We start from the raw sequence: 60,948 nt of genomic DNA, 5'->3' as shown, positions 1-60,948 counted from the left end.
ATTCTTCTTTTCAAGATAATAGGATCTGGGAGATGGAAAAACATTAAAAAAGAAACACCAGAGGGCGCTGTAGTAGTATTTTGAAACAATGACAGTGACAATGACAATGTTTGAAGAATTAGTGAAGAATTAGTGAATATATCTTACAACTGCATTTTTTCCCCATATCAGAGGACTACACTATGATTGAATTGCCTTACAAATTCAAGTATTGTGCACCCTATTAACTGGCATTCTTAAATATTTGTAAAGATGAAAAGGCAGTTATTTTATTGAGATACAGATTTGAGAGTATAGATGTTTTTTCTTTTTAAAATCTTCATTTACATAAATTCTGATATATTATTACTCGTGATTATAGTTGATAATGAAGCTAAGAGAAGAGAAATTAACACATGTTCAAAGGAGATTGTTTAGCAGCTTATTTTAAAAAGTAGTTTGTAGCTTATTGGAACACAGAAATTATGTAATAGCATTTTATATATAGATATATAAAATATATGTAGTCTTTTATCCAGTTAAAATCTTTTTATTGTGGAAAATTTTCAACATAGTACAATGAAACTCCATATATTCATCACCCAACCTAAATAATTATGAATTATGAACTACATGTGCCAATGTAGTTTTATTTATTATCTCTCATTCCCCACTTTCACCTTCCCAGAACTAGTTTTAAATAATTTTTAAACATCATATTCTATTCACAAACACTTCAGTTATCATAGTTATTCAACATAGGAAATAATATATTTTATGGTACAAATTTTATAATTTTAAAGCTATTTTATGTTATAATATTAACTACAAATATTTGTTTAAATTCATAGTTTTCCTTGTTTCCTCATATCAGGTAATCAATGAACCAGGTTCAGATTCAGTCAGATAGTGTTCCAAATCGCTCCTGGCATCGTCATAAGATCAGGACTGTTCGGATGCTGTTAATAGTAAAAACATTAACAAATATAATTTTCATGATAAATTTAACTAAAGCCCATGAATAATTTTGATTTTTTCATTTAAGGATCTGGTCTTCCTTTATAGACACCACTTTGTTAAACCTAATTTCTTTTATCTTGTCATCCTCTTCCATTCATGGCATTCATAATACTTTATACATCGTGCTAGTAAACCGGGGGGAAATTAGGACCCCTCACTCAACCTTGAGCAAGTCCTTCTTGCTCAATGGTGCTGTCAAGGAGAGTAGAGCACACCAAGTGAGGAGTGAGGTTTCAGTCTTGGAAAAGTCACTGCTCTTGGTTCTCCTATAGCCAAGGGCAAAGTTGGGCATCAAAGGAGAGGGTGGTTGATGTGTTGGGACGCTACTTTCTGAGAACCCAAATGTTCTTATTCCTGGGTAACTACAACACGGAGAAGCAAAAACCAGTTAAGCCTCAAAGACAGAGAATTTCTTATCTCAGACCTTACTGCTGGAGCTGGCATGAGCGGGGTGCCATACATAAATATCTTCTTCACCTAGGAACCAGAAGCTACACCTACCTGTGGAAGGAGAACCTTTGTGTCCTTTCCTCATCATGGGCAGGATCACTGTGTCCCATCTCCTTGCCCCCACTGCCTTGCTCGTACGCAGTTGGTATGGGAGGAGGACCTGCCCTCTCTTGTGTTTCCTGTATTGATACAGTGAGTACATCTGGGAAGGCCCCTACTCTGCCTTCCCTGTTGCCACCTTTCCATCTGTGTGGGCAGTCAGGTGGTTTTTCAGTGGACCAGAGAAGGAGTAGGAGGCCCCCCTCAGGTGTCTACCTATAGGCTGATGACCAGGGAAGCCTGCTGGGAGACTATCAGAGACTTGTCTACCTACTGTGCTTCCCTGAAAATAAAACCTACCCATAAAATAAGCCCTAGCAGGATTTCTAGGCATTTGTGCAATAGAAGCCCTACCCCGAAAATAAGACCTAGTGATGGGCATGGCTATGCAGCGTATCTGCACAAGCCATGCATTTCATCGCAGACGACCAGCCCTTCTCATCTGCCCCCTAGTGACAGCTACTATCCCAGAGGTGACCGGAAAGGTGCAGGCAGCTCCACCAACAAGGTCGGCTCCCGGCCAGCCTGTGTGTGCTGCAAGCTGAGGCTTTGAGGGGAAAATAACACATCCCTTGAAAATAAGCCCTAGGGTGTCTTCTTGAGGAAAAATAAATATAAGACCCTGTCTTATTTTTGGGGAAACACGGTACTACTACTACTAATGCAACATGCTCTATCTGGCTGCTACTTAGCATTCCTTGTGGGTATATTCATGACTGAGAACTCTAAGGGAAAGGGGTTATGGTAGAAGATACTAGTACAACGGTCTAAGACCCCTAATTCCAGTGCAACTTATAAATTGAGGAATATTCCTTACGGGGATGTTGAGGTTGCGCAAAATATTGCAGGCCTTGTACAGTACATTTACATAGTGTAGCTTAAGAAATAATGCTAATCTTTTATTTTACTTTTATTGATCTTCTTTTTGATATCTGGCAGCTAATATGTTTGTAAATCGTGGAGTTCATGTCAGTGGGAAGATTTTCTCAGGGTTCTATTCTATAAAGTAGCCTACGTCCTCACACCAGGAACCTATTTTCCTCTGCAACATTTATTCTCTGCTTTAAACTCCTATTGTTTTCATTTTACTTTAGGTTTTTTTTCCATCTCTTTTGTTATGTCTTATCTTTGAGTTTGTACTTTGTCCTGAATTTTTTCTGTGTAACATAGTTCCTGTTGTTTTTGGCCTTTGATTCTATTGCTCCAGGCTGTGCTTAAACATTTTACCTAAAATCATTGAACTTGGTGTTACCAATTCCCAAACCCATAGGGATCCCCCAGTTGGGGCATTTCTATAAATTAGTTCCTAGGATCCACGGCAAGGGAATATAATATAGCTAAAACAGTGGATCAGAAGGTATCTCATTGGAGCCCCTTGACAAAGCAAGAGAACGAGAGAGTTGGGGCATCCTTTACTCAGTACTTGCCACTCACTGCTCACATCTCTATAGTGTTCACCCATCTCTTTTCATGAGGGGGCTGGAGTGGGTTGTTTGTTCTGCAGTTTGACTCCGTGTCAAACTGCAGAACATGATGACTCCAGACTCAGGAGCACATTGTTCCAGAAGGATCTAAAATCATGCTATATAGAAACCTCCCTTTCTAGGGAGCAGCCCTACCTAAGTTAACTGTTTGTGAAAGGGAAACTACGTGTCCATTTATACCACTGCTTTATGTTGTAACAGTGTATAGCAGTGTACATTATTGAAAAGGAAGCTTTTCTTTTTTGTAAATGGTGACTCTTTAATCTTTTAAGCATATCTAGTATCTCTGATGTGGGAAGCGTCAGAAAAAACAAGCTGGTTAGTTCTTAACATCAAATAAAAATAGAATCATGAAGGATTTATACACTGTTCCACTATCTGTTTGCTAATTTACCTTTTTCCTTGGTTCATTAGGTCGTATGCCTCATTGATTTTGTCTAAAGGCAGGGTGTGGGTTACCAATGCATCGAGATCAAATTTCTTATTCTTGTAGTCAGTTGCCAGCTTTGGAATAGAATCTACACTTTTCCAACCTGTAATTTGGCCAAAATGCGAAATAAAAAAAGACATAGTGGTTGACATGAAGAAGTAGTTTCGTCAGTGTTTGGTGAAGGAATGAAATTGTTATGTTAGATTTGGGTTTCTCCAAATAGGTTGAACTCCCTCAATCTTTAATTTTCTGTACTTATATTTATTTTAAAAAATCTTGTTTATAAGAAAAATTCAAGATTATTTTCCCTTCTAGATAATGAATTATCTCAATTAGGTCAAAGTTTACCTTTTGTGTTCTTCTATGTTGGTTTATTAACTGCAAATTGAATAATAATTTGCTAATTGCAGTATGTTTCTATATAACCTCCATTTACTTTCAAATAATTAATAGCATAGTTTTGTTTAGTCTTTATGTTCTAGGCACTCAATATTTAAACAAATTATTTTACTTCCTGTTCAATAATCTTCACTCTAAGAATTTCAGTACTACTATGAAGAAAATTATAAACTATGAAGAAAAAATCAACTGACCACCAAAGAATGTTGAATTTATAGTGCGGCCCATTATGAGGTCCACTGGAGAAATAGTCAAGTCATTGTCATCAGCGGCTACTCCAATGAGAGTGCATGTTCCCCAGCCTATTGTTGTACAGTCCAGGGCTGCTCTCTGCAAGACCAAAACATGAAAGACTATTTGAGTTAGTAGAAAAGTAGAATATGCACTCCAATGTGGGTTAGTACAATGCTTTAGGAAACATGTATCCAACTCTGCATGTAAGATAATGGAATTCAAGCTAATGGCATCATAGTGCCATTGTAGATGGAGCCTTGAGGCTCCAGGGTTCCATTACAGATAGAATGTTCAATACGATTTTGAGCTCCGTTAAAAAAGATGTTGAAAAGAAACAGAACGTATTATTTTACCCTCTATAATACCATAGTTAGGTTGAATTTAGAATGTATCGTAGTGTATATTATGAGAAGCACATATATGGAATTAGGAAAGATCTATAAAAGACATTATAAACTTTAATCAGCAAGTTTTAGATGACTTACCATGGACATATACTAAAATATTTGCAATTCTAGTAGCCTAGGTTGCAGGGTCAATTAAAAAAGCAGGGTCTGGGCCGGGCATCGTGGCTCACGCCTGTAATCCTAGCACTTGGGAGGCCGAGGCTACTGATATTAAAGATTGATATTCATGTACATAGCTTGAGCCTGGGATAAATCAGTTTGCCTTGATCAAAAGGATTGTACCTACTGAAGAATTATGTGTTTTTCGCTTCTAGAAAGGAGAAGGAAATTAGCTAGGATACCTTGTGATTTTGGGGGGAGCCCCAAAAGCTTTGATCATTGTATCCCACGATTTTTTCACATGAGATCATTGTATTTTACAACATGGCAAAGAGGATAAAAAGCAAGTGCTGGGGTTTAGTCGCCGCCACCTTGACACCAGAGTGCTGGTGGTCCGCTGGCCTCCCCACTTTCTTAACTATTGTTTCTCTGTCTTGTCTTTGTTTTTCTCATCTCTTGCAACACAGTCTGCCAGGGGAGCCTATCTTTGTTGGGGACGTTGTGAACCCCCGATACTCCAGGCTAATAATATGAGCTTTTTAAAGGGATCTTCAAAGAAAAATGAACATTTGCAAATGATCTTCCAATGATGCTGGTATGGCTGCTTATCTTATCATAAGAGAAGAGTGAACTCGCAGAGATGATCCTGGCCTGGGAGGGCCCTGTCAGTGGGCGCTGAAGGAAACGTAGTGTAGCTGAGGGAGTGGGAAAGGATCTGTAGCTGACAGCTCTGCTTCCTTGTTACTACTTTTGAAAATATGAAGAAGGAGTGATTACAGCTACTGTAAGAAACATAATGTATTCTCCTCTGATATTTAATGGACAAATAATAAATTGAAAAGAAGATCCACGGAAAAAGTGTACATACCATGACTTCAGATCCACCTACACAAGCAATGGAAAAGTCCACACCTCCTCCGGTCAGTTCAGCGATGACCTGCTGGATGGGTTTATTTTGGTCTCTAGGATTGAGGCATTCAGTGGCTCCCAGGGCTTTGGCCTTTGGAAACTTCTCACTGTTGATGTCAATAGCTATGATTCTGGAAGCTCCTGCCATTTTACAACCAATTATGGCAGAAAGACCCGCACATCCTAGGCCAAAGACAGCACAAGTAGAACCAGGGGTGACCTGCAGGCAGGAAAATCATAAAGTAACTTTGAAAGCAGCTCTTTACACTTTTATTTTTCCTTCAAGGGGGAGGGTGAGGTGAGTGAGTGTAGGTAGGAACACAAGACTGCCTGTTATAGGACTGTATGATGTAGTCAGGGGAGGAAATCTGCCAGTGTGCAAGTGGACTTGTTACCATCTAGATTTGGAGAATCATTTAAGGGGCATTAAGATTATCTGCTCATCAGCAATAAACCCAAGTGAAAATAATTCTCTTATTTTTCCCTTCATTGTTATCAGAACAAAATTTGAAAAACCACTCATTCTAAAGGATTTATGATTTTCCCTTTTAAATTGTATGACAAATTATTTAACATTTGTATTTCTAATAGACCTTATTTAGTTGTATTAATGTTAAGGCGACTTACTTGATCATTCTAAATCATCAAATTGTTGAAATGGAATCAAGTCCAAATTTCCTTGCATATCACTAAAGGATTTTTATTGTCTGACCTTTGTTTACTTTCCAACTTCATCTCCATGATGTTCCCGGTGTAACAGCCACAACAAATTGTTGCACTTTCCTCTCCTCATGGCTTAGCTCATGCTTTTCCCTAACCTGATGATTTCACCTTATGTTCTTTAATTAAAATATAGACCTATACTCATAGGCCTGACTTCAAGGACATTCTATAAAACTTTTCTTGATTATTCAGTCAGAAATCAGTACTTTCCTTTTGCTTTTCCTATGTCATACAATTTATAACCTGCCTTGATTGATTGTGTGTGTTTCTTTAAAGGGCTGTAAGTTTTGTGAAGGCAGAGACTTTTTATCTTCCACATTGTTATCAAGGAGCTTCTCTATGTTGAGTCTCTAAGAAATATTTGTCACATTGAATTAAATGGAAAGGATATACAAGATGGTGAGAAAAAATGCTATAACTGGAATATGTTATTCTACAGAGTAGTATGGTGGTAGAAAAAGACTACACAGAGAGATACTTAATATTTTCTAATGAGGATGAGAAACTGTTAGGAGTAAAGCATAAACAAAAGGAAAAGAGAAAATCTGCCCAAGAGAATTGTTACTACATTCTAAATTGGAAACAAAATTATTAAGGAACAGAGAGGATGCACATTTTTTACTTCAATTTATGCATAATATTACTCATGCATACCCCACTTTTGCTATATAGGGGAAATAAAATATATATGTTGCAAATATTAAGAATATTGTTTTTATTAATTAAAAATAATTTTTTTAAAAAAAGAAAGCTGTTGGAGAATCTCTACTTTTAATGTCCCTTAAAGGACTGGAGTAGTAGAAGAGGACAGACTGCATGGAGTCCAGGAGAGGAGGCCCGAAGAGCGACTTTCCCTGGGTCTTCAATGCGTCTAGTCTTGCAGAGAAGAAGCTGTGATGGCCAGGTTGACATTGGCTGTTCACCCAGCTACCAGGACCCTTTGTCTGACAGCTTTCAGATTATAGTGTGGTTTCCCATACAGTTTTAATTGTTTTACTAATGAATGATTGAATGCATGAATACATTTTTAGGAGGAAATAATATGCTGGTAGCAAAAAGTAATGTTTCTTTTTGCATGGCAGATAAAATTCTCAATGAAGAGTCCCACCTTGATATCTTGGCTACTTGATCAGCCTTTTGTTTTGGTGAGGCTGACTTTGTTTCCTTGATACTGAACAACTCTAGGTAACCTGATAAAAGAAAAGGACTTTCTGAATTACAAAACTGAGGACCAGTCCTCACCATGATATTTTAAGGGCTTCCTATGCACCTGGCTTTATCCATTCATTCGTATATGCTAGCTATTGGGCCAGATGTCCTATATATGTAATATGATTTAATATTCCCATAAATATTCATAATGGATATTATTCTAGAGTGGTCAAGTTAGTTTAAAGGTAATTAACTTTAGTTCTTTTATATCACACTACCTCCTAGTAACTTCTGTTTTACATACCTGTCTTAACCACTTACCTTGGCATTGTTGATTGCAGCCCCATAGCCAGATGGAAACCCGCATCCAAGCAGACAAACTCTCTCTAAATTTGCATCATCATAGATTTTGGCAAGATTAATGTCTGACACCACAGTATACTGAGAGAACCCGCTGACTCCCAGGAAGTGGTAAACTGGTTTTCCTTTGCAGGTAAATCTGCTGGTTTTGTCTGCCATGAGTTCTTGATCAGTAACAACATTTTTGCCTGTTCTAGAATATTTAAAAAGAGGGAGATATAAAGGAGGAGAAAGTAAATGAAACGCTGATCACTTTCCTACAAAATATGTTGAATATTATATATTTGTCATAACAATTTTATAAGATGGAAAAATTGAGAAAATGATTTAAGACTTTTTACATATATAGTCCGTTGGAAGTATTTTAACAATAATAACAACAAACAAAAGTTTTTACGAAATGCTTTCATGTACCAGAAACACTTTTAAGGGGTTTATATGTATTAACTTTTAAAAAATTTTTATTATGGAAAATCTAAACATGTATAAAAGTAGAAGAAATAGTATAACGAACCCTCATGCACCCATCTCCAAGCTCAGTAACTATTAACTCATGGCCAATCTAGTTTTGTCTAGTACTCCTCCAGAAACTACCCTGTCTCTTGCATTGGAATATTTTGAAGCAAATCCCAGTCATCACAAATTCATCTGTAAATATTTCACTAGCTATCTCTAAAAGATTCTTTTAGTTCCACGTATTGTTTCGGCTGAGATGTCTCTTTATATATATATATATATATATATATATATATATATATATATATATATATATATATATATGTTTTTGTTGTTGTTGTTTGTTTTTTTTATGTCAGCATATTATGGGGCTACAAATTAGGTTATGTCTGTTTAGGTTATGTCTGTTGCCTTTTCCCCCTTTCCCCCCTGCCCTGAGTCTGAGCTCCAAGCATGTCCATCCCCCAGACGGTGCGCATCACACTCATTATGTATGTATACAGCCATCCCCTCCTCCCCTCCTGTCTGCCCGACACCCGATAAATGTTATTCCTATATGTCCACTTAGGTGTTGATCAGTTAATACCGATTTGCTGGTGAGTGCATGTGGGGCTTATTTTTCCATTCTTGAGATACATCACTTAGTAGAATGGGTTCCAGCTCTATACAGGAAAATACAAGAGGTGCTAGTTCACCATTGTTTCTTATAGCTGAGTAGTACTCCATGGTATACATATACCACATTTTATTAATCCACTCATGTATTGATGGGTACTTGGGTTGTTTCCACATCTTTGCAATTCTAAATTGTGCTGCTATAAACATTTGAGTGCAGATGTCTTTATTATAGAGTGTCTTTTGTCCTTTCGGGTATATGCCTAGTAATGGGATTGCTGGATCAAATGTAGATCCACTTGTATCACTCTAAGGTATCTCCATATTGCTCTCCACAGAGGTGCACTAGTTTACAGTCCTACCAGCAATGTAGGAGTGTTCCTATCTCTCCTCATCCACACCAACATTTATTGTTTTGGGACTTTCTGATAAAGGCCATTCTCACTGGAGATAAGTGATATCTCATGGTTTTGATTTGCATTTCCCTGATTGAGCATTTTTTCATATGTTGTTGGCCATTATTCTGTCTTCTTCTTCTTCTTTTTTTTTTTTTTTTTTTTTTTTTTTTTGAGACAGAGTCTCACTGTTGCCTGGGCTAGAGTGCTGGGCATCAGCCTGGTTTACTGCAACCTCAAACTCCTGGGCTCAAGCAATCCTTCTGCTTCAGCCTCCTGAGTAGCTGGGACTACAGCCATGTGCCACCATGCCCAGCTCATATATATATATATATATATTTTTAGTTGTCCAGCTAATTTCTTTCTAATTTTTTAGTAGAGATGGGGTCTCGCTCTTGCTCGAGCTTGTCTCTAACTCCTGAGCTCAAACAATCCACCCTCCTTGGCCTCCCAGAGTGCTAGGATTCCAGGTGTGAGCCACCACGCCTGGCCTATTCTGTCTTCTTTTGAAAAGTCTCTGTTCATGTTCTTTGCCCACTTTTTGATATGTTTGTCTGATTTTTTTCTTGCTGATTTTCCTGAGTTCTAAATAGATTCTAGTTATCAGCCCTTTATAGATGTGTAGCTTGCGAAAATTTTCTCCCATTCTGGAGGTTGTCTGTTTGCTCTCATGACAGTTTCTTTGGCTGTGCTTTTTAATTTGATCAGGTCCCATTTGTTTATTTTTGTTGTTGCTGTGATTGCCTTTGGGGTCTTCTTCATAAATTCTTTGTCTAGGCCAATGTCTAGAAGAGGATTCCCAACATTTTCCTCTAGAGTTCTAATAGTTTCACACCTTAGGTTTAAGTCTGTTAGCCAGCAATTTTAGTGAGAGGTGAAAGGTGTGGATCCTGTTTTAGTCTTCTACATGTGGCTATCCAGTTTTCCCAGCACCATTTATTGAATAGGGATTCTTTTCCCCAGTGTATGTTTTTGTCTGCTTTGTCAAAGATTAGATGGCTATATGAGGATGATTTTATATCTGGGTTCTCAGTTCTGTTCCACTGGTCAATGTCCCTGTTCTTGTGCCAGTACCAAGGTATTTTAAATACTATAGCCTTATAGTATAGTTTGAAGTCTGGTAAATTGATACCTCCCATTTTGTTTTTATTGCCTATGATTGCTTTTGCTATACAGGGTCTTCTTTGGTTCCATATGAAGTGTAAAATTATTTTTTCTATATCTGTGAAAAACGATGATGGTATTTTAATAGGGATTGCATTGACTCTGTAGATCACTTTGGGTAGTACAGACAGTTTAACAATGTTGATTCTGCTTACCCACGAGCATGGTATGGACTTCCACCTGTTTACATCCTCTGCTATTTCCTTTTTCAGTGTTTCATAGTTCTCCTTGTAGAGGTCTTTTACCTCCTTAGTTAAATATATTCCTAGGTACTTTATTTTTTTTTGTTGCTATTTTGAAGGGAATTGAGTCTTTGATTTGGTTCTCAGTTTGACTGTTATTGGCATATATGAATGCCTCTGATTTGTGTGTATTGATTTTGTATCCTGAGACTTTACTGAATTCATTTATCAATTCAAGGAGTCTCCTGGTTGAATCCTTGGGGTTTTCTAGATATAATATCATATCATCAGCAAAGAATGAGAGTTTGATATCTTCTGCCCCTATTTGGATGCCCTTAATTTTGCTCTCTTGTCTGATTGCTATAGCAAGGACTTCCAGCACTATGTTGAATAAAGTAGAGATAGTGGGCAACCTTGCCTGGTTCCAGTTCTAAGTCAGAGTGCTTACAATTTTTCCCCATTCAAGTCTGATATTGGCTGTGGTTTGTCATATATGGCTTGTATCATTTTTAGGTAAGCCCAGTCTATGATGGCTGATATGTCTCTTAAATGTCTTTTAATTCATGCAGTCCTTCCTCTCCTCCCTTGTTTCTTTGCAATTTATTTGTTGAAGAAACTGAGTCATTTGTCTTGTAGAGTTTCCCTCATTTCCTCATTCTGGATTTTGCTGATTACATTCCTATAATCTAGTTTAACATATTTCTTCCTCTGTCCCTGTATTTTCTCTTAAATTAGTATTTTTGGATTTAAACACTTGATCTGATTTAGGTTTTATTTTTTTTGTGGAAGGACATAATATTTGATTATCTCTCTTCATAATAGAGAATTTATGTCCATGGTTTAAATCCATTATTTCATTAAAGGTTAGCAATAAAGTCCATTCTTTAAATATCTACAACAATTCTGTAAAGAAGGCATTATTATTGTCCCCATTTTAGAGATGAAAAACAGGGGCACAGTAATAGTTAAGAGTAGTAGAGTTTTAGTTTCTTAAGTAACTACTTTCAATTAGCGTTAAGGACAGAGGATCTTTCCATATAGTCCCAGTTAAGTAAAAACAATGTGATGAAGATTTTAGATTCTAGAGCCATCCTGCTTAGGTTAGAAACCTGGCTCCAAGACTCATATCTGTGTGGCCTTGGAGTAAATTGCTTTGATGTGTCCCAGTGCATCCCTCTCTCATTCTTGTAGAAGTAGCTACTATTCTGAATTTAGTGTTTATTATTCCAGAGATGTATTCATGCTTTTACTACATACACATGTAACCATAAACAATGTATAGTATTTTTTTCATATATGACACCTTATAAATATATCCTTCAGCAACTTGCTTCTTTCTCTTAAAAGTATGTGTGTGAGATTATTCTATGTTAATACATATAGTTCAAGTTTAGCCATTTTCCTGTGTTATTACATAGCACTATTTTAATCCATTGTCTTATTGGTGGAGATTCATGCTGTTTTTAATTGCTTTCTATAATAAACAGTGTTGCAATGAACATTCTAGCATGTGTGCATTTACAACAATGTGTTGTACACAACTAGGCGTAGAATTGGTGGGTAGAATATTTGTACCTCTTCAACTCCATTTAGATATTGCAATGTGCTGCCCAAAATATTTGTATGAATTGATCCTCTTACTAACAGTGTATAGAGCTTACCTGAGTTTTTCACAAATATTTGTGAGGGGACTCAGACAAAACTTGCATTTTCTACATTGAGGTGCACAAAATGGAATTACTTTGTCACCTAGAAAGAAAGGGCATATATTCAATGGTGCCTAAGAAGTTTCTTATGATTTCTGCCTGATGAATCAGTAGAAAACACCATTTGTTTATATTATGTATTTTATATTCAGCAGAAAGAATAGATGACTAAAGTGTTTCACTACTTTACAAGAATGCAGATTTGTCTAAGTATTGCATATGTTGTCTTTTTAAAAAAATTACTCTGCTGGTCAGTCAAGAAACAAATCTATATTGATATCATCAGATGTGGAGTCCTGTCTGAGTCTCTGCTGTCATTAAACTCTCTGCATTATGACTGTTGTTTACGACATTTCCAAACACCCTGTACAAAACAGAACATCCTTCTGTAATAAGAGAGGTGAATAATAATAGGCAAGTTTATAAGGAGCAAACTTTATATCACTGCCATGTTTCACTGTTTACATTTACTCTCAAATTCTACATCTTCCCACTTTTTACTCAGTTCTTATTTAATGATAGCTTATGTCCTTTGATGACCACGGTCTAATGATAATTCACATTGGATCAACATTTGGTATGTGCCAGGCACCATTCTAACCGCTTAGTGTATTATCTCAATTCTCAGAACAGCCCTCTGAAATGGGCACTAGTATTATCTGCACTTTAGAAAACAGAAATCTGAGCTGAATCACAGGAAAGTGACATAACTGGCCAATGCCACATAGCCAGCAAGTGGCAGAATTGAGAGTAAAGAGGGATTACATTGGTCAGACTCCTTTATGGACGCCAAATTTGGGATGCAATTTGTTTGTATAATCTTTCTGGGGTGAAAAGATACTATTAATAATATACCTCTAAGTTTGAAGCATTATTACTAAAAGAGAATAGAGTGATATGGTTCATCCTATCTGACAAGTAAGGATCACACAGCCCATATTCCAGTATTTCGTGAAACTGGTATCCAATGTGGAGTAAATAATTTCAGCTATTGGTGTGTTTAAGTATTATTATATCATAAAGTTCAAAAAGACACCTAAGCTAACATTGACATATGTATAATATTTCTCACTTAAGCTACCTAGAAGTCCTTATTCCTTGTACAATATTAAAAGAGTTTTCTCTTTTATGTAGAAGTTGTTAAGAAATGTCATTCATTTAACATGGAAGTTTAGGATATGTAGAAGTTGTTAAGAAATGTCATTCATTTGACATGGAAGTTCAGTTTAGGATAACCTTGTAACTATCTTCATAAGTCATTTTTCTCAGTGTTATCTGTAAATAAAGTGACTATATTTCCCAGATTTTATTAGAGACTTTCTATTTCAAATACTTGGTACTATAGTTAGACCATGATAGGTTGTGTGTCTCAGTTTAACTTTGGAAAATATGGTCCCCTGTGTAAATCTGTGTGAATTACAGCATGCAAAGCCAGGATTCTACCAAGAATTATCCCCCAAATATCCTACATTTTCATTTCATCAGAATAAAATAAAATACCTGGTTTGAAGTTGATCACTCCTGGCCCAACACTTTCCACAATTCCTGCACTCTCATGGCCAAGGATCACTGGGAGAGGAGCGCCCTTAAATGCGGGGTCAATGGAAAGGGCATCAGTATGGCACAGGGCAGTGGCGACAATCTACAGAAAGCAATAGCAGATTTGAGTTGTGTTTCTGCAGCTATATTATTGGGTTGAATGTTACCTATCATTTTAGGCCTAATGTCATTTTGAAACTAAGACCTCAATAAAAGAATTACATTTTGAAAAATATTCATATTAGGTTAGATTATTTTACTTTATAATTCACAGTGCACCCTTTCGTTTCTATCTTTCAATGTTGTCAGAAAATCATAAAAAAAGAGGTATAGGATTGGCAATTATTGTTTTCAGGAAAGAAAAAAAAATCAAAAGTAACAGGAAAAAGTTAAAGTCTATTAGGCAGAGGAAGTGGATGGAGCACAGATTTCTAGGGCTTGTTCAAATTTTGTTGAAATGAAATTGAGGTAATATACCTCTTATAGTTAAAAGAGGGACATCAAATAAAGAATTGTGTAAATTAATAACCAATGTGTCCCTATATTCTTCTTCTGCAAGATTCTGCTCATGAGGATGTGCTGCTCATTCTCATGTATAAATCCTTAGTGTGGTGGTCCCGAGGAAAAACATAAGCCTGGCCAACTCTGGGAGAGATGCGGAAATTGTCCAAAGTTGCGTCTTTGATATTGCTGTGTCCAATATGGTCTCTTCTCCCTGATGAGCCCCTCCTGTCCCTTCCTCTGGGAGCCAGGACACTTATGCTGCTCAGGGCAGCATGGCATGTCCCTCTCCCTCGTTTCAGACTCAATTCTCTATCTTCCCTTTAATCACTCTTTCCAATAAGCAGCAATTGGAAACGAAAAGAAAACCTAACTAATTCCAATCCAAAGTGAATTCCTTTGATCCTTAGGGTAGATGATTAATATTGAGATATTTCAGTTAAATTTTAAGCACATTATTAAAAATTACCAGAACAATTAATAATTTGTTCTTTTTTGGAATGGTGCCTGTTTTTATCTGAGCCTAAAATGCAGCTCTTCTACACTGGAAACTCCAAGGTCCTTCAGACATACCCCTTGGGACGGACCCGACAGAAACCAAGTCTGCACGCAGGGCCCTGTCCCTGCTGCAGGAGGAAAGTGCCCACTGACCTGAATGCGAACCTCGTGAGCCTTGGGGGGAGCCACCTCCACCTCTTCAATGCACAGGGGCTTGCCTGCTTCCCAGGCGACGGCTGCCTTGCACCTTATAACCTGCAGGAGAAAAAGAAAGAAAGCAAGCAAAGGAAAAGAAGGAAGGAAGGAAGGAAAGAAAAGAAAAAAGAACAGAAATGAGAAAAGGAAGGAAGGAAGCAAAAAGAAAGAAGAAAAAGAACGAAAGAAAGAAAGAAAGAGAGAGAGAAAGAAAGAAGGGAAGGAAGGAAGGAAGGAAGGAAGGAAGGAAGGAAGGAAGGAAGGAAGGAAGGAAGGAAGGAAGGAAGGAAGGAAGGAAGGAAGGAAAAGAATTGATGGGGAGGGCGGGGAAAAGAGAGGATATCATGTAAAAAAATTAGAATATATTGATACCATAATTTCATGACAAAGAATTAAGGCATTTGTGGCTTGATTTAATATATAATTATATTATTTTAAAGACCAAGGATCTTAATTGAAAATGAGAAGTTAAATTCTACATTACAGTCATTACACTTTTGACTTTTTCTTTTTGAGATAGAGTCTCGCTCTGTTTCACAGTGGCATCATCATAGTGGACTGCAACCTCAAATTCCTGGGCTCAAGCGGTTCTGTTGCCTCAATCTTGCCTGAGCAGCTGGAACTGTAGGCACACGCCACTATGCCCAGCTAACTTTTCTATTTTTTTGTAGAGAGGGCATCTCCCTCTTGCTCAGGCTGGTCTTGAACTCCTGGCCTCAAGTGATCTTTCTGCCTCAGCCTTCCAGAGTGTTAAGACTATGGGCATGAGCCACTGTGCCTGGCCAACACTTTTATTTTTGAAAAGAACAAGTGCATTAAGGTTTACCTTAATATAATGCCTTGATTTTTAAGGATATATGTAAAGGGTTTGAGCAGGGTAGAGGGCCAATATGTATCTATTGACTGAACCGTTTGTAATCAGCTCTGAATTATGTGAGTCGGGTAATTGCTAGAGAATAGATGTGTTTTATATCTTTGCTACTCAAAGTGTGGTGCTTAGACTAGCAGTTATTCACATCATCTGAGAACCCTTCGGGCTGAAAGCCTTGTCCCAGATCCACTGCACCAAAACCTGCATTTGAACACGATCCCCAGGTGACTCATTAAAAATGTGAGGAGTGAGATTATATAATTACTAAATCTATCAGTAGAATATAAATTAAATAAAAATTTAGTTTATTTGCAAGAAGTTGGGCAAAAATGCATGGAATAAAATTAAGCACTTAAGAATCTATAATCCCTAGTTTAATATTTTTTTCTAGCCTAAAACTATATTTTTTGTTTTCAAATATATATAACATCGAAAAAAATTAGAAAGAAGCAAATTAATAATTTTCCATTCTAATGCTACTATTTTTACTTTTGGTCAGATTTTCTCCAAGTCTTTGACCACATGAATACATATTTTATGTTAGTTGTTATATAATTTTGAATTGTTTTTAAATATCATTTACCTTATTACAAATAAAATATATATTAGTTACAGGAAGTTTCAAAATGCCAAAGCCTCCCACGTTTTGTAAGAAAAAAAACAAATAAAATTCATCTGTGATTTTATCACCATTTTGTGGTTTTGATGCAAATCCTTTGAGTATTACCATATGAGATCCTACTGTATGTAATCTTTTTTCTACTTTATTAATATACTACGAAAAATTTCCATACTCTCCAACATTATTTCTAACAAATGCACATTCTATTTTGTGGTTATATCGCAGTTACTTAAATCACTATTTTGCCATTTAAATAATATGTAATTGAACACTCTTGTAGGAAGCATTTGAGAAAATCCACAGGTTTTTCCTTAGGGTGAATTCTTGGCATGGGGTCCACACATATGGTGTTGATCAACCTTAACTGGCTGCTTTCTGAGAGTAATCCCTAAAGGAAGCTGCTCCTATCAACCATACAAAGACACAAAAAAATGTGAACTGAACAAAGATAGAGCTGATTCACTCACTTTGCCTTTGGTGCCCATGTTCCTTTGGGAAGCGTGCACAGAAGGCTCCACTTCCACCCAGGCTGCTCCTGGTCCTGTCCTGAGCTGTCTTTGAATAAATACCGGTCCCGCTGGGTCATTCTCCAATCACTTTTTCTCCTGTCTTGTTGCTCTGCCTACCGCTTACCCTGTCATTGGTGCTATCAGATTTCAGCTGCGAAGCCCTTTGCTCCCAGTGAGCTCCAAGATATTTTTATTCTTTTTTTCTTTTATTGCAAAATATGAAATAATAAAGGACATTAAACATATAAGGATGGATTAACAAATAATTATAAAGTAAAGGGCACTTCCATTGCTCCACATCCCCCTTTTTAACCTGACCCATCTTTCTTCTTCACAACCATGATAATCATGTCCTTGCATATTTCATGGGTTTACTACCTAATTATGCTTCTTTATCCAATAGTTTAGGTTTCGCTATTAAAAGCTTTCTCTACATGGAATCCCCATAGTGTATGTATTCTTTCATGTCTATTTTCCTCCTCTCCCCTCATCTTTGTGAGATTCATTCACATCACCTGTAGATGTAGCTTGTTTATTTTCATTACCTAGAATATTCCACTGTATGAATTGGCCATCAGTTATTCATCCATTTTCATTTCTGCTTTTCTTTTTGCTTACAATGCATGAGTGGTTGCATAACAATTCTTTTCATGTACCTGGTTCCACGGGTGCTTGAGTTCCCTTAGGGAAAATTCAGAACTGGTATTCAGCTAGTATATACTATTAAGGTGATGCCAACTGTCAAAATAATGAAATCATTTTGTTCAGCTTGGAGAACAGTCACTGCTCCAAACCTCCAAGTTCCCCTTCAACTCTGTCACAGCCCTCGGGAGCCCTGTTCAGTCGCTGCCGAGAAGCTGCTCTAAATGTCCCTCCTGATAGGTGAACCCATCAACCTGTCGCCTGTGGTTCTGTGTCTCTGCTATTCCTCCGGAACAGAGCAGTCCCTGGAACCCCAGTAGACAGATATCTAGTGCCCATCTGACCTCCTGGGGCTGCTATCCCCTGGCGTCACATTTGCGTGGCCATTCGTGAGCATGTCCCTGGACTGTTTGTTAAATATTTTGACTGGGAGGGTCCAACAGCTTTCCAAAGTGGCTGTTCCTGCCAGCATGACAGTCTTCATTGTTCCACAGCCTCACCCAGGCTCAGAATTACCAGGCTTTAAAAATTTCGATAATCTAGTGGCTTGTAAGGATATCTAATTGTATTTTTAATTTGTATTTCTGTGATTATTAATAAGCACCAATGCTGTACTGGAGTCAGCTCATACTGATTTTTGGTGTGCTTTTTCTGTCAACTACTGAGAGATGTTTAAAAAGCATTATGACAATTACTCTGATTTAATCATTACTCATGTATACTTGTATGAAAATATCACATGAACCTCAAAATTATGCACAATTATTAGGTATCTATTAAAAATAAGAAATAGATAGTAAATCATTATTAATTTCTGATAGTACTTCTCTTACATTTTGCTTTACATATTTTGAAGCTTGATATTAGGTTCATGCGAGTGTTCTGTGTTCCATGTGTTTTAAGAATCTTCACAACATATTTTTACTATCTTTTTCTATTAGTTTGTTTTCATCATCTATGCCATTTCTTTAATGGTCCCCTTGTATTGCACTGCCCCTTCCTGGCTTTAACTGATATTTTGTTGTCAAATATTTAAGTGACTCTTATTAAACTTTTTGAAAGCAAAATTTATACTCTGATTCCACATTGTTACTATCCACATTTCTTATTTCATTTGGTTTTCATCTTTCATTTTATTGATACTTTTTTCTGAAAAGTTGGTAGTGGCCTCATTATTTTTTTGTTTTTTTTTTTTCACTAGAAACCCGATGTTTAGTGGCCTCATTATTTAATAAAAAACACAAAACAAACTTTACCTTTTAGAAAATTCCTCTGTAGCATTTAATTTTTCCAGTCTTTATCTTCTCTTTTGGTTTCCGTTGTATTTTTATACCTTTTTTCCCCTTAATCTGAACTTTAGACAGGAATTTCTAAATTGCTCCTAGACATTTCTATTTGAATAGTGTTCATGTCCACAAAACAACCTCATTATCTTCTTTCACAACTCTGAAAGGGCTCCCTTCTCTGACTTCTCTATTTGGACACTGGCATTATCCATTCTTTTTCTTACAGTTCTGAAACCTCCCTTGACCTTGCTTTCTACATTGTTGCTTTTCATTTCCTTCTTTCCATTTTTATTACTGTGCCATAGATAAGCCTCCTATTATTTCTTGCATGCATTATCCCAATAGTCTTCCAGCTGAGTTTTCTATTTCCAGAGCTCCCTCTGTTAGTCCCTGTTTCAAAATGCTGGTAGGTTAGTATTCCTAACAGTTTTTATCATATCATTTCCTTTTTTATATTTTGGAGACAAATTCTCACCTTTTTGCCCATGCTAGAGAGCAGCGGCATCACCATAGCTCACTGCAACCTCCAGCTCCTGGACTCAAGTGATCCTCCTGCCTCAGCCTCTGGAGTAGCTGGGACTACAGGCACGTGCACCACACCCGGCTAATTTTAATTTTTCTTTTATTTTTTTTTTGAGAGACAGGGTCTTGCTCTTGTTCAGGCTAGTCTCAAACTCCTGAACCTTTCTGTATGCTTGCTATCTGTCTATTTTCTGCTTTTCCTTCTGTGCTGTGTTTTGTGAACTTCTTTGCAGATGGGGACAGTCCTCTTTTCTGTAAACCTCAAAGAGCCTATTGAGTAGTATTTTGAGAGGAAGCAAGAGAAGAGGTTTCAGAATAGTAAATCCTTCAGTTTTTGAATGTGAGGCTTCTTTTAATGTTAAAAATCGTGGATTCTTCCTATGAGAATGGTTTTACCTTCTGTGACTTGATTTTCAAGCTTACAGGTGTTTCTAAAATTCTCGATGCTACATATATGCCTTTAGAAATACAATTTTCCTCCTGTTACATTAGTATAAATATTATTTTATAATAATTCATCAATCTCAATCTGAACACTCAAACTGCACATTTCACTTCGAAGATGTCCCAAACTGAACTCATTGGCTTTCTGTATCAACAATCTCTTTCCTATTATTTTTAAAATACTCGTTTCCTTTATTTTCTACATCGAATTATACATCACCTTAGTAAAGAATTACAACTTGTTGCCTCAGAAGCAGCTTGCTTATGTGCATTTGCAAACATCTATTTGGGCAGGTAATTACTTGTGTAACAGGATGAAATAGTGGTAGTTTAAAATTTGGCTATAGTTTGTGACAACTGGCCAAGGAACAATGAAAGGTTCACACTGGCACAGGAAAAATGTCTTAATGGTCGTGGACAGTAACATTGAGTTAGGCTTCTAGTGAGTGTTTAGATGGAAGGGGTATGGACAAATAAGAATTATATTCTGTAAGTAATAAAGGAGGAGAAATTTTTGATGTTTTGCCTGTGTGTGGGTATACTGGCAATATTGTGACTTGGAGGAAAGTGTAGAGAGGGACAAGAGGAGACTTGAAATAGAGGGGTGAGGAGAGACACAGCCAACGCGAAATTCCACGAGTGGGCATGGCCAGGCCAGAGCAGAGCCACAGGGCCTGACACTGAATTTAGTGCTGCTGTCTTTGCTGCACTTCACTTCACGTCATGCCGTAATCTCCCCATCTTCCCTAAGTCACCAGCCGAGTCCACTGTCCACCAGGGCCTTGTGTTAGTGGTGCTTTGGGAACTACAGGAAGAAGGAAAGAACAGCAAGTGGTGAAGTGTCACAGATGACAGTAGTCCAGGAAGACAGTTGGCCAGTGAGATGACAAAAACATTCTAGCAGGATGGGAATTCAGACTGCATGAACAAAAGCCCCCACAAATGCCCAGAAAGCATGGAGGTGATATGATCCTAGCAATTGTCATGGAAACCTCAGCCATTTCTGGGGCAAGGAGGTAGGGAATGAAAGTTGGGGACACATACATGGCAAATATATGGACTGCATTGGTAAAATCAGGTTTGTTTTTTTCCAATCACCAAAGGCTTTTGTTCTTATTTCAAATTAAATCTTGTCATGCTTTGAAGCAATATGAATGGAGACAGTGCTCTGTGGGGTCTGTCTGTCATTTCCTGGAGTTATTTGTTAATATAATTTCATTTCTCATCAAAATGTTTGCAGAGGGGTAAGAAAATGTGAAGAAATGGAAAATATTTCTAAGGAGCCAAAGGGAAACCTCTTCACGAAGATATTTTATACAGGCTCTGCAGTGCCTGTCATCATTCCTGAAACCCCGAGTCTTTATCTGACTCCCCTCGCAGCCTCCCCAAGCATTCACCTGGCAACATATGAGCACCCTGGAGAAATGACCCCCTGGATCTACTTCCTTAAAAATCATTTCCCTAATCGGCATCTCTTGGTGTGGAGTTCTGTAGACATACCCAAAGCTCCAGCTGGAATAGCAATAGAATTTTAGGACCAGGGCAATGTTAATTTATAATGTTATGTTATATTAAATTATATATTATTTATATATATTATAAATATACATAATATATTGTATATATTTTATATTATATATTATTATATTATCTAATGTTAAATTATATCTATCTTTCTACCTCCCACAGAACAATTTGTGGAGTCATAGCTTTTGGGTCCCATATCTAGGGAGGGCCTAAGTCCTCTGGGTTGGATTTTTGGTTTTCTTGGGTGGTGTTTTTGCTAGTTTGGATTATAGTAGCACCTTTTTACTGTTTCTTATTTTTACTGTTTCTTCTTCTTTTTTCACTCTTAGACTGATTTTATTCCATGTGTACACCATATATCCCAAGGGTAAACATTAAGTCTTGGAGAATATGTGGTCTAAACCCATACTGAGGAGAGGAAGAGAGGACACTTTAATTGTCACATAATTAGCATGAGGCCACCATGCAGCTCCACAAATTGACAGGTCATTCTGGTTAGGCTGAGTCAGGTTCTCCCTTGGGCCAGCCAGAGCACTGATTGTGGGGCCATTTGACTCTTCAATGGCGGTTCTCTGATTTCCAGAAAAGAGACATAGATGTGTTATTCTAGGAAGTACTCGATGAAATTTCTAGCCAAAGGATCTTTGCTCCTGTAGTCTTCATCTTGGAGAAGGGAAATGCTTATTCTCTTTGATATAGTGATTTTTGTAAGAGAGTTTTGTCCTGTTATAATTCTTATTTCCTATTTAAATTATGAGCTAAGAGAAACCACTATTTGGTTTTATTCAATGGGAAGAAACTAACCCTTATTAAGTATCTGCTGACTTTCAGGCACTTTGTGTGCATTATGATTTTAATCCTCACCATAAGCCTGTGAGCTAGATATTATGTTCACTATTAAGAAATAAGACAACACAGTTTCCATGTTTGCTAACATTCAGTTGTTAGGGGAGTAGGACTTTGAGTTGAAGCTTGTTTGATTACAAAGTTCATGGTTTGCTGTCAAGTTGCTGATTTTGAATTTTTAGTCTGATCAAATTTGGGTTTTGTAGTTTCCCCTCTTTTGTCTTTACTTATAAATTTTGGGAAATTTTCCATTTACTTTTATTGTAATATTGTAAAGTTAATAATTATAACTCTATGGAATTACTGCTCTACATTCTAGTTAGAATGCAGGAAAATATATTTTTTCATCTTTAGATGAATGTCTATGAGACAACAATTGTTGCTAATATGTTAATATAATTGTTCTAATATTGGGATACCTGGCAATTATAGTCACAACTTTTCCTTATTACTCAGATTTCGGCTTAAACATCACTTCCTCAGGGTTGGCTTCCCCAAACCTCTCAGACTGGATCAGGGCACGTTGTGTTACAAACTCTTCATACTTTCCCTTCATAGTACTTTTACGTTTCACTGTCAAATTTGGTGTGCTCACTTGTGTCTCTGTTTCACCCTGTGGTTTCTCTAGGGTGAATATAGTGTGCAGGATTGAAATGGACCTACAAGGATTCTGTAGCATTGGCTTGCAGCGTAAGCTCTCGTGGTGGCACAGGTTATAGCAGGAAAACCTTCACAGAAGGGACCTGTGCTGCCCTGGGGTTTCCTCAGGAGAAAATCAAGTCAGAGAGTTGAAAAACCCTCAGAGAGAGATGGTGACTTGTCAACACCACATGTTTCATTGAACACCACTGAAATGCAAAATGAGTTATTATAGCTCAAACACGCCCGCACCCTGCCGATGTTATAAGCAAAGCACAGTTGCCAAGCCAAAGAATAAAACCCTAAAAATAGAGAATATACCCACAAAGAAAATAATTCCATATTTTCTAAAAGGGTCAGTATAAATAGAAACTTATTTAAGTCTATTATATACATACATTGCTATTTTAGTATTTGTAGCTCCCCTCGGTAGCTCCACCTGCCTTCTAATCCAGGATAAGTCCATCATTTTATTTTGGCTTCGAGCAGCCAATAATCTTTTTTTTCTACTATTATAAGTTTTGATTATCTATTATTTACATGTTTTTGTGTTTAATGTCAATCCCTCTATAATTTATTTTTCTTGTAAAGATATTTATTCCTAGTATTTCCTAGTGCAGTCCTAGAAGTGGTTGTGTATATACAACTGTGGGTCAGTGAATGAAGTTTTATCTTGCCAATATTTGGTTGATAAAAAGATGCAGCGTGTGTTTATATAATCCTGTTCCCCCCCAACTCAATGTTTGGCTTCAGTCATGCTCCCTGGTTCTCTTCTCTCTTCTGCCTGTGAGCCCTTTTCCTCTGTTCCTTATGTGTTTGCTTTCCTGGCCTTTAGCTCTTTCCATGTTACTGATGAGGTCATTTTTGCTTATGCAACTCGGTCGGAACTTAGAATGGACAGCCTACTTTGTTGCCTGTTTCATATGTAGAGACTGTTTTCCAGGTTCGATTTGTGTCAAGAAATGCAGCAAGTCAAAACTAAAGAGTGAAGCTTTCTTCTTTCTCTTCTTCTTTCTCTATATAGGAAAACAGGGTTTAAATCTTTATCCAGGGCAACTTAATAATAGTTATTCTTAGGAATTAAATTTGCTTTAAATATTATTAGTTTGGAACTTCAGTGTTTAAATCAATTGATGTTCATTCATATCAATTTTCATTTCATTGTTGTAAACCCACTGCCAAATATTTCTATAGCTAGATCGACAACCACTCAAATATGCCAAGAAATATTCAATTTAAATGTATGTTTCTGGCAATTTATCTTCCTAATATAACTTTCAGGTTTTCTTCCTGTCATATGCTTTGGAAATCATAAAAATAATCTAAGGCCTTATTTTTAAGATGCAAATACTGAGGCTCAGAATCATGAGCACCTGTCCCATGATCACCTGGCTAATAATTCATAGATCTCAGGTAGAACCCAGCATTACCTGGCTGCAGAGTTCTAGTCTTTCCTCTGTATATGGTGTCCTTAAATGCCCATTGAGAATAAATAGTAGTAATGACAGTGTTAATAGCTAATATTTATTTAGCTCTTACTATGTGCCAGGTAATATATGCTTTATTCTATTCGTGATTCTCCAAACAACTCTGAGTTATTGCTAAGTTTTGAAGGAGTACAAGCCTAGTGTAGGCAAGCAGATATGAAAGGGTTAAGCTAGAGAATAGTACTCTCTGATGTGACTTATAGGTGGGATTTAATACCTATTTAATCGCTTGTTCTCTTCATCATTATTTATGCTTTTTCCTTTTGAGATTTTTTTTTTCTTCACCCTAAATCTATATGATGAATAATGTATTTATTTATTTTTGCTTAAACAAAACAGATGTTTATTTCTTGTTCATAGGAGGGCCTACAAATTACTAACTTGTAAACCTGTATTCTACTTATTGTTATCCTTCCATGTTTTTTCTTTTTTAATTTCAAAGTATTGCAGAGGTACCAGTATTTTTGGTTACAAGAGTCACTTTTATATTGCTGGAGTCATGGTTGTAAGTATGCCTGTCACCCAGATAGTGTTCTTTATACCCATTAGGAACGTTTACTCCCATCCCCTGCTCTCTCCTACCCCTGCTTGATGACCGTTGAGTTTTACTTTCCTCTATGCACATGTGTGCTCATTAGCTAGGTCCAATGTAATAGCAAGTACAAGAGGTGTTTGTTTTTCCATTCTTTAGATATTTCACATTTTCAAGTTCCATCCAAATTGTTGCAAAATGTATTAAGCCATTCTTCTTCATGGCTGAGTAGTATTTCATGGTATACATATACGACATTTTGAGAGTCCACTCATGGATTGATGGGCACTTGGGTTGATTCCACATCTTTGCAATTGTGAATTGTGCTGCAATAAACATTTGATTGCAGGTGTGTTTCTGATAAAATGACTTCTTTTCCTTTGGGTAAATACTCAGCAGCAGCATTGCTGGATCAAATGTGTGCATATGTGTGTGGTTTCTTTGGTTTGTTTTTGTTTTTTCAAATCACCGCACCAGCTATGGAAATTAGAAGGCTGACAGAGGCAGACACTCACTGCAGGAGTAATTCCTGAGAGAAAGACAGAGAGAGGGAGAGAGAGGGAAGCTGAGAACTGGATCTTAACTTAGCATAAACATTAATGATCATAATGACTATTCTGAGTTATTAAGATTAGATTTGAGATTCTCTATTTAGAAAAATAGGGAAATATAGAAAATATTTGAATTGACAAATTCCATTCAAAGGGTGAATAGAAACTATTTGGACACTTGTGAAGATTAACTGTTATCATCAACAACATATATTTATTGCATGTCTGTGATAGACAGAGGGATGGATTCAAATATTGTTCTGCCTTCAAGGAGTTTACAAACATGTCCTTGAAAAACTAACAACAGAAGCAGCATGTGTTGAGATTTCCATGAAAACACTAAGCACCAAAGGAGATCAGGGAATGAAAAATAGGTTTGTGGCTGCAAAGATCTGAAAGGGAGATGGGTCTCAAAGGGAACCTGGGAAGGATTCAATGAAGCAAAAGAGAGGAAGGACAGGAGAGGAGAGAGAAGAGAAGGGACACAGGGAGTGGCATGAGGAAGGGCAACAACCTGTGGGGGGCGAGATTAGTTCCCACAGTGCTAACAAAGATTCTACTGGCTTCCATTTCTAATGAAAGGGAATCTTAAATCAACAGGAATATAATTTTCTACTTTGAGATACTACTATCCTCCTTAGCCACAGCTTCAGAGATGTTTATCTCCTCTCACAGGTCAATGCATGCTAAATAATTTTTAGAGAAAACTGTTAGGCTTCAGAAGTTACTGCAAGGTAAGAGCTAGCCTTTCTTACTCCACTCTAAATTATGATCTATCTTATCCTTTAAAACTGTCCATTGTAACATGTATAACAATTTGAAAACTTCCATTTTGCTACTTTTAATATAAATCTTATTTGTTAAATCTTGTAACTGTAAATGTTTTTGCTTGCTATATTACTTTATTCTAAGCACATTGATTTTTGTCACTTTTAGTTGACTATAGCAAATAGCATTATAGTGTCTAATGATTACGGATCATTAAACACTAAAGCACTAAGCGTTCTATGTTGTAATCATTATCCAAGATGAAAGGGCAGGGATTTTATAGACATCGAGATTTGAGAGTATAGATGTCTTTTCATTTTAAAACCTTCATTTACATAAATTCTGATATCGTATTAGTTGTGATTATAGTTAATAATGATAATGAAACTAAGAGAAGAGAAATTAACAAATGTTCAAAGGAGATTGTTTAGCAGCCTATTTTAAAAAGAGTAGTTTGTTGCTTATTGGGACACAGAAATTATATAATAGCATTTTATATATAGATATATAAAATATATGTAGTCTTTTTTCCAGTTAAAATCTTTTTATTGTGGAAAATTTTCAACATGGTACAATGAAACTCCATATATTCATCAACCAACCTAAATAATTATGAACATGTCCCAATGTAGTTTTATTTATTATCTCTCATTCCCCACTTTCACCTTCCCAGAACTAGTTTTAAACAATTTCTAAACATGATATTCTATTCATAAACACTTCAGTTATCATAGTTATTTAACATAGGAAATAATATATTTTATGGGTACAAATTTTGTAATTTTAAAGCTATTTTATGTTACAATATTAACTACAAATGTTTGTTTAAATTCATAGTTTTATGTTTCATCATATCAATTAACCGGGTTCAGATTCAGTCAGATAGTGTTCCAAGTCGCTCCTGGCGTCGTTATAAGATCAGGACTGTTCGGATGCTGTTAATAGTAAAAAACATTAGCAAATATAATTTTCATGATAAATTTAACTAAAGCCCATGAATAATTTTTATTTTTCCATTTAAGGATCTAGTCTTCCTTTATAGACACCACTTTGTTAAGCCTAATTTCTTTTATCTTGTCATCCTCTTCCACTCATGGCATTCATAATACTTTATACGTAGTGCTAGTAAACTGATCTTGGTGTTACCAATTCCCCAACCCGTAGGGATCTCCCAGTTGGGGCATTTCTATAAATTAGTTCCTAGGATCCACGGCAAGGGAATATAATATAGCTAAAACAGTGGACCAGAAGGTATCTCATTGGAGCCCCGTGACAAAGCAAGAGAATGAGAGAGTTGGGGTATCCTTCACCCAGAACCTGCCACTCACTGCTCACATCTTTATAGTGTTCACCCATCTCTTTTCACAACGGGGCTGTTGTGGGCTGTTTGTTCTGCAGTTTGACTCCGTGTCAAACTGCAGAACATGATGACTCCAGACTCAGGAGCACATTGTTCCAGAAGGATCTAAAATCATGCTATATAGAAACCTCCCTTTCTAGGGAGTAGCCCTACCTAAGTTAACTGTTTGTGAAAGGGAAACTACGTGTATAGCAGTGTACATTATTGAAATGGAAGCTTTTCTTTTTTGTAAATGGTGACTCTTTAATCTTTTAAGCATATCTAGTATATCTGATGTGGGAAGTATCAGAAGAAACAAGCTGGTTAGTTCTTAACATCAAATAAAAATAGAATCATGAAGGATTTATACACTGTTCCACTATCTGTTTGCTAATTTACCTTTTTCCTTGGTTCATTAGGTCGTATGCCTCATTGATTTTGTCTAAAGGCAGGGTGTGGGTCACCAATATATCCAGATCAAATTTCTTATTCTTGTAGTCAGTTGCCAGCTTTGGAATAGAATCTACACTTTTCCAACCTGTAATTTGGCCAAAATGCCAAATAAAAAAAGACATAGTGGTTGACATGAAGAAGTAGTTTCGTCAGTGTTTGGTAAAGGAATGAAATTGTTAGGTTAGATTTGGGTTTCTCCAAATAGGTTGAACTCCATCTTTAATTTTCTATACTTATATTTATTTTTAAAAATCTTGTTTATAAGAAAAATTTAAGATTATTTTCTCTTCTAGATAATGAATTATCTCAATTAGGTCAAAATTTACCTTTTGTTCTTCTATGTTGGTTTATTAACTGCAAATTTAATAATAATTTGCAAATTGCAGTATGTTTATATATAACCTCCATTTACTTTCAAATAATTAATAGCATAGTTTTGTTTAGTCTTTATGTTCTAGGCACTCAATATTTAAACAAATTATTTTACTTCCTGTTCAATAATCTTCACTCTAAGAATTTTAGTACTACTACGAAGAAAATCATAAACTATGAAGAAAAAAAACAACTGACCACCAAAGAATGTTGAATTTATAGTGCGGCCCATTATGAGGTCCACTGGAGAAATAGTCAAGTCATTGTCATCAGCGGCTACTCCAATGACAGTGCATGTTCCCCAGCCTATTGTTGTGCAGTCCAGGGCTGCTCTCTACAAGACCAAACACAAAAGACTATTTGAATTAGTAGAAAAGTAGAATATGCTCTCCATTGTGGGTTAGTTAAAAGCTTTAGGAAACATGTATCCAACTCTGCATGTAAGATAATGGGATTCAAGCTAATGACACCATAGTACCATTGTTGATTGAGCCTTGAGGCTCCAGGGTTCCATTACAGATAGAATGTTCAATACAATTTTGAGCTCCATTAAAAAGGATGTTGAAAAGAAACAGAACGTATTTTTTTTTTTTTTTTTTTTTTTTGAGACAGAGTCACTTTTGTTGCCCAGGCTAGAGTGAGTGCCATGGCGTCAGCCTAGCTCACAGCAACCTCAAACTCCTGGGCTCAAGGGATCCTCCTGCCTCAGCCTCCCAAGTAGCTGGGACTACAGGCATGTGCCACCATGCCCGGCTAATTTTTTGTATATATATTTTTAGTTGGTCAATTAATTTCTTTCTATTTTTAGTAGAGACGGGGTCTCGCTCAGGATGGTTTCGAACTCCCAACCTCGAGCAATCCGCCCGCCTCGGCCTCCCAGAGTGCTAGGATTACAGGCGTGAGCCACCGCGCCCGGCCCAGAACGTATTATTTTACCCTCCATAATACCATAGTTAGGTTGAATTTAGAATGTATCGTATTGTGTATTATGAGAAGCAGATACATGGAGTTAGGAAAGATCTATAAAAGACATTTTAGCAAGTTTTTGATGACCTATCATGGACATATACTAAAATATTTGTAATTCTAGGAGCTTAGGTTGCAGCACCAGAAAAAGTAGGGTCTGAAGCTTTGAACACAGGGACCAGTGGGGGATTGGAAGCCCTGGGTGCATGCATTTTCAACAATACTAATGCTTATTGGGTATTACCTGCCAGACACTGTTTGAAACAGTTTGCGTATTTTACAACGAAACCATTCTGGGAACAATGACTGAGGAGCAGCATCCTGTGGCATAGCTCTTCCTGGGTCTCGGTTCTGTTCGGGGGACACCCCAGTCAGGTAAGAACCAAAGAGAAGAACCAGCACAAAGTCTACTGCTGGGAGCTTGAAGCACAGAGTTTTACACTTTATACCTTCCCTAGAATAGGATTTAGGAGCCAGACTGAGTGAAGGTGTAAATGAAAAGGAATAACATCACAGAGGCTTCATAGCTCTCACTGATGAAATAAGAACCCACAGGCAGATTCAGCTGATGAATTCTTTGCTCATTTCATTAAAAATAAAAATAAAACAACCCCCCATCCACTAAAAAAAAATAAACAAAAACCAAAAAACAACTCTGCTTCCTTTCTTTGAGCAAATACACACGAGGTGATTGATGATTTACTGATTCTCTGGAGACTAAGGCTGGGCACTCTAGCCAGCTACATTTTCCACACATTGCCTGTGTGTTGCGGTTGGCTCTTTACCCCGCTTATTGGAGTAGAAGAGACAGGGCTGGCTTTGTGGGCCTGCAACCAGTGCAGTGACAACAGGGCCTCAAACTCAGGGGGTCCCGGCCACTACGTAGCTAGCCTGTCCTGAGTTGAGAAGAAATCTGAATGAAACAAAATTGTAGTGTTCAGGAAAAAACTTTTTAATTTTGTGGTGTGTGTGTGTGTGTTTTAAAATATAGCAAATTTCAACTATATAATTTGGACCTAATGTAACAACCTGTTTATTGAGATCTGATGGACAGAACTGGGTTGTTTGTAGGTCACTAACCTTTCCCTGCTCTACTTTAAGATGGGAGTGAATGCCTTACAGTTAGGAAACACCAGTCTCTCTGTTTTATTCCTTCCTCTAAATCTGCCTTTTCTCATTTTCTTTTTTAGGGGGGTTCACCTCTCATAAGGCGCAGTACTTTTAAAATGTGCATTTCTAAATTTTCTCTTAATTTTTGACTGAGTTTCATATAGAAAATATTAATAACAAAATGTGAATAACATTAATATTAGGTAAGAATTAGAATACTTTATTAATACATTAGTATTACTTGTAATAGATTATTATATATCTAATATATGCTATTAATAAATATTTATCATATAAACATTAATTTATATGCTTCTATAAACAAATTGCTATTAAATATAAAAATGAGTAAATCAATGTACATATACATTGATGTTTATTAATTTTAATAAGTATTTCTGATATACCATTATATAAAATATATTTTGAGACAGGATCTCACTCTGTCACCCTGGGTAGAGTGCAGTGGTGTCATTATAGCTCACTGCAACCTCAAACTCCTGGGCTCAAGTAATCCTCTTGCCTCAGCCTCCCGAATAGCTGGAACTACAGGCACGTGCCACCATACCTGGCTATATTTTCTATTTTTAGTAGGGCAGTGTCTAGCTCTTGCTCAGGCTATATATATACCATATTATTAATAAATATTAATAACACAATAACAAATGTATAAAATGGTTAAGCAGAACAGGTGTTTATTCCTATTTATTTATATATTGCAATTAGTTAATTAATTCCTTTATGTCTTTTGCTAAAGGATGCTGTCACTCAGTTAATGCACCTGCCATTTGATTAGATTAATAGTCAAAAGGAACATTTCTTCAGCTAATTAAAAATGAAGAAACACCCCAAACAGGCTTTTAGGAATAAGAAATTGAAATTATCATGGAAAATAATATGAGAAAATATAATCTCCAGTGATGTGATTAAGACCACTGGGACTTAGGGCTGCTCTGTCTGAAGCTGTGAGAGGAGAGGAGGTGAAGGAATTGCCTGAGCACAAGCCTGAAATGAGTGCAGATGTTAGCTGCCTAGTTGGGGGACATATATCAGCAATCTGGGAGTACAGCAAAGCATGCTGCAACCTCAGAGCCTAAGGGGTCTCATGCATGAAAAGCGCAGGCAGCCTGATATGAAAACTTCTCATGACTGTAGAGGCAGATTACAATATGTCAGCCCGGGGGAAGGGTCTCAAGGCTTCCATAGTGTTTGAACCCTGGGCCAAGTTCCTTCTCTCCCTTTCGCTCAACAGTGCCTCAGTCAGTGTAAAACCAGTTTTCCAGTGGGAAGCATGTAGTTTCCTTGATCAAATGGGTCGCAGCTACTGACATTAAAGATTGATATCCATGTACATAGCTTGAGCTTGGGATAAATCAGTTTACCTTGATCAAAAGGATTGTACCTACTGAAGAATTATGTGTTTTTCGCTTCTAGAAAGGAGAAGGAAATTAGCTAGGCCACCTTGTCATTTTTGGGGGAGCCCCGAAAGCTTTGATCATTGTATCCCACGATTTTTTCACATGAGATCATTGTATTTTACAACATGGCAAAGAGGATAAAAAGCAAGTGCTGGGGTTCAGTCACTGACACCTTGGCACCAGAGCACTGGTGGTCCCTTGGCCTCCCCACTTTCTTAACTATTGTTTCTGTGTCTGTGTCTTTGTTTTTCTCATCTCTTGCAACACAGTCTGCCAGGGGACCCTATCTTTGTCGGGGACGTTGTGAACCCCCGATACTCCAGGCTAATAATATGAGCTTTTTAAAGGGATCTTCAAAGAAAAATGAACATTTGCAAATAATCTTCCAATGATGCTGGTATGGCTGCTTATCTTATCATAAGAGAAGAGTGAACTGGCAGAGATGATCCTGGCCTGGGAGGGCCCTGTCAGTGGGCGCTGAAGGAAACGTAGTGTAGCTGAGGGAGTGGGAAAGGATCTGTAGCTGACAGCTCTGCTTCCTTGTTACTACTTTTGAAAATATGAAGAAGGAGTGATTACAGCTACTGTAAGAAACATAATATGTTCTCCTCTGGTATTTAATGGACAAATAATAAATTGAAAAGAAGATCCACGGAAAAAGTGTACATACCATGACTTCAGATCCACCTACACAAGCAATGGAAAAGTCCACACCTCCTCCGGTCAGTTCAGCGATGACCTGCTGGATGGGTTTATTTTGGTCTCTAGGATTGAGGCATTCAGTGGCTCCCAGGGCTTTGGCCTTTGGAAACTTCTCACTGTTGATGTCAATAGCTATGATTCTGGAAGCTCCTGCCATTTTACAACCAATTATGGCAGAAAGACCCGCACATCCTAGGCCAAAGACAGCACAAGTAGAACCAGGGGTGACCTGCAGGCAGGAAAATCATAAAGTAACTTTGAAAGCAGCTCTTTACACTTTTATTTTTCCTTCAAGGGGGAGGATGAGGTGAGTGAGTGTAGGTAGGAACACAAGACTGCCTGTTATAGGACTGTATGATGTAGTCAGGGGAGGAAATCTGCCAGTGTGCAAGTGGACTTGTTACCATCTAGATTTGGAGAATCATTTAAGGGGCATTAAGATTATCTGCTCATCAGCAATAAACCCAAGTGAAAATAATTCTCTTTTATTTTTCCCTTCAGTGTTATTGGGACAAAATTCTAAAACCCACTCATTCTAAAGAGTTTATTGTTTTCCTTTTTAAATTGGATGACAGATTATTTGACATTTATATTTCTAATGGACTTTATTTGGTTGTATTGATGTTAAAGTGTATTGATCATTTGATCATTCTAAATGATCAAATTGATCTCAGTCATTCTAAATCATCAAATCGTTGAAATGGAATCGAGTCCAAATTTCCTTGCATATCACTAAAGGATTTTTATTGTCTGACCTTTGTTTACTTTCCAACTTCATCTCCATGATGTTCCCGGTGTAACAGCCACAACAAATTGTTGCACTTTCCTCTCCTCATGGCTTAGCTCATGCTTTTCCCTTAGCCTGATGATTGCACCTTATGTTCTTTAATTCAAATATAGACCTATACTCCTAGGCCTGACTTCAAGGACATTCTATAAAACTTTTCTTGATTATTCAGTCAGAAATCAGTACTCTCCTTTTGCTTTTCCTATGTCATACAATTTATAACCTGCCTTGATTGATTGTGTGTGTTTCTTTAAAGGGCTGTAAGTTTTGTGAAGGCAGAGACTTTTTATCTTCCACATTGTTATCAAGGAGCTTCTCTATGTTGAGTCTCTAAGAAATATTTGTCACATTGAATTAAATGGAAAGGATATACAAGATGGTGAGAAAAAATGCTATAACTGGAAGATGTTATTCTATAGAGTAGTATAGTGGTAGAAAAAGACTACACAGAGAGATACTTAGTATTTTCTAATGAGGATGAGAAACTGTTAGGGTTAAAGCATAAACAAAAGGAAAAGAGAAAATCTGCCCATGAGAATTGTTACTACATTCTAAGTTGGAAACAAAATTATTAAGGAACAGAGAGGATGCACATCTTTTACTTAATTTATGCATAATATTAGTCATGCATACCCCGCTTTTGCTACATAGGGGAAATAAAATATGCATATTGCAAATATTAAGAATATTGTTTTTATTAATTAAAAATAATTTTTTTAAAAAAAGAAAGCTGTTGGAGAATCTCTACTTTTAATGTCCCTTAAAGGACTGGAGTAGTAGAAGAGGACAGACTGCATGGAGTCCAGGAGAGGAGGCCTGAAGAGCGACAGTTCTTCCCTGGGTCTCCAATGCGTCTAGTCTAGCAGAGAAGAAACTGATGGGCAGGATGACATCGGCTGTTCACCCAGCTACCAGGACCCTTTGTCTGACAGCTTTCAGATTATAGTGTGGTTTCCCATACAGTTTTAATTGTTTTACTAATGAATGATTGAATGCATGAATACATTTTTAGGAGGAAATAATATGCTGGTAGCAAAGAGTAGTGTTTCTTTTTGTATGGCAGATAAAATTCTCAATGAAAAGTCACACCTTGGCTGGGCATGGTGGCTCACGCCTGTAATCCTAGCACTCTGGAAGGCCAAGGTGGGTGGCTTGCTTGAGGTCAGGAGTTCGAAACCAGCCTGAGCAAGAGGGAGACCCTGTCTCTACTATAAATAGAAATAAATTAATTGGCCAACTAATATATATAGAAAAAACTAGCCGGGAATGGTGGTGCATGCCTGTAGTCCCAGCTACTCGGGAGGCTGAGGCAGCAGGATTGCTTGAGCCCAGGAGTTTGAGGTTGCTATGATCTAGGCTGATGCCACAGCACTCACTCTAGCCTGGGCAACAAAGCGAGACTCTGTCTCAAAAAAAAAAAAGAAAGAAAGAAAAGTCACACCTTGATATCTTGGCTACTCGATCAGCCTTTTTTTTTTTGGGTGGGGCTGACTTTGTTTCCTAGGTATAACTCTAGGTAACCTGATAAAAAGAAAAGGGTTTTCTGGATTACAAAGCTAAGGACCAAGTCTCACCAAGATGTTTTAAGGGTTTCCTATGCACCTGGCTTTATCCATTCATTCGTATATGCTAGCTACTGGGCCAGATGTCTTATATATGTAATATAATTTAATATCCCCATAAGTATTTGTAATAGATATTATTCTGAATGGTTAAGTGAGTTTAAAGGTAATTAACTCTATTTCTTTTACATAACACTACCTCCTAGTAACTTCTGTTTTACATACCTGTCTTAACCACTTACCTTGGCATTGTTGATTGCAGCCCCATAGCCAGATGGAAACCCGCATCCAAGCAGACAAACTCTCTCTAAATTTGCATCATCATCGATTTTGGCAAGAGTAACATCTGACACCACAGTATACTGAGAGAACCCGCTGATTCCCATGAAGTGGTAAACTGGTTTTCCTTTGCAGGTAAATCTGCTGGTTTTGTCTGCCATGAGTTCTTGATGAGCAGCAAGATTCTTGTCTATTCTGGAAAATTTAAAAAGAGGGAGATATAAAGGAGGAGAAAGTAAATGAAACGCTGATCACTTTCCTACAAAATATGTTGAACATTATATATTTGTCATAATAATTTTATAAGATGGAAAAATTGAGAAAATGATTTAAGACTTTTCATATATATAGTCCATTGGAAGTAGTTTAATGACAATAACAACAAACAAAAGTTTTTATGAAATGCTTTTCATGCACCGGAAATACTTTTAAAGGCTTTATAAGGGTATTAAGTTTAAGAAAATTTTTATTATGAAAAATCCAAACATGTATAAAAGTAGACGGAATAGCATAAAAACCATCATGCTCCCATCTCCAAGCTCAGTAACTATTAACTCATGGCCAATCTAGTTTCGTCTAGTACTGTTCCTGAATACTTACCCTGTCCCCCGCATTGGAATATTTTGAAGCAAATCCCAGCCATCACAATTTCATCTGTAAATATTTCACTAGCTGTCTCTAAAAGATTTCTTTTAGTTCCACATATTGTTTGGCTGATATGGCTCTTAAATGTCTTTTATTCATGGAGTCCTTCCTCCCCACCCTTGTTTCTTTGTAATTTATTTGTTGAAGAAACTGAGTCATTTGTCTTATAGAGTTTTCCTCATTCCCTCATTCTGGATTTTGCTAATTACATTCCTGTAATCTGCTTTACCATATTTCTTTCTCTGTCCCTGTATTTTCTCTCAAATTAGTATTTTTGGATCTAAACATTGATCTGATTTAGGTTTTATTTTTTTGTGAAAGGACATAATATCTGATTATCTCTTCATAATAGAGAATTTATGTCCATGATTTAAATCCATTGTTTCATTAAAGGTTAGCAATAAAGTCCATTCTTTGAATATCTACAATTCTGTAAAGAAGGCATTATTATTGTCCCCATTTTAGAATTGAAAAATAGGGGCACAGTAATAAGATTAAGAGTAGCACAGTTTTAGTTTCTTAAATAACTACTTTCAATTAGCGTTAAGGGAAAAGGATCTTTCCTTATAGTCCCAGTTAAATAAAAACAAGGTGATTAAGATTGTAGACTCTGGAGTCATCCTGCCGGGTTAGAAACCTGGCTCCAAGACTCTTAGCTGTGTGGCCTTGGAGTAAATTGCTTTGCTGTGTCCCAGTGCATCCCTCTCTCATTCCTGTAGAAGTAGCTACTATTCTGAATTTAGTGTTTATTATTCCAGAGATGTATTCATGCTTTTACTACATACACATGTAACCATAAACAATGTATAGTATTATTTTCCTATATGACACCTTACTAAATATATCCTCCAGCAATTTGCTTCATTCTCTTAATAGTATGTGTGAGATTATTCTATGTGTGAGATTATTCTATGTTATTCTATAGTTCAAGTTTAGCCATTTTCATTGCCGTATAGTATTTCACTGTGTTATTACGTAGCAATATTTTAATCCATTGTCTTATTGGTGGAGACTCATGCTGTTCTTAGTTGCTTTCTATAATAAACAGTGTTGCAATGAACATTCTAGCATGTGTGCATTTACAACAATATCTTGTACATAACTAGGCGTAGAATTGGTGGGTAGAATATTTGTACCTCTTCAACTCCATTTAGATATTGCAATGTGCTGCCCAAAATATTTGTATGGAATTTATCCTCTTACTAACAGTGTATAGAGCTTACCTGAGTGTTTCACAAATATTTGCGAGGGGACTCAGACAAAACTTGCATTTTCTACATTGAGGTGCATATAATGGAATTACTTTGTCACCTAGAAAGAAAGGGCATATATTAAATGGTGCCTAACATATTACTTATAATTTCTACCTGATGAATCAGTAGAAAATACTATTTGTTTATATTATGTATTTTATATTCAGCAGAGAATAGATGGCTACAGTGTTTCACTACCTTACGTGATTGCAGATTCCTCTGAGTATTGCATATATTGTCTTTTTTAAAAAATTACTCTGCTGGTCAGTGAAGGAACAAATCTATATTGATATCATCAGATGCAGAGTCCTGTCTCAGACTCTGCTGACATTATAACTCTCTGCATTATGACTGTTGTTTACATTTCCAAACACCCTGTACAAAACAGAACATCCTTTTGTAATAGGAGAGGTGACCAATAATAGGCTAGCTTATAGGAAGCAAACTTTATATTACTGCCATGTTTCACTGTTTATATTTTCTCCCAAATTCTACATCTTCCCACTTTTTACTCAGTTCTCATTTAATAATGGCTTATGTCCTTGGATGACCAAGGTCTAATGATAATTCTCTTGGATCAGCATTTGGTATGTGTCAGGTGCCATTCTAATCGCTTAGTGGATTATCTCAATTCTCAGAACAGCCCTCTGAAATGGGCACTAGTATTATCTGCACTATTATCTGCACTAGAAAACAGAAATCTGAGCTAAATCACAGGAAAGTGACATAACTTGTCAATGTCACACAGCCAGCAAGTGGCAGAGTTGAGACTAAAGAGGGATTATGTTGGTCAGACTCCTTTATAGATGCCAAATTTGAGAAGCAATTTGTTTTTACAATCTTTTTTGGGGTAAAATGATACTATTAATAATATATCTCTAAGTTGAAGCATTCTCACTAAAAGAGAAAAGAATGATATAGTTCATCCTGTCTGACAAGTAAGGATCACACAGCCCATATTCCAGTATTTCGTGAAACTGTTGGACAACGTGGAGTAAATACTTTCAGCTATTGGTGTGCTTCATTTAGGTATCAGTTTATTATAAAGGTCCAAAAGACACCCAAGCTAACATTGACATATGTATAATATTTCTCACTTAAGCTACCTAGAAGTCCTCATTGCTTATATAATATTAAAAGAGTTTTCTATTTTATATAGAAGAAGTTGTTAAGAAGTGTCATTCATTTAACATGGAAGTTTCAGTTTAAGCTAACCTTGTAATTGTCTTTATAGGTTATTTTTCTCAGTGCTATATGTAAATAAAGTGACCATATTTCCCAGATTTTATTAGAGAATTTCTATTTCAAATATTCTGTCCTATAGTTAGACCATGATAGGTGTATGTCTCAGTTGAACTTTGGAAAATATGGTCCCCTGTGTAAATCTGTGTGAATTACAGCATGCAAAGCCAGGATTCTACCAAGAATTATCCCCAAAATATCCCACATTTTCATTTCATCAGAATAAAATAAAATACCTGGTTTGAAGTTGGTCACTCCTGGCCCAACACTTTCCACAATTCCTGCACTCTCATGGCCAAGGATCGCTGGGAGATGAGCGCCCTTAAATGCGGGGTCGATGGGAAGGGCATCAGTATGGCACAGGGCAGAGGCGACAACCTACAGAAAGCAATAGCAGACTTGAGTTATGTTTCTGTAGATTATTTTATTGGGTTGGATGTTACCTATAATTTTAGGCCTGATACCATTATGAAACTTTACAACACTCCTAGAACTCAATAACAGAATTGCATTTTGAAAAAAATACATATTCGGTTAGACTCTTTTCCTTTTATAATTCATAATGCACTCTTTGTTTTCTATCTTTCCTTGTTGTCAGAAAATATTAAAAATGAGGTAGGATTGGCAGTTACTGTCTCCAGGAAAAAAAAATCAAAGGTAACCAGAAAAAGTTAAAGTCTATTATGCAGAGGAAGTAGATAGAACACAGATTTCTAGGGCTTGTTCAAATTTTGTTGAAATGAAATTGAGGTAATATACCTCTTATAGTTAAAAGAGGGATATCAAATAAAAATTGTCTAAATTAATGACCAATGTGTCCCTATATTCTTCTTCTGCAAGATTCTGCTCATGAGGATGTGCTGCTCATCCTCATGTACCAATCCTTATGTGGTGGTCCCGAGGAAAAACATAAGCCTGGCCAACTCTGGGAGAAATGCGGAAATTGTCCAAAGTTGCATCTGCCATATTGCTGTGTCCAATATGGTCTCTTCTCCCTGATGAGCCCCTTCTGTCCCTTCCTCTGGGAGCCAGGACACTTATGTTGCTCAGGGCAGCATGGCAAGTTGTCCCTTTCCCTCGTTCCAGACCCAATTCTCTATCTTCCTTTTAATCACTCTTTCCAATAAGAAGCAATTGGAAACGAAAAGAAAACCTAACTAATTCCAATCCAAAGTGAATTCCTTTGATCCTTAGGGTAGATGATTAATATTGAGATATTTCAGTTAAATTTTAAGCGCATTATTGAAAATTACCAGAACAATTAATAATTTGTTCCTTTTTGGGATGGTGCCTGTTTTTATCTGAGCCTAAAATGCAGCTCTTCTACACTGGAAATTCCAAGGTCCTTCAGACATACCCCTTGGGATGGACCCGACAGAAACCAAGTCTGCACGCAGGGCCCTGTCCCTGCTGCAGGAGGAAAGTGCCCACTGACCTGAATGCGAACCTCGTGAGCCTTGGGGGGAGCCACCTCCACCTCTTCAATGCACAGGGGCTTGCCTGCTTCCCAGGCGACGGCTGCCTTGCACCTTATAACCTGCAGGAGAAAAAGAAAGAAAGCAAGCAAAGGAAAAGAAGGAAGGAAGGAAGGAAGGGATGGAAGAAAGGGAAAAGAAAAGAGAAAAGGAAGGAAGGAAAGAACAAAGTAAGAATTGATGGGGAGGGAGGGGCAAAGGGGATATTGTGTAAAAAAATTAGAATATATTGATATCATAATTTCATGACAAAGAATTAAGGCATTTGTGGCTGGATTTTATATATATTATTTTAAAGACAAAATATCTTAATTGAAAATGAGAAGTTAAATTCTACATTATATTCATTACTGTTTTTACCTTTTTTTTTGAGACAGTCTCACTCTGTTTCACAGTGGCGTCATCATAGTTGACTGTAACCTGAAACTCCTGGGCTCAGGCGATCTGTTGCCTTAGTCTTCTTGCCTGAGAAGCTGGGACTGCAGGAACGTGCCACTATGCCCAGCTAACTTTTCTATTTTTTTGTAGAGAGGGCATCTCCCTCTTGCTCAGGCTGGTCTTGAACTGCTGGACTCAAGTGATCTTTCTGCCTCAGCCTTCCAGAGTGCTAGGACTATGGGCATGAGCCACTGTGCCTGGCCAACACTTTTTATTTTTGAAAAGAACAAGTGCATTAAGGTTTACCTTAATATAATGCCTTGATTTTTAAGGATATATGTATAGGGTTTGAGCAGGGTAGAGGGCCAATATGTATCTATTGACTGAACCGTTTGTAATCAGCTCTGAATTATGTGAGTCGGGTAATTGCTAGAGAATAGATGTGTTTTATATCTTTGCTACTCAAAGTGTGGTGCTTAGACTAGCAGTTATTCACATCATCTGAGAACTCTTAGGGCTGAAAGCCTTGTCCAAGATCCACTGTACCAAAACATGCATTTGAACAAGATCCCCAGGTGACTCATTAAAAATGTGAGGAGTGAGATTATATAATTACTAAATCTATCAGTAGAATATAAATTAAATAAAAATTTAGTTTATTTGCAAGAAGTTGGGTAAAAATGCATGGAAAAAATTAAGCACTTAAGATTCTATAATCCCTAGTTTAATATTTTTTCTAGCCTAAAACTATATTTTTTGTTTTCAAATATATATAACATCGAAAAAAATTAGAAAGAAGCAAATTAATAATTTTCCATTCTAATGCTACTATTTTTACTTTTGGTCAGATTTTCTCCAAGTCTTTGACCACATGAATACATATTTTATGTTAGTTGTTATGTAATTTGAATTATGTTTTTAAATATCATTTACCTTATTGCAAATAAAATATATATTAGTTACAGGAAGTTTCAAAATGCCAAAGCCTCCCAAGTTTTGTAAGAAAAAAACAAATAAAATTCATCTGTGATTTTATCACCATTTTGTGGTTTTGATGCAAATCCTTTGAGTATTGCCATATGAGATCCTACTGTATGTAATCTTTTTTCTACTTTATTAATATACTACGAAAAATTTCCATATTCTTCTCCAACATTATTTCTAACAAATGCACATTCTATTTTATGGTTATATTGTAGTGACTTAAATCACTATTTTGCCACTTAAATAACATGCAATTGAACACTCTTGTAGTAAGCATTTCAGGAAATCCACAGGTTTTTCCTTAGGATGAATTCTTGCCATGGGGTCCACGCATATGTTTTTGATCAACCTTAACTGGCTGCTTTCTGAGAGTAATCCCTGAAGGAAGCTGCTTCTATCAATCATACAAAGACACAAAAAAGCATGAACTGAACAAAGATAGAGCTGATCCACTCACTTTGCCCTTGGTGCCCATGTTCCTTTGGGAAGCGTGCACAGAAGGCTCCACTTCCACCCAGGCTGCTCCTGGTCCTGTCCTGAGCTGTCTTTGAATAAATACCGTTCCCGCTGGGTCATTCTCCAATCACTTTTTCTCCTGTCTTGTTGCTCTGCCTACCGCTTACCCTGTCATTGGTGCTATCAGATTTCAGCTGCGAAGCCCTTTGCTCCCAGTGAGCTCCAAGAATTTTTTATTCTTTTTTTTTTAATTTTAAAATATGAAATAATAGAGAAAAAGACATTAAACATATAAGGATGGATTAACAAATAATTATAAAGTAAAGGGCACTTCCATTGCTCCACATCCCCCTTTTTAACCTGACCCATCTTTCTTCTTCACAACCATGATAATCATGTCCTTGCATATTTCATGGGTTTACTACCTAATTATGCTTCTTTATCCAATAGTTTAGGTTTTGCTATTAAAAGCTTTCTCTACATGGAATCCCGTTAGTGTATGTATTCTTTCATGTCTATTTTCCTCCTCTCCCCTCATCTTTGTGAGATTCATTCACATCACCTGTAGATGTAGCTTGTTTATTTTCATTACCATAGCATATTCCACTGTATGAATTGGCCATCAGTTATTCATCCATTTTCATTTCTGCTTTTCTTTTTGCTTACAATGCATGAGTGGTTGCATAACAATTCTTTTCATGTACCTGGTTCCACGGGTGCTTGAGTTCCCTTAGGGAAAATTCAGAACTGGTATTCAGCTAGTATATACTATTAAGGTGATGCCAACTGTCAAAATAATGAAATCATTTTGTTCAGCTTGGAGAACAGTCACTGCTCCAAACCTCCAAGTTCTCCTTCAACTCTGTCACAGCCCTGGGGAGCCCTGTTCAGTCGTTGCCGAGAAGCTGCTCTAATTGTCCCTCCTGGTAGGTGAGCCCATCAACCTGTCGCCTGTGGTTCTGCGTCTCTGCTATTCCTCCCGAACAGAGCAGTCCCTGAAACCCCGGTGGACAGATATCTAGTGCCCATCTGACCTCCTGGGGCTGCTATCCCCTGGCGTCACATTTGCGTGGCCATTCGTGAGCATGTCCCTGGACTGTTTGTTAAATATTTTGACTGGGAGTGTCCAACAGCTTTCCAAAGTGGCTGTCCCTGCCAGCATGACAGTCTTCATTGTTCCACAGCCTCACCCAGGCTCGGAATTACCAGGCTTTAAGAATTTCGATAATCTAGTGGCTTGTAAGGATATCTAATTGTATTTTTAATTTATATTTCTGTGATTATTAATAAGCACCAATGCTGTACTGGAGTCAGCTCATACTGATTTTTGGTGTGCTTGTTCTTTCAACTACTGAGAGATGTTTAAAAAGCATTATGACAATTACTCTGATTTAATCATTACTCATTGTATACATGTATGAAAATATCACATGAACCTCAAAATTATGCACAATTATTAGGTATCTATTAAAAATAAGAAATAAATAGTAAATCATCATTAATTTCTGATAGTACTTCTCTTACATTTTGCTTTACATATTTTGAAGCTTGATATTAGGTTCATGCAAGTGTTCTGTGTTCCATGTGTTTTAAGAATTTTCACAACATATTTTTACTATCTTTTTCTGTTAGTTTGTTTTCATCATCTCTATCATTTCTTTAATGGTCCCCTAGTATTGCACCGTCCCTTCCAGGCTTTAACTGATATTTTGTTGTTGAATATTTAAGTGGCTCTATTAAGCTTTTTGAAAGCAGAATTTATACTCATTGTACCCGCTTTATCACTGCCCACATTTCTCTTCTTAACTCATTTGGTTTTTGTCTTTCTTTTTATCCATACTCTTTTCTGAAAAGTTGGTAGTGGCCTCATTAGTTATAAAACACACACACACACACAGACACACACAACAAACAACAAACTTTACCTTTTAGAAAATTCCTCTGTAGCATTTAATTTTTCCAGTCTTTATCTTCTTGTTCGGTTTTCATTATATTTTTATAACCTTTTCCCCCTTAATCTGAACTTTAGACAGGAATTTCTAATTGCTCCTAGACATTTCTATTTGAACAGTGTTCATGTCCACAAAACAACCTCATTATCTTCTCTCACAACTCTGAAAGCACTCCCTTCTCTGACTTCTCTATTTGGACACTGGCATATCCATTCTTTTTCTTACAGTTCTGAAACCTCCCTTGACCTTGCTTTCTACATTGTTGCCTTTCATTTCCTTCTTTCCATTTTTATTACTGTGCCATAGATAAGCCTCCTATTATTTCTTGCATGCATTATCCCAATAGTCTTCCAGCTGAGTTTTCTATTTCCAGAGCTCCCTCTGTTAGTCCCTGTTTCAAAATGCTGGTAGGTTAGTATTCCTAACAGTTTTTATCATATAATTTCCTTTCTTTATTTTTTGGAGACAGAGTCTCACTTTTTTTCCCATGCTAGAGAGCAGTGGCATCGCCATAGCTCACTGCAACCTCCAGCTCCGGGACTCAGTGATCCTCCTGCCTCAGCCTCTGGAGTAGCTGGGACTACAGGCACGTGCACCACACCCGGCTAATTTTAATTTTTCTTTTGTTTCTTTGTTTTTTTTTTTTTTTATTTTTTGGAGAGACAGGGTCTTGCTCTTGCTCAGGCTAGTCTCAAACTCCTGAACTTTTCTGTATGCTTGCTATCTGTCTATTTTCTGCCTTTCCTTCTACGTTGCAGTTTGTAAGATTCTTTGCAGATGGGAACAGTTCTCCTTTCTGCAAATGTCAAAGAGCCTGTTGAGTAGTATTTTGAGAGGAGGCAAGAGGAGAGGTTTCAGAATAGTAAATCCTTCAGTTTTTGAATGTGAGCCGTATTCTAATGTTAAAAATCATGGAATCTTCCTATAAGAATGGTATTACCTTTTGTGACTTTTGATATTGAGGCTTATAGATATGTTTAAAATTCTCAATGCTACATATTTCTTTAGAAATATAATTTTCCTCCTGTTATATCAGTATAAATAGTATTTTATAATGATTCATCAATCTCAATCTGAACACTCAAACTGCACATTTCACACCAAAGATGTTCCAAACTGAACTCATTGGCTTTCTGCATCAGCAATCTCTTTCTTCTTATTTTTAAAATACTCGTTTCCTTTATTTTCTACATCGAATTATACATTGCCTTAATAAGGAATTACTACTTTTTGCCTCAGCTGCAGCTTCCTTACGTGCATTTACAAACATCCATTCGGGCAGGTACATACTTACATAACAGGATGCAATAGTGTTATTGTAAAATCTGGCTGTAAGTTTGTGACAGCTGGCCAAGGAACAATGAAAGGTTCACACTGGCATAGGACAAATGCCTTAATGGTTGTGGACAGTAACATTGAGCAAGGCTTCTGGTGAGTGCTTAGATGGAAGGGGTGTGGACAAATAAGAATTATATTCTGTAAGTAATAAAGGAGGAGGAATTTTTGGTGTTTTGCCTGTGAGTGGGTGTACTGGCAGTACTGTGACTTGGAAGAAAGTGTAGAGAGGGACAAGAGGAGGCTTGAATCAGAGGGGTGAGGAGAGAGCCTCAGGAACCAATGCGAATTTAGCCAAGGCGAATTCCACGAGTGGGCGTGGCCAGGCCAGAGCAGAGCCACAGGGCCTGACACTGAATTTAGTGCTGTTGTGTGTTCACGTCACTTCACGTCATGCCGTAATCTCCCTGTCTTCCCTAAGTCACCAGCCAAGTCCACTGTCCACCAGGGCCTTGTGTTAGTGGTGCTTTGGGAACTACAAGAAGAAGGAAAGAACAGCAAGCGGTGAAGTGTCACAGATGACAGTAGTCAAGGAGGACAGCTGGCCAGTGAAATGACAAAAACATTCCAGCAGGATGGGAATGTAGACTGCATGAACAAAAGCCCCCACAAATGCCCAGAAAGCATGGAGGTGATATATATCCAGCAATTGTCATGGAAACCTCAGCCATTTGGGGGCTGAGGGGGTAGGGAATAAAAGTTGAGGACACATACATGGCAAATATATGGACTGCATTGGTAAAATCAAGTTTGTTTTTTTCCAATCACCAAAGGCTTTTGTTCTTTCACATTAAATCTTGTCATGCTTTGCAGCAATATGAATGAATGGACTCTGTGGGTTCTGTCTGTCATTTACTGGAGTTCTGTTATTTGTTAATATAATTTAATTTCTCATCAGAATGTTTGCAGAGGGGCAAGAAAATGTGAAGAAATGGAAAATATTTCTAAGGAGCCAAAGAGAAAGCTCTTCACGAAGATTTTTTATAGAGGCTCTGCAGTGCCTGTCATCATTCCTGAAACCCCGAGCCTTTATCTGACTCCCCTCGCAGCCTCCCCAAGCATTCACCTGGCAACATATGAGCACCCTGGAGAAACCACTCCCTGGATCTACTTCCTTAAAAATCATTTCCCTAATGGGCATCTCTTGGTGCGTAGTTCTGTAGACATCCCTAAACCTCCAGCCAGAACAGCACTAGAATTTCAGGCATAGCAGGGCAGAGTCTAATAATAAATTATATCCATCTCTCTACCTCCCACAGGACAATTTGTGGAGTCGTAGCTTTGGGATCCCAGATCTAGGGAGGGGCTAGGTCCTCTGGGTTGGTTTCCCCGGGTGGCATTTCTGCTAGTTTGAATTATTATAATACCTTTTTACTGTTTCTTCTTATTTTTTCACTCTTAGACTGATTTTATCATGTGTGTATAACATAAATCCCAAGGATAAGCATTAAGTCTTGGAGAATATGTGGTCTATACCCATACTGAGAATAGGAAGAGAGGACACTTTAATTGTTACATAATTAACATTCTGTTTAGGCTGAGTCAGGTTCTCCCTTGGGCCAGTCAGAGCACTGATCATGGGGCTGCTTGACTCTTCAATGGCAGTTCTTTGATTTCCAGAAAAGAGACTTAGATGTGCTCATTCTAGGAAGTACTTGATTAAATTTCTAGCCAAAGGATCTTTGCTCCCATAGTCTCCATCTTGGGGAAGGGAAATGCTTATTTTCTTTGATATAGTGATTTTTGTAATAGAGTTTTGTCCTGTTATAATTCTTATTTCCTATTTCCATTATGAGCTAAGAGAAAACTGCTGTTTGGTTTTATCTAAAGGGAAGAAACTAACCCTTATTAAGTGCCTGCTCACTATCAGGCACTTTGTGTGCATTATGAGTTTAATCCTTACCATAAGCCTGTGAGCTAGATATTATGCTCACTATTAACAAATAAGATAACACAGTTTCCGTGTTTGCTAACATTCAGTTGTTAAGGGAGCAGGACTTTGATTTGAAGCTTGTTTGATTACAAAGTTCATGGTTTGCTGTCAACTTGCTGATTTTGAATTTTTAGTCTGATCAAATTTGGGTTTTGTAGTTTCTCCTCTTTTGTCTACTTATAAATTTTGGGAAATTTTTCCCTTTTATTGTAATATTATAAAGTTAATTATTACTCTATGGAATTACTGCTCTACATTCTAGTTAGAATGCAGGAAAATATATTTTTTTCATCTTTAGATGAATGTCTATGAGACAACAATTGTTGCTAATATGTTAATATAATTGTTCTAATATTGGGATACCTGGCAAATATAGTCACAACTTTTCCTTATTACTCAGATTTCAGCTTAAACATCGCTTCTTCAGGGTTGGCTTCCCCAAACCTCTCAGACTGGATCAGGGCACGTTGTGTTACAAACTCTTCATACTTTCCCTTCATAGTACTTTTACGTTTCACTGTCAAATTTGGTGTGCTCACTTGTGTCTCTGTTTCACCCTGTGGTTTCTCTAGGGTGAATATAGTGTGCAGGATTGAAATGGACCTACAAGGATTCTGTAGCATTGGCTTGCAGCGTAAGCTCTCGTGGTGGCACAGGTTATAGCAGGAAAACCTTCACAGAAGGGACCTGTGCTGCCCTGGGGTTTCCTCAGGAGAAAATGAAGTCAGAGAGTTGAAAAACCCTCAGAGAGAGATGGTGACTTGTCAACACCACATGTTTCATTGAACACCACTGAAATGCAAAATGAGTTATTATAGCTCAAACACGCCTGCACCCTGCCGATGTTATAGCACAGTTGCCAAGCCAAAGAATAAAACCCTAAAAATAGAGAATATACCCACAAAGAAAATCATTCCATATTTTCTAAAAGGGTCAGTATAAATAGAAACTTATTTAAGTCTATTATATATATATACATTGCTATTTTAGTATTTATAACTCACCTCAGTATCTATCACCTGCCTTACAATCTAAAATAAGTCTACCATTTTATCTTACCTTGGAGTAGTCAATAATCTTCTTTTTCTAATATTTATCATAAGTTTTTTCTTTTTTTTTGAGACAGAGTCTTGCTTTGTTGCCCAGGTTAGAGTGAGTGCCGTGGCATCAGCCTAGCTCACAGCAAGCTCAATCTCCTGGGCTCAAGCAATCCTTCTGCCTCAGTCTCCCAAGTAGCTGGGACTACAGGCATTGGCCACCATGCCCGGCTAATTTTTTCTATATATATTAGTTGGCCAATTAATTTCTTTCTAGTTATAGTAGAGACAGCATCTTGCTCTTGCTCAGGCTGGTTTCAAACTCCTGATCTCAAGCAATCCGCCTGCCTTGGCCTCCCAGAGTGCTAGGATTATAGGTGTGAGCCATTGTGCCCTGCCTATCATAAGTTTTAATTGTTTATTATTTGTGTGCTTTTGTGTTTAATGTCAATCCCCCTATGAGACTATAAGCTCCATGAAGACAAGGACCATGTTTGTTTTGTCCACATCATGTACATGGTGCCTGCCTACCAGCAACGCCTGGCCTGCAGTCATCAGTAAACTATTTGCTCACTAAATGTCAAATGATTAGGGTGAGTAACATCTGCACACTCAGCCAGTTTTAAAAACTGAAAGGTCAAATGTGGCCTTGTAGCATGAATGTCAATGTTGTTAACCCCCCCCTTTTTTTTTAAATCCTTTCCTCTAATCTTAGATTTGTATATAGCCATTATGCATCTTGCGGATTCACGGATGACTCTGGGTTTAGTTGTTTGTTAGACTGGACAGACACTCCCAAAGACTGTGTCGTGCATGAAGAGAGGCAATTGCAGGGAATGTTTACTGAACTGCTGAAGACAATTGCTACTGAGAGCAGATCTTACGCAGGAAGGAATGATTCAGTACCAGGGAAAGAGGAATTTGAACAATGCCTGGAAAACCCTCATGAGGTCTGCTCAAGAGTTGTTGATAGATACTAATTAAGAACAGCCTGTTGTTGAACAGTTTTAGAGGTCTAAATTTTTAGTTATCTATTTTTAAATGTTCCATATATAACATATGTTTGTTATAGATGTAAGTGAGAGTGGCTTCGATCCACCTTTACCAGGTAAATTACTGTGTGTGATTATCTTTTGATAATGGCGGCAGGTCTTTACACTCTTCAGGCTTCTCTTCCTGAGATGTGTGTTTTCTCCTGCTCTGTCTCTGGCACTCTAGCTATCAGAACAGCATGAGAAAAATTTGGGATATTAGAAAGGGCACACTTTTTTATTTTTTTATTTTGAGGTCATCAGAGCATCATGACAGAGAGTCGTTGAACACTTGAAGATGTTGAGTGGCTTCTTGACGATTTCCTGATGAAGAACTATGTAGCACCACGTCCAGCCAGTAGTCATGGGCACTTTGACTTCCCTCCTTCTCCTTCCATCAAACTGCCTGGGCAGAGTTGCCATTGCTTCCTGCTCCTAGTCTATCCACTGGCCTTCACTTGTCTAGTTATTATCTCCCCAGAGACAACATGAGCTATAATCTCTCCAGCCAGGCTAGATGTCCAGCACCCCTTGTGCCATCACGCCACAGAGCACAGCTGACCCTCCCAGGCTCTCCTCATGCCTTCTCGCACCTTCCATTTAGTTCCCAGCAAGTCTCTGGTTTAGGACAGTGTTTCTCAAGTTATCCACAGGGAAGGATGAGTTTTTGTTTTGTTTTTATTTTCAACCCATAGTGGACTGATACGTTCGTATAAAATATAATAAAAAATCAATTGCTAGAAAAATGAAATGTGAAATAAAAACAAAGACAAAATACAAGCCCCATTTTTTTAAATTATTACATTCAAAACACAAAATTACTTTGCCAATGTGCTACCATAGTTTCTTTTGACATTTAAAAATTCAGTTTAATTTTATTTAAATTGGAAACACAGTTCTTAAAACTGCATTTAGAGGCCACACCCTTCTTTAACCCTATTGTTGTAAAAATCAGAAGGAGTATTTATGAGTATGGCAGACGTTATTTCAAGGTTAACAAGACAAGATTTGATTTTGGATTTTATTCTTTGAACAACTTCTAGACAATGTAGGAAAAAACAGGTTATTTACAGAAAACAATGATCTACCTCTGTACTCCAAGGTACAAATTTGGTGGCAGAAAAGACTTCAGTATATGCTGGCATCTCAGAAGCAATTTTCAAAGAGCTTTATTTTATTTTCTTGGATTGGTAGGAATGCCTAAAATCCTTCTTCATATTTAATCTTGGGAGCAAAATAGTACTTTAAATGTCCCATATCAGCATTTTTATTCTCTGCACCAAAGGGAACATCTGCAGACATACTAAGTATTACTGTAGGAGAGAGTGCAGTGGCTTTTATAAAGAAGTCCAAGAACCTCAGTGCAGAAGTTAGCTGAACTGGCTCATTCATCTCTATGGTAACAGCCTCCTCTTTATCGACATTACTTGCTTTTGACAATGTTTCCATTTCCAAGTTCTCCACTTGCAGAAAATTTCACTCTATCTTTTGCACGGGAAATCGCAACAGTCTCTTCCAATGTGACTGAGATCTTGACATATATGTGCAAATTCACTGGAAAGCATCTTCACTACACGGCTGTACTCTCATTCTGGAATTCCATGTGCTCAACATTTAAATTCATTGACTTCATTTCATAGTCTGAAACTTCTCTTGATTTGGTGCTTCAAATGGTAGCATCAACGTGTCCCGCAGTGCCTTCAGCTCTCTACGTAATGATGTCTTCATTGCCCACACATTTTGGTATTTTGGACATGAGGGTGAGATTCACATCCACAGCCAGGTTGTGGTTATGTTGACACCCTGAGAGTGCAGCGTGAATGGCACCAAGGAGCTATGGGACTGGCCCATGCTCTGCACATTCGGCCACTCAAGCTGCTTTCTCAGCAGGTCTTGCTGACGAGCCCCTTGAGAGCCCCTCCATCGGGATGGACCCCTGGACCACTCCAGCCTCAAACATGCTGGTGTATCACCATGAAATGGCTACAGTGGGAAGCAGGAAGGTCTAGTGGGATGAGGCTTCCTTAGGATCAGCGTGAGTGAGGGGATGCAGCCACAGGGACCCGAGACCCAGGAAGATCACCAGGGGATCTAAAGGCTCACTGTCAGTTTTGGTGCTGATTCCACCGTGGACTGGTAACCACGAGTTCTTTGACTGGCACTGGTCCATTGTACAAATGTTGACTAGTTGGTTTAGGCTCTTGCTCTGGAACCATTCCCACATATTTCTAGAAAGTGTTTTATATTTGGAGAGATGACCTGTGTACCCCAGAAGACAGATGAAATGGACTCTCAGTGGCTAAAATGAAACATGCTAAACAAGAACCAGATGGCCATAGCAGGGTGAGGGGCTGGCGATGCCTCCCCGTGTTACTAACTGACACAGGTGTTCTTTCCAGTGATTAAGGAGAAACTGGTTTCTGAATGCCACTGTGGTACCAACTACAGCTGAAAATTTCCCAGCTGACCCCCGACAGACCATGTGACACCGGCTGACTGAATTTGTCCTCTCTTTGCAGTCCCACCAGAACTCGGACTGGACAGAGGATGGTCTTACAGACTTGCCTTCCTGATAAACAGTCTTGGACCTTGAGCCAGTCTGACTCACTTGCAGAGAATGTGCACAAACCGTCCTTGTGCCCTGCACTTCCCCTTCTGATGTAAAGAGCCCAATTCCATCTCATCGTAATGCCAAAACCCACCCCAGAGTGAACATGGAATGCATGGTACATGTACATTCTCCCACTGCTCACACACTTAAGTCCCCTCATGATTATTTGCAAGCTTTCCCCAAACCTGCTAAATACATATGTAAGGCCGACCCTGTAAGGCATAGAAATCAGCTTCTCCTCTCTTGTGAGTATGTACCTTCAGTTTCCTCCAGAGGTTGCATTCCCCAATCTGCACATTGTTTCTTCAAAAATAAAGTGTTTTCCTTTCTCTTCCTCTGTAGATCTCATGGCCTTTTGTCAAGATTTCTGGCGACAAGGATGGATATGAAGTGGCTCCCAGTTGCTTTCCCCACATGGCCACGACCCCGGCAAGAACCCCTTGAAGTTCAGTTATCTCCCGGCCATGCCGAGAAAGAGTTGGGTAAGCCCTGTTGGACGCAAGATCTCTCACTTCCAGGTTGACATCTAGGAGACTTGATTTTCTTTAAGGGAGGTCTACGCATCTGGTTGTGGGCTGGCCCCCGCCGTGAGGATGCTCGAGTTCCCACGGGACTGACGGGGATGCCCATGCTGGGGAAGGTGGCACGAGGAAGGCTGCCTTGGCTAGGTGAGCGCCACGGCTCGCTCATCCCTAAGGGAGCAGCCTCTGACCATCGCTGTCAGGAACCCTCGCGGCTTCCACGTTTAAAAACCATGGGAAAAACTTGTGAATATTGGAGACCTGGAACAAAATCAACCTGGGATGACTTAAAGCTTTGTCGGCCACAATGGGAAACTTTTGATGTGCCTAAATTAATTTCTTTACCCACACAGAACAGAGAAGATTCTGGACTTCTCCGAAGCAATTGGAGGCTTTTTTCAGTTGGTGTTAGGAAAGTTCTAAATGCAATCAAGGATCACTAGCTGCCCCCTTCAAAATGAATAATTCAAAACTTAACCAGCACCTTCAAACACTTGAAAATCCTTCTGAGTCAGACCCTAAAATTAAAACTGAAGAGGACGCTGTGCCTTCTGTCCCCTCCTATGCTTCCCACCTCGGCTCCAGCCCTCTCTGCTCCCACCCTCCCACTCTCTGAACTGCCTTCCTTTTCTTTGCCCTCGTTCCTCAACTGCCCAACCTGCAAGCTAATGCTGCAGCCCCTTTGGCGGTGCCTTTAAAAGTGATCACTAACTCCGAAGGCATCCAGGCCCCCTCTTACATTCTGTGTACAAAGTTCAAACTTTTATCTTTTAAGAAGATTTTCTTAACCGTAAAACAGACTCACTTGAATTTGAACACCATTTTAGCCTGTTGATGAATGTGTCCCAGCCAGGGGACATTCTGATGTCTATCAATTAATCTATACGTTAGTGGGGAATGTCTTAGCTCAGGAGTGAATGCATTTAGTTGACTGGGTTAAGTCCCAAGAAGATTTTTTTTTATTGGTTGGATAGGGCCTTTAAGTCAGCAAGAAAAACAGTCACTGAATTGGATCAAGCCATTCCAGTGCTGTTTCCAAAACAAATCAACTGGAAGGCTGTTTGACCATATGCTCAGGAAAAAGACGATCCGTCTTTGGTTACTTTGACAGGTTTGAAAAGGCTTTTCAAAGAAATTCCAGAATCAAAGACCTCACTGATGACCCTGTCAATCATGTTAGCTCACTTTTCCTCTTGGGTCTCAACAAAACCCTCAGTGCCCTGGTTAAACAGCATAGCCCAGCTTGGGATTCCACGAGACCCCATGCAATAGCTTCTCTTGCCAGTCATCTTTCTAAGACCCTAGACAAGGAAAAAGACGCTAAAGCGACCAGGGTGCTGGAATGCCAGGGAAAGACTGCTGAACTTATGCTTTCTTTACTCATTCAGCAACTCAGAGCTCCTCCTCCTCACCAGAAAGGCCCACACAGCCGGGGAAAAGCAGCAGCGCCCCCTGCCTGCTGCAAGAGGTAAAATTTGCTTTTTTTACTTTTTCTTTTCCTGTAAGTGTTCTGGCCATTTTCAATGAGATTGTGAAAAATATTTATGATGGCTTCAGAGGAAGCCTCCCAAAACATAAAAGGCCCCCTCTGTGGAACCCATAAGAGACACGATTATTGGACAGGACCAGGATGCTCCAGAAAAACAAGTGGGGTTTTTCACTCAACCGATTAGGAGAGGTAGACCTTGAAATAAGCAACAGAATAGTTGAAGCTGTATTAGACACTGGGGCTTTCAGAACTGAACCCTGACTCCTTTTCAATTCCTCCTTCCCAGGGTAGCCAAACAATTCAAATGGTCAGGGTCACCCACCAGCCTGTGACTGTTTTAAGTCTGAGCCAGTTTCTTGCCAGCTGGGGCTCCTTACTGGCTGCCACAGCTGTTGGCTGGTCCCTTCTGCCCCAATTCAGCTGATAGGAAGAGACTTTCTTGAGAAACACGAAGCCCATATTTCCTTCACCAGTGAGGGAGGTACTAGTTTAAAGGTCTCCCTTGCTGAGGCTTTGGCTTCTGATCTCATCCATGTCTTCCCCTTGCTATCCTCTAGTTATCCAGCTGTTATTGAACACCCAGCTCTAGAGGAATTGCCTGAGACCCAAAAAGTAATACCAGTGTCAGCCTGATCCACTTAGGGCCACCTATTTCCATACACGTAGATCCTAACAGATCTCTTCGGAACTCAACACATCTTCCCAATCCTGAAACTTTAGCTGATATAGAACCTGCTGTCGATGATTTCATGCCCAAGGCATTTGTAGCCCCCTGTATCAGTTTCTGTAACACACCCACTCTGCCCATCCAGGGGCCTAATGGAGAGGGATGGAGGTTTATCCAGGACCTTAGAGCTGTCAAGAACATTGTTATTTCCTGGCACCCTGTCTTGCCAGATCAACATATATTCTCACCAATATACTGACACCCAACGTTTCTCCACCCATTGGTCTCTGTAGCACCTTTCTCAGCATCTGCTTTGACCCCGAGAGTCACATTCTTTTTGCTATCACCTGGAAGGGCCAATGGTTCACCTGGACAGTTCTCCCCCAAGGAGACACGGAGTGCCCTACCTATTTTTCCCAACTGTTATAGGCTGATCTAAAAGATTCAAGCTTTCCACCTGGTTCGACTCTATTACAATATATTGATGATTTGCTCTTACGCTCTCCCTGGCAAAATGCCTGTCCTACCGACACTCTCCTCTTACTTTACCTAGCCCTTAAGGGCCACAGGGTTTCTAAGGGTAAACTACAGTTTTGCTGAGATTCAATCAAGTCTTTTGGCCATTTCTTGACCCCCTTGGAACAGAACATTGACCCTTCTGGACTTCAACGCACAGATTTTTCCCTGTGCTCACTACAATAAGACAGCTTCAGGGATTTCTAGGTCTTATGGGTTATCATTGAGCTTGGAGCCCTAATCTCTCTTTATTGGCATAACCCTTATATGTCCTGCCTAAGGCCTCTTCCTCTGACTCCCTTACCTGGACTGTGGACGGCAAACAGGCCCTTAAGGTTCTGAACGATCAGCTGTCCTCATTGCCCGTTCTGGGAACCCTCATTTTCACCTCTCCTTTTCCCTTTTTTTCTATGAATGAGGAGGCAGTGCTTTAAGAGTTTTAACTCAACCTCATGGGGGCAACAACTGGCCAATGGCTCCTAGAGTCAGTGCCTGGTTTCTGTGGCTCCAGGGTTTCCACCCCATTCCACCACCTCTATCCTTATGGAGCCACTGAGAAGATAGTGAGGGGATCCCCTCTCGCTGTTTACATTCTTCACTCAGTTGAAGGCCTTCTTAACCTCTCACCCCACCAAACACCTGTCAGGCAGCTGATTGTCCTCCCATGAAATACTTCTCTCTTCCTCTCCCAACCCCACTGCTGTCCATAATCTCCTAACCCTGCCACTCTTAGCATCCCTGGAAGAAGACATTCCCCATTACAGCACCACCTTTGCAGACACACTCTTTTCATCCCACGTGGATTTAAAGGAAACCCCCTTACCTAGCCCTGTTTCTGTCTGATACACTGAGGGGTCTTTTCCTAGAGGCCCTCCTGGCTCCTACCAGGCTGGGTATGCAGCTGTTTCCCTGACCGACTGTTTAATGAGGCCCTCTGCCCAGTGCCAGATGTGCCCCACGGTCAGATTACATGCTCTTACTCAAGCTCTTCCGTTGGCCAAGGATGAAACGCAAGCATTTACACAGAGAGCACATATGATTTTGAGTTTCTTCTTGACTTTGGAATGCTCTGGAGACAGAGAGGGTCTCTGACATCTTCTGGAAGCCCAGCAGAAACAGAGACCATGTTGTGGCACTTCTCGATGCCACTGAAGTCCCTAGGGCTCTGGCCATCATTAAGCTTTAGGGCCACTCTTCTGAACATACTGAAAATAGCAAAGGCAGACACCCCGCCAGGGCTGCACCTGAGCCTGCAGCTTCAAACAGCACCACCTCTCTGCCCTGCCTGTGTCCATTCAACTCCTGTCCTCACAGCCTGTTCCTTCTGAAGATTTATCCTCTAGACCTTCTAAGTCCCAAAGATGTCCTCCGATCATGAAAGCGAAAAATGGAGAAAACAAGATTGCACCTATAATCCCAGACCCCCACTATGGGAGGGACGTAATGAATATTTGCTCCTTCCAGAGAATTTACAATGGGCCACCCTTTCCTTTATACTAACCTCACCCACTGGAGCCCTGGTACCCACCAATCTACTTTCTGTTTCTATGAATTAGACTGCTCTAGGTGCCTCATATAAATGGAATCATATAGTGTAATTATATTTTTTCTGTCTAGCTTATTTCACTTAGAATAATGTCTTAAGGGTTCATGTTGTATCATGTGTCAGACTTACCTTCCTTTTTGTAGATGAATAAATTTTATTGTATGTAAATGCAGTATTTATCCACTCATCCATTGATGAACACTTGGACTGCTTCCACCTTTTGTGTGTTGTGGCTACTGCTGCTATGAACATGGGTGCTAGAGTGTATTTTAAAACTATTAATGTCATAGCTACCAGGCTGGGTGCAGTGGCTCATGTCTGTACTCCCAGCACTCTGAGAGACCAAGATAGGAGGATTTCTTGAGCTCAGGATTCCAGACCAGCCTGAACAAGAGTAAAACCTGGTCTCTACTAAAAATAGAAACATTAGCTGGGCGTCATGGCCCCTGCCTGTAGTTCCAGCTACTTGGGAGGCTGAGGCAAGAGGATCCCTTGAGCCCAGGAGTTTGAGATTGCATTGAACTATGGTGATGCCACTGCACTCTATTTAGGGAGACAGAGTGAGACTCTGTCCCTACCCCCCCGCCCAAAAAAAAAAACCAAAAAACCTAGCTACCAAAGTGAGCAACTAGAGTTTAATCCCACGGGGAAACTCAATGGGATTGTTTATTTTATTTTATTTTTTTATATTTCAAAATATTAAGCGAGTACAAGTGTTTTTGTTACGTGGATGAATTGTATAATGCTAAAGTCAGGGCTTTTAGTGTGTCTGTCACCAGAGTAGTGTATGTTATACCCGATATGTAAACTTTTATTCCTCACGCCAGTCCTCCCTTCCCCTTCTTACTCTCCAAAGTCCTTTACACCACTATACAACCGTGTATACCTATCGTTTAGCTCCCACTTATTAGTGAGAACATCCGATGTTTGTTTTTCCATTCCTGAGGTATTTCACTTAGGATAATGTTCTCCAAGTCCACCTAAGCTACTGCAAAAGACTTTATTTTGTGCCTTTTTATGGCCGAGTAGTACTCCATGGCATATATTAATATATACCATACTTTTCCTTATCCACTCATAAATTGATGGGCAGTTAGGTTGATTTCATATCTTTGTAATTGTGAATTGTTCTGTGATAAACATTTGGGTACAGGTGTCTTTTTGATATAATGACTTCTTCTCTTTTGGGTGGATACCCAGTAATGGGATTGCTTGATTTAATGGTGGGTCTACTTTTAGTTCTTTGAGGAATCTCCTTACTGTTCTCCATAGAGGTTGTACTAATTTACAGTCCCACTCTTGTGGACATGAGCTTAGGCAAAGAATTTATGACTGAAACCCCAATGGCAATCACAGCAACAACAAAAATAAATAAATGGGATTTGATTAAACTAAAAAGCTTCTGAATAGCTAAGGAAACAATCAACAGAGCAAATAGATAACCTACAGGATGGGAGAAAATATTTGCAAGCTCTATATTTGATAAAGGACTAATAACCAAAGTCTACACAGAACTCAAGCAAATCAGCAAGGAAAAAACAAACAACCCCATTAAAAATGGACAAAAGACATGCATAGAAGTTTTTCAAAAGAAGATAGAAAAATGGCCAAAAAACATGAGAAAATGCTCAATGTCACTAATCATCAAGGAAATGCAAATTAAAACCACAATGAGACATCATCTTACCCCAGTTAGAATGGTTTTTATTCAAAAGTCCAAAAACAACAGATGTTGGCATGAATGCACAGAGAAAGGAATACTTATACACTGTTGGTGTGACTGCAAATTAGTACAACCTCTATGGAAAGTGGTATGGAGATTTTTCAAAGAACTAAAAGTAGACTTACCATTTTATCCAGGAATGCCACTATTGGGGATTTACTCAAAGCAATAGAAGACTTTCTATCAAAAAGATACCTGTAGTCAAATGTTTATTGCAGCACAATTCACAATTGCAAAGATGTGGGATTAACCCATGTGCCCACCAATTCATGAGTGGATTAATAAAATGGGTATATGTATGTCATGGAATACTACTCAGCCATAAAAAGGACAAATTCATGCCTTTTGCAACAATTTGGATGGAACTGGAGACCATTATCCAAAGTGAAGTATCTCAAGATTGGAAAATAAAACCAGCATATGTACTCACCATGAAATTGGAACTAACCAATGAGCACACGTGCACAGAGGGAACTAAAAGTCATTGGAAATCAAGCGGGGGAGAAGGGAAGGGCAGGGCAAAGGCAGAAACCTACCTAATGGATACAAGGAAGAATGAACACTATTTGGGTGATGGGCACACCTATTGCCATGATTCAAGCATTACGAAAGTGATCCATGTATCCAAAAACATTTATATCTCCTTAATATTTTGAAATAAAAAAATAAATTGGAAAGACTCCTAATATCTGTAATAATATACTGCCATATCTAATTTGAGGATCACAGATAGCTTACTAATGCAGGTAATTTAGACAAACCCTCTAATTCTCATCCCTTTTGTCCAACAGTTCAGACTGCCCGGAGTCTCTGGATAAATACATTTCTTCTTAAATATCTGATTACTTGCTTGTGAGCCCAGAATCCTAAGCAGATTTATTTAATTTAGTTTGTTTTCTACTTTCTCAATAAAATACTCTTCTAAGGTCTATAAAAAGTAGTGTATAAACTCTATAACAGTAGTCTCAAGTCTATACAGAAATCCAAGACAGTTTTAACAACAGAAAATCAAAGGATTCTATGAACAGATTTTTTCCTCTGGAAAAAATAATTTGCTTTTTATCAGTAGTATTTATTTTTTTAAAATCATGAATCCATTGTGTTTGATATCTTTGAGTTGGAATAAGATTTTATATTAGTTGAACGACGACTACTAATGGTTAAGGTATATCCTCCCAAGAATCTCAGCTGGCAGGTATATAATTCTGCTTCAGTATCGTTATTGGTTGTAATATTGCCTTTTCTTTTCTATTTAGAGTTTGCATTAAATTTTGGACACTAATTTCTCTGCCAGTCAAATTAAAAAAATCTCTTCCTTCTCTTTGCATGAGAAAAAGGTTAGCTAGAGGCACTGGATATATTCAATAGCCATCTCCTCACCTTGAGTATTTATATATTAGAACAAAATCTGTAATCTAAACCTCTTGTTTTTTGTCCTTTCTTAAGCATGTATGGCACATTTTCTATTTCCTTCTTCAAATCCCTCAGGCATTTCCACCCTTCCCTTCTTCATTCACACCTCTAAAAAGAGACTCCTTCAAAGAACATCCTGAGAAGGACAACCAGCCACTGACAATGAGTTGAACACCGACAGATATCAGCTCAATAGTCATACAAACTCCATGGCTCTCCTGGTGAGAAGCCAAGGCAGCTGCCTGGTATGAAGAGACTCAAGGCAGTACTGGGGTTGAAAGATGTAGTTGAGAGTTGAACCTAAGTCTTAGTTTTAGTCTAACTGCAGAATGAGTTTCTTTTCTGATTCTCCCTATCCTTGTTTGAAATAACATTTGTCTTATAAAGATGCTCTGAAACATGGATAAGTCATTGTCTGCTGGTTAGTCTGGTACCTGGCACTTTAGGAATCAATAAATGGAAATTAAAAACATGAAAATAGTAAAGGAATCCATGGTAGCAATGTAATAATAATAATTTTTATAAGAGCAATTGCTGACATAGGTGGTTGGTTAGGATCAACTTTTCTTTTAGACATCTAGGGGGATAGGTAGATATTTATATAATGTCATGTGCTGGCAAAATGATAGATATTTTCCAATTAATTATTTTCAAAGGCTATTTCTCAGAGTAAGACTGTGAGAAAGATTTTACTGTATCCTTTTTACAGATGAAGGAATTTATGTGTGGTGAGGGTGGGAGATAGTTCTTGGGTTTCCATACAGCTGACTAGAAGATAGAGGCATGCAACCCAGTAATATGTTATTTCTTCAAATCTCCAAAGAAAGCAAGTCTCATACTTCCTCTCAATTTCTGTTCTCTTACAGAGAAACCATGTTCATCCAGAAAAACAGCCATTTTTTCTTCATTTTTGAAATTAACCCATTTAATCAAGACTAGTAAATATTTTTGTTGGAAATGTATCTCAGATCCAACATAAAAGACTTTACTGAAAGTGAAAAGCTCATTATTTTATGGGGTCATTAATCCAATTTTACCCTTATCTTGCTTATAACTTCTGGCTTGGAAACTACATGGTCATTCTAGATTTGGTGTCTGGGATAGTGAACAAATTTGTAGGAGTGGATACCAGCCAAGATGTCATAGGATATAAGGAAAATTAAATAGAGGAATGTGGAGGGAATTTAAGAATGTTCACTCAGTTAAAATCTAAAATGATGACTGATAGAAATATTGGTAATTTTTACTGCAGAGGATCATGTACTGCAGTGTCTAAATTTCCAATGGCTCCAAAGCAAAGTTCTACACCAGTACCTGTTATATCAAGTAAAGCTTCTTGAATGGGTTTCTTGAAGTCCTGAGGGTTGATGTACTCAGTGGCACCCACTTCCTCTGTCTTCCTAAATTTGTCTGTCTTTATGTCCACTCCAGTGATCCTGGCTGCTCCTGCCACTTTACAACCTGTGACAACAAAGAGGCCAACTCCTCCAAGTCCATTCCCGGCACAGGTG

General features: G+C 38.2%; 2 protein-coding genes and 1 pseudogene across 2 annotated transcripts; all 3 read right to left on the bottom strand.

Annotated features, from left to right (window-relative positions):
- Positions 1-508: 508 nt before the first annotated feature.
- LOC105856578 (all-trans-retinol dehydrogenase [NAD(+)] ADH4) lies at positions 509-17,078 on the bottom strand. The gene is made up of 9 exons (XM_012738420.3): positions 16,957-17,078; positions 14,955-15,056; positions 13,764-13,905; positions 12,219-12,306; positions 7,707-7,938; positions 5,470-5,730; positions 4,056-4,191; positions 3,427-3,565; positions 509-938 (listed from the first exon to the last, which is right to left on the bottom strand). Exons 1-9 carry the CDS (start codon positions 16,972-16,974, stop codon positions 914-916), a joined length of 1,143 nt encoding a protein of 380 aa, XP_012593874.3. The 5' UTR covers positions 16,975-17,078; the 3' UTR covers positions 509-913.
- Positions 17,079-26,766: 9,688 nt separating this feature from the next.
- On the bottom strand, positions 26,767-41,761 carry LOC142865515 (all-trans-retinol dehydrogenase [NAD(+)] ADH4-like). Its single transcript, XM_075998584.1, has 9 exons — positions 41,665-41,761; positions 39,806-39,907; positions 38,607-38,748; positions 37,099-37,186; positions 35,194-35,425; positions 32,571-32,831; positions 28,605-28,740; positions 27,981-28,119; positions 26,767-27,177 (listed from the first exon to the last, which is right to left on the bottom strand). The coding sequence occupies exons 1-9, from the start codon at positions 41,680-41,682 to the stop codon at positions 27,153-27,155; spliced, it is 1,143 nt and encodes a 380-aa protein (XP_075854699.1). The 5' UTR covers positions 41,683-41,761; the 3' UTR covers positions 26,767-27,152.
- An 8,335-nt stretch (positions 41,762-50,096) lies between these two features.
- Positions 50,097-51,105, bottom strand: LOC105856577 (proliferating cell nuclear antigen pseudogene; annotated as a pseudogene).
- Between the last annotated feature and the right edge of the window lie 9,843 nt (positions 51,106-60,948).

This window comes from Microcebus murinus, chromosome 29 (assembly GCF_040939455.1).
Source record: "Microcebus murinus isolate Inina chromosome 29, M.murinus_Inina_mat1.0, whole genome shotgun sequence".
Taxonomy (NCBI): domain Eukaryota; kingdom Metazoa; phylum Chordata; class Mammalia; order Primates; family Cheirogaleidae; genus Microcebus; species Microcebus murinus.
Note: the sequence above shows the minus strand (reverse complement) of the source record. Positions and strands in the feature narration are given on the sequence as shown.

What these genes read in the sequence shown, in the direction of transcription:
- LOC105856578 (XM_012738420.3), bottom strand. An exon ending in CTCACGAGGTTCGCATTCAG is followed by an intron (nt 13,906 to 14,954) that starts GTCAGTGGGCAC and finishes TGCTTTCTGTAG; the next exon opens with ATTGTCGCCACTGCCCTGTG. An exon ending in TAGGTGGATCTGAAGTCATG is followed by an intron (nt 4,192 to 5,469) that starts GTATGTACACTT and finishes TTGGTCTTGCAG; the next exon opens with AGAGCAGCCCTGGACTGTAC.
- LOC142865515 (XM_075998584.1), bottom strand. An exon ending in CTCACGAGGTTCGCATTCAG is followed by an intron (nt 38,749 to 39,805) that starts GTCAGTGGGCAC and finishes TGCTTTCTGTAG; the next exon opens with GTTGTCGCCTCTGCCCTGTG. An exon ending in AAATTCAACATTCTTTGGTG is followed by an intron (nt 28,120 to 28,604) that starts GTCAGTTGTTTT and finishes GCCAAATTACAG; the next exon opens with GTTGGAAAAGTGTAGATTCT.